The sequence below is a fragment of the Polypterus senegalus genome, chromosome 1 (assembly GCF_016835505.1).
Source record: "Polypterus senegalus isolate Bchr_013 chromosome 1, ASM1683550v1, whole genome shotgun sequence".
NCBI classification, from domain to species: domain Eukaryota; kingdom Metazoa; phylum Chordata; class Cladistia; order Polypteriformes; family Polypteridae; genus Polypterus; species Polypterus senegalus.
In genome coordinates, this window is record NC_053154.1 from 99821711 (window position 1) to 99893799 (window position 72089).

Sequence of the window (72089 nt, forward strand, 5' to 3'; positions counted from 1 at the left end):
TTGCCCAAACTTTTGCATCCCACTGTATATGGTTATATATATATATATATACCTGTATATATATATATATATATATATATATATATATATATCAGGTTATGATTATTACAGTAGCTTTATCACCACATTAGCTTTATTAACTTTATTGACTCAAAAAAATGTTACAATGTGCACTCTCACAATCTCATAAGTGCTCAAATTACCTTATATGCTTTATGTACTCACAACTGTAAACCTAGAGTCCAGATACGACAATATAAAATTAACAAACAAATCAATATTTACATAGCAATAGCATATAAAAAGAAAATAAAGATATAACCAATAACAAAATATCCAGTATATTATTTTTAAAAAATGATTAAAAAAGGAAATACAGTATACTTAAGCCAGAGATGAGTCCCAATACTGCAAAAAATGAAATGTAAGCAAGTGGAAATGTATTTATATCATTACATTAAATGTTGTTTTCCTTATTGTTAAAATTATTGACTTATCAAAAAAATTGTATTTACAATTAGTTAGCTTACTTTAAGAAATCAAAGTATTTATGTAAATATAAGTAAATTCTGCTTAATCCATTGAAGATTTCTTTTGGTAAATAAAAGCAAAACAACTGCCATTTAGAGTTTTTTGTCTAGGCATTTTTGCATAATGCTCAAAATATAAAGCAAATACAGTAAACCTCAACATTTGTGGATTATTTTCTCAGCAAATTCGCGTATATGTTACTATAAAAGTGTAACACATTTTCCAACACCAGCAGGCTACTCCTGACTATTTGCAGTCATGCACAGCAGAGAAAAAAATGCTGTGAGGCCTAGTGCGCAACAGCGAAACATGAGATTGAGCAATAACAGAGCAAAAACTGAGCACGTGCACTTCACTAAATGGATCAATGTACGTCTATTCAGAGCAAAGAGGCTTGGGCAAGCTGTTGAACCCCATTTGTTTTGGAGACCAGCGCTTGCAATTGCTCCTCACAAACAAGTACGGGTTATAAGCTCACACTGATTATGTCCCTGCCCTTTGTACATACCGCCTGTTTCTACTAATGATTGGATGGTTTAGTGAGGTCCTCGGATGAACCATTCTGCAGTCAAATTTGACTTTAGCAAAAGGAAAGTAAAAAAAAAGTAAAGTCAAAGTTGTTACAAGGTTTCAAATGGTGAACCTGTAGAAAGATAATTATCGAGCCTTTATGGGTAAGATCGGAGGTCCAGCCTGTCTGCCTGAATGTGTCTTCCCCGGTTGGTCCCCCACATCAAACAAGGTAAGGTGGCACATATTCATTGTCCCACGCTGAGTCAATGGCGGGCACTAAACTGGCAGCCTAGCTGCTTACAGTACAGCACCCTAAATGTTAGGCTGCACTGCATGTTACCAACCTTTAAAAATCTAAGGAACTCACACACTGAGCATTAAATAGCCCATCTTACTTGGTCTCCACTCTTCATTTCCCATACATCTGTACAGAAAAATCTGTGGCTTTTAATTTTGATTCCCTTATGATTTATAAAATATTGTTTTTTTTAAATGTGGCAAAAATATTTACAAAATCAGAAATCATGTACAGAATAAAAGCTTCAATAAGTTATTATTAAAAGTACTTGTAAAAGACAACACTCTTAAGGATGCCTACTATAAAGTAAACAAACAAACATATTATCGCTCTAAAATGTCTGGCCTTACTACTGCACAACTATAAAAATGAAAGCCACTGCTGTGCACGCACAGTCATGACATCTGTGGACTTCCAAGCCCTCCACTGACAGCTGCATAGGCGGCCTGCAAGCTTATAGCAGATTTAATAAAGTGGGGGAAAAATGACATTAATTCTGTAAGGAATTGAGAGATTCATTTAAAATATGGGTTTAAAAAAAAAAATTAAATTACAAGGGGCGTGTGGCAACTTTCCAGGCTGACAAACAAAAAGAAACATCATCTGCATTTGGCGAGCTGCTTACTGTCTACACATTCCTAACGCTCTTGATGTGCGCTTGCTATTCAGCTCAGCATGTCTTGTTCAACTCTTTTCTCTGCCTGTGCAGAGTCTGCAGACAACTGTTGCATTCATCATCAGAAGACAGAGCTGAAGGTCCACAAAAACCTGAAAGTCAGTTTGGTTGAGCAAAGTGGACGCCTCAACCATCCATGACTTCCATGACCTCATTGAGATACCTGCCAGTTTTATTTTGTTTTACCCAGACCTTTTCATTTTTCTGAAGATATTGGATGCAGACATCTTTTCCTTTTTCACTTGTTAGTATGGGTTGGGCAGCATTTATACCTGTGCATCTTTAAAAAGTGTGCAGAGTGGCAGCAACAGCAATTGAAGCTGAGCTTCTATCTCCTTCATGACACTGCCCCATCTTTGGCATCATGGTAAAACACCAAGGTTCTGCATGGCAGTGTGGTATGTCACCTTCTTTTCACTTTTTCTTCCTGGGTTAGTTTCCATTCTAACTACACGCTAATAGCTATGGTACACTGTGTTGTGCAAATAAACTGTAGCAGACATTGGACACACTTTATATTTTATGTGTAAATCTATATTATATATGGATATGTAATCTATCTGTCAAATGCAAATTAAAGAGGGCTTTGTGAAAACTACAGGCTATATGTAACAAGTTTTCAATATTGATGAACTTGGCTGCTTTAAAAAGGTCGAACGGCCACATCTGGCTCATGGGCCTTCAGTTTGGCATGCCTGTTCTAAAGGCACTATCAAGAAAGGGGGTTCAATTTCTCAGATCTTATTTGGGAGGTCATAAGCTCCAAAAGAAAAAAGGCTGTGTTTGTCTTGGGGCCAGGAGAAGCTACTATGATGTGGTTGCTTTGGAGTTTTGCAGAGTCTGCCAAAATGTAACCTTGGGATGTGATTTAAATTCGGTTTACTGCCACATGTCAAGTAAGTGTAGCGCTAGGAGATCAGTTGGAAAAAAAATTAAAGCTGAACTGCCAGGGAGGTCATGCAGCTAGGAGTTTAATAAGAGGATCTTTACATCCTTTCCAAATAACGGGTTTGGCACATGGCATACTTAGACTTTACCATGTGTCTTATTTGTCCTGTTACTTTGTGTTCTCCCTTTGTTTATCCCTTCCCATGTCTGGGTTCAATAAAACACCTTTTTAATATGACTTACTATTAACCAAGATGTGGTACCACCTTGAGGAAGATGGACTTGTGTTATGCTACGCATAAAATAATACCCAAACAAAGAGTATATTTGCAAGTAATCACAGGTCAGTAAAGAGCAAGACTGAGAATAATGCAATTGACAATGTGAGTTTATGAGTAGAATACAAAAGAGATAGATATTTGATCCGAATTTAAATTGTCAGACTAAAGGAGCCTCACAAATAGACTTAGACTGTGATTTCCAGAGAGGCACAACACAGAGGTCAATGAGTCTTACCTGCAGTTGAATTACTAGAAGGCTTCAGAGGAGTTATCTTACATCATCATCATTCAGAACCCTCTGTACGAGGGGCAGTGGCAGGATGAGTGGCAGACTTTATTAAATCCGAAGACAATTCCCAAGAGGAATCCTACTGCTTCTCTGTGATATGACATTGGGCGTTCTCATGCAAACAAAAAGATAATATCAGTATTCTGTGATTTTTTTCCTTTTGCCTTGATATAAAGCATAGTAGTGCTCTGTGTTATCCAAATGGTACCCTTTGCCCCTAGAAGTCCAGCATCCACTCACAACAGCCACTGTGGTTTCAGAGCCCAACACTCTATTTATATACAGCTTCCACAAACCACAGATCCATTTATCTAAAAGCAAGTGGGACCAGGCAGAAGTAGAGTAAGAATGGATGTTCAGAATCTCTAATTCACTTTGAGCAGCACTGCACCAAAGGGTCTCATGCCATTTTACCAACACCAGGTGTCGTTGGTGAAAAAACAACACATCTCAACACGACAAAATTGACTTAATTTACTATAAAATATACATAGATATTCTTTCTGTTTTTCAGTAATGTGTGTCTAGAGCACTCCAGTTAGTCTGATGGCAGGCAGTATTTTTGCCAGTATTGAAGAACATCCTCAATTGATAAGAGGAAGATTCACTTTTTCCTTCTTCTGCATCATTGTGGCTTCTTCCACACACTGCAGACCTGTTTAACAGGATACACATTAATGATCATCCAAGAAACATTGAGTAATGAGACCACCAGTATTTTCTGGCACAAAGACTCGATTATAAGTAATGTTACTGTCTTTGTTGTTAAAGTAAGTCTTGATTGTATGGAATGTTAACTTCTATAAGTAAAATCAACAAAAACAAAATTATGGATTTCTTTAGCATTTATTTAGTGTTCTTTGTCTTTTTGAAAAATGGAGAATTCAAATGTATTTTTTACTAAAGAGAATTTTTCAGATTTATTCAAAATATTTAACATCTTATTGTGGTGCCTTTTTGTTTAATTTTGGAAACTGCCATTTTGGACTTAATTTGTGTACAGTTGCTAGCCACAGTTCTATGCAGGTCAAGTCAAGGGCATAACCCATTATGCTACTAAATAAAGGGGATAAAGATTACCCGTCACACACTTCCTGATTATCTGAGATTGGATTGACACCTAAAAATATTACAGTTATATTCTTCTTGGTTTTAGAATGCAACAGTATTTAACTTCTTCTTTTTTTAGGAATTTGGCTGCGATGATATATGGGAAATAGTCATATTTGGCTTGTTATTCTGACACTGCAACATTAAGAAATTTCATTTCCATTTAAAACTGCTTCTATAAAGTGAAAGAGTTTCTGATGACTTGGTAAGTATATGTGATAAACCCCTTCTAATAGGTCCTCCATATACTGAAGAATTGTAAAGCTTCATTTTTAGTGGGATCTTAGAAATGACCAATTGTTGAACTAAATCAAAACTAATAAAACTCTCAGCAGAGCCTGATGCCAGTAATGCCAGCAAACTAAATTTGTCAGCATCCTAACAGGCACCATACATTTATTTTTTGCCTTAATTTTATAATTAATGCCTCTTTCTCAAAACTCAGTACTGTACAAGACAGATTTTGCTATTGTCTAACTGAGATCAGATGCATAAAAAGAGCTTTCTGTTGGTTGCAGGTGTGCATCATCTTCTTTGCAACCGTCCTACTTATTTTCCCAGGTCAGGTCAGGTTGGGGGAGCATGCACTGATACAGCGTGTTGCCACACAAACTACACAATGAAACAGCTTGGGATCCTGATTGGCAACCCCACAGGTCCAATCCCACACCCCAGAAATGACCCTCTATCTGCTGCAGCCAGGTGTTATGTGAGCATCCCCTTGGTCTGGTCCAGCCACTCAGGTCCTGCAAGCTAAATTACCCTCAGGGAATCACGCCATAGTGTTGTAACTGACGCTCCCTCACAATGCAGGTAATGTGCCTCATTCGGGACTCCATGAGCAATTGCTCATTCAACACAAAGTCAAACAAGCAGTACCCAAGGATTCACCAAAGAAACACATTACCAAAGCGGTCCAGTCTTTGTCTCAGATCACTGGATATAATTCATTTCTCGCAACCATATAGCAAGAGAGGAAGCACCAGGACTCTAAAGACTTGGATGTTTGTCCTTTTGCAGAGATATCGGGAGCACCACACATCCCTTTTCAGTGACCTCATGACCCCTTATGTTCTCCCAGTTCATCTACTGCTTTCATAGGAAAAGTCACCAGAGGCCGCAGACATACACAAAGGTTCATTAAATGCCTCTATCTTGGTTTTTATCCAGGACACTCACAAGCCCAGAGACTCAAACTCACTCAGTTTTTTGAGAACCCTGATAAGAGTTTCCATTGACTCCATGAAGATCACAGCATCGTCAGCAAAGTCAAGATCAGTGAATTTTTCTTCATCAACAGATGCTTCAGAGCTGCTGGACTCCACAACCCTGCACAATGCAAGAACACACCCATGACGAACCCCAGAATCAACTAGGAAAAATGCAGCGGTTCTGCCTTCAATCAGCATGACACTCACAGTACCAGTGTACAGGCCAGCCATGATATCGAGCAACTTCTGGGGTGTGGTAAATTGAGGTCCATGGCTGGTTGTTGTATTTTAAAATAAATAATTACTGCACTCATGTCTTTCGGAGGGGGCGTGGTAGCGTGATGAGAGCAGTTCCCATGTGTGATGCGGGTGTGGACGGCTTTGCATTTAGTGCACAGGTGCAGGATCACCCATAACCGAAATTGGTTTCAGAAGTTGAGTGGCAGAACAGGCATGTAAGGCTGTAATGGACTGGTTGTCCTGCATATGCTGAAGGAAGGGCAGCAGGGAACAGAGCCCCGATATGAAGGTTGACTGTAACTGTCAGCGTCAGCGGCCAGGTTTAAAGGGAAGCATTGGGGTTCAGTTTTTTTATGGACCTTCTCTGGTTTTTAACATCCTTATTTTTAAAGGATTATTTATTTAACTGTTTTGTACCTACACCAGCACCTTTTGTTTTTGGATTATGTATTTATTGAACATATTGAGCACTGCACTATTTATTTGGACACTGATTTGTTTTTGATGGGTGTTTATAATAAAACCACTAGAGCACTTTTTCACTATCCCCTTGCTTTGTGTGTGTTTGCCCTCATCTGCCAAGTTCATGTCAGTCATGACTATCGATGATGTTGGGTTCAAGAGGTTTCCAAAGCTGACGTGGGAGCATGGAGCTGACCTGCAACATCACCAGGGGAATCCTGCAAAGTCAGAATGTCTCACAGGGCAGCACGATTAACTGAGTGGAACACTTTACAAAAATCAACAAAGGTTGCAAAGAAACGCTGATATTTTTGTTTGCCCTCGATGAGAACCCTCAATGCCAGGATGAGATCAATGGTAGACCTCCTAGGCGTAAAACCAGATTGCTCTGGTCGTTGATAGGTGAGCAAGTCATCACGGATCCTACTGAGGATCACCCTAGCAAGGACTTTACTTGGCATCAAGGGCAGTGTTCTCCCCCTGTAGTTGCTGCAATCCAGGCAATCACCCTTCCCCTTCCAGATAGGAACGTCAAGTCCTGTTTTCAAGTCAGATGGGATGATGCTGTCTCTGAAAATGTAGGAAATATTGCTTCAATGCCAGGAGGACAGACTTACCTCCAGTCTGGAGAAATTCACCCCAGATACAACAGATCCCTGCAGCCTTCCCTAATCTCAGTGAGATTGGGTGGTCCAAAGCTAATTGGAGGAACAGTCTCAACAACTGTGGACCCAGAGATGTCCAACGTCCTAGTCAAAGGTTCCTGGCACAGACCAGCTGTGTGCTGTAATTCCTCTCGATGATATCCACGGTGCCCTGAAAGATGAAATACCTCCTTATGGGTTGGGTTCCAGAAATGCCGCCACGGGGAACTGCAAAGACATACTTTGTTGGACTTCGACCGTACCCAGGAGTACTTCCAGATCTTGTAAACGAGCCACCTGAAGTGTTTCCAGGTGCAGCATAAAAAGAGCCAACTGCTACTGCTCAAGGAGCTGGAGTTGGGAGGAAGGAGGACAAAGCTTGTGGAGAGGAGTGGTGAAGAAGACAAAGATAAGAATATTTCTGTGTGCTTTATTCTATGTTGGGGACTGTGTGATTTATTGGTGTTTTGTACCATGCTGAGCAAGTGGGGAGTGGAAAAATAAATGTGCATTGCAGAGACTTGGGACTTGTGTCTGGTGTGTCAGGTTGCTTGGGGAGCTGTGTGCCCCATGTTGGTCACAGTTGGAAATAATTTATTGGGCCTATACCCTCCAGCCTGCTGGCTTAACACTCCCACTAACCTTCCATTTTCGCTTCCCTTTTTTTTGACTGTCATTTTAACTTATTTGAGAGAAAGGTGTATTCCTTCCATCTCTGATCCTTTCAGCTGTTATGCTTAAAGTACAAATGTGGTTAGGCTCTATTCCCAGCTGGCACGTTCATATCCCTATTTCTCATAATGAATCTATTCATAAGAGCTGATATCTCACTTTGTGACGATGCGGGTTCCACTCCATGCTCCTATCTTCCTTCTGGGAGCTCTTGAACCCTACATCGTCGGTAATACCACCGATGAGCTAGGCAGTGAGGCACAACAATGAAGCAAGGGGATGGTGCAAAAAGTCCAAAGTGCTTTTATTAAAAACAGCAACAACAAACAAAATCACAACAGTGTCCAATGTAAAGTGCAGTGCTGCAAAAGTCTTTAAATAAATAATCCATAAAAACGGGTGATAGGTGGAAGTTAAAAACACAATAGAAAAAAAATCCTTTAAAAACGAGGTTAAAACAATGGCGGGAAGCCGTCCTTTTAAAAACAGATCCCGGTGCCTTTCTACTGGTGACTTCCCTGCTTCTCCCATCCAGGCTATGCACCAGGGGAGCCACCCTACCTGCAGCTGACCTTCTGCCTTCTCCTGCTGGTTTGATTGCCTCGCCGAACCCTGGCTCCGGTGGGCTTCACCAGACATGACTTGGGCTCCCCAGCAACCAGGGTGCTCACGCTGGGCTTTCCTGTCCCAAGTCCCAACTCCCGCTGCCTTCCCAGCCTTATGCGGCAAGCCATCCTCCTTCTGGTCACTTCCACGCCTCCTTAAAGCTCAGTGGGAGCGATCACTACCACCTGCTGCTAGGGTGCCGGACAAACACTCAGGCTCACTGTTCAGCTGCAGGTGTTCTCTACTTCATGCACTGGATTTCTCTTCCCTGCTTCCTGTCTTCTCTCCTTCTCAACTTCCGTCCGTTTCTTTCTCTATCTCTGTCCTTCCTCCCAGCCGCCTCACACTTCTATTTATTACAGGGATGTGGATCAGGTGTAGCAATCAGCGGCTCCCGGCAACCATTACGGATCCGGACGACTCCTCACCTGTGAGGAGTTAAGCGAGGACTGTCACGAATCACCCCGGGAACCACTTCGGCCAATCGCGAGGGCGGCGATTATTTATTTAAAAAGTGGCCTTTTTGACGAGAGCTGTGGACCCACTACACCAAACATTTCCATTCCACCATGGTCATTCCTGAGAGTTAATACCAAGGCTCCCGACCCCTTTCTTTTCCTTCAACTAAGATTAGTTCTTTTATCCCGTGGGTTGTGTCATTATCCTCTCCCCTCCGCTTTATTTCCTTGTTCTTGCTCCACAAATTAAAAGGTAGCCACCACTCTATTTTCTGTATTGCACAAAACATCCCATAAGCCCTCACCTTTTAATTTAATATGGCAGCTCGATCTCTAATCCCCAAGCCTGGCATACCATTTTAAGAATATCATTCTGTACACCAGGAAATAGTGTACTCAGTTTAATTTTGTTCATTACAAAGCAATTATATCTTACATTTCATTTTGCAGTGTATTTATCCCCTGGCCCTTTTTGTCACTACTGCTTCCAAAATGTTTTCAGAACTTTACTCTACTTGTTTTGGAACCGTTCTTCTGTCACTCTTTATTGGTCCATTCTTTCAAACTTTCATCAATTCTCTTTCCGTCTCTGTTGAAATTTATTTCTGACCTCATATCTTCTTTCTCCTGGACCTTTCTGTGTTTTCTCTCGGTCATATCCACTAAGGAATATGATTTGCAGGTACCGTCACCTCAAAGGAGGCATAGTCCTTCCATTGGGAAGTTCTTAAATCATTTACTTTTCACTCTTTGATAGTCGTCAGGGTATTCTTATGCTTTAGGGAATGGATTATTTCACCCCATCCTCTACAAGTGGTCATGTGGGTAGCTGGAATTTTGATGGTCAGTGATGATGGGACCTTGATCTTCCTAAGTTGTTTTTGTACCTGAGATCTGGTTGTTGGCTGTTGCACTCACAAATAATCACATTCCCTTTACTTTTTTTCTGTTTCATATAGTTCCTCTAAGGCTTGGTTGCAATGGGCATCTATGGGATAGGATGCTTTTCTAGATATTTTTTTGAAAAAAAAAAAAAAGAATTGATTATTATTAGTTATGTGTGATTAAAATTAAAATCAATTTAATCACAAAAATGTGTTTTCCTAGATACCAATGTGTTATTCAGAAGGCACCCAGGACCGAGATTAATACTGTAAAACAGTATAATATATGAACTGAGGTGATGCACAAGAATAATGAAATCAAATGAAATTGCAGCAAAATACCACTTAACCATCCTAATTATTTAATGATTTCTTCCCAAATTTTTGTTTTGGGTATAGTGTGCAATCCAGTGTGGATTGTGTTCAGTACTTAATAGATTGTGTCATCTTAATTGTTAATATGCTGGTATAACAAAAAATGCTTACATAAATGGCAATGATACTAGAAATAAAGGCAGAGACAGACAATTTGAAGGAGAGCCAGCTGTTTGAATCTGTAAAAAAATAGTTTCAAAAGAGACTGTTGGCTTACAAAATGTATTCGATTGGTCATTACAGTACATTTCTGCTAATAGCTTGCAATCAGACAGTTTGCTTTGGCTCACCTATGTGGATTTACTTAGTGCTGGCCAGATTCTGGGCATGTTTTCAATACTGAAATAATCTTGTGTGCGTGTATATTTTTAGTCCATGTAAGCAGTCAGTGTTTAAAACAATTATTCTAATTTTACACTTTGCTATTTCAGGTTTTTTTGGTTTTACTCAAAGAAATGCATTAGATGTTATAGCATACAGCAGGAAGAAGCAGAAAACAGTTGGTAAACCTCAATTGCCTCCCATCCTGTATTTTTATATCCTACAGTATCTTCCACAAGCTCTCCTGCTCCTGCTTTCAAGACCACAGGAGACACTACTAAAACAACCAAACTTACTTCACCTCCTTTTCTTTCCTCACTGTAATCCATGCCATAATCTGTACTACTTCTGCTAGCAGGGCTACAGGAGATGCCATCTAAATAACAAAATGTACCTCACCTGCAATCTGTTATTGCCCTTCACTCGCAGTGTATCTCTGTCTTTGAGCCAATCACCTTAGTTCTGCCCCACTTCTTCCAAATTCCTGCTCTAGACCATCCTTGAATAACATATCACCTTTATTTATTCACTGGCTGTCGTCATCAACTAGTGCCAGCTTCAAGGAAAATGTGGAGTGAGAGGAGAAAGGAGGAAACTTCCTGAAGATGCTGGCTACTTTTGCCTTCGGTGCACAGCTGTTGACAGATATGTCAATATTTTTTAACACAAATTACACAATGTACAGTATTTTAAAGTCCTGACATTTATTAATAAGACATATAGTAGTTGGTATGTGATGCCATGGCCAAAGTAAGAATGGCTCAGTGCCAGAGTCTGGAGATCTACATTTATACTATAACCCTCACATTTCACAGTTAATTGAATCTTGGGTAGTTTTAGTAGATGTTAAGACTTCACTTAATGGGATGACTGTTTGTGGCATTGTGTTTTGTACAGATGAGCATCACATGGACAAGCTGAAACAATAAAAGAAATTCAGAGCAGAACTGGGTGGGATCAAGTGTAATGGGAAACACGCCAGAAAATCTGGAATAACACAACATTAAAGAAAAGGCTGAAAGATTCAAGGGGTTCTCCACAATCAAGAAGTGGTAGGTAAAATAATGCTGGCTTCTTACTGTATTCAGAAAGCTTTTCACAAATAGTTGTTGCTATGCAACTAGGGATGGAGTCAGCTAAATAAGGATATGGCCTGGAAAGAAACAGAAATTAAATTTAACAGGAAGTAGTGTCATTGCAACACATGAAGTAATAAACAGGGAGTCATGGTAGTTAACACTGCAACTCCAGGTAGAGGAATGCTAACCGTAGCCCTATCTCTGTCTGTGCATAGTTTGCACATTCTTCCTCTCTTTTCTGGCAGATTTTCACCACATACTCCATTTTTCTCCCAATTTCCAACACCATTCTCATTGGATTGTTTGAGGACTATAAGCTAGTCTGATATGAGTGAGTTTAGGGGGGTATTTTTCGTACGTGGATTACTCGTTTAGCTGGATGTAATTGTTGACTATTTCGCATGATCTTGGATCTGTTGGCTTTTCGAAACTCTTGCTGGATGTGTTGTCATAGCAGCACATCCAAATCCTATGTAAACAAGGATTAGCTCACACACTTAATCAGTGTCCGTGCATGGAATTCATTCAGTCATAGCTTCGCCGTTCATGAATGAGCAACCAATTGCTATCGGAGAGCAAATTTTAAGAAGAGAATTTCATATAGCGAGGGTTTTGCACAATTGGCAAGATCCTTTATTGCTCCCGGAGGAAATTCTTTTCGAAAGATACCGCTTTAGCCGGAGGGGAGGGGGGATATTGTACCTCAAAGATTTATTAGCACCTTATATTTGAAGTCAAACTAGGCAAAGTCGGGCTCTCACAACCACACAGACAGTATGCATTGTTTTGAGTTTTTTTGCGGCACTTTTTTGTATAATGTTGGCGATGATGAAAATCTATCTAAAAGTGCAGTTTGCCAGGCAATTCGTAAACTCCGTTTGGCTCTGAAATATTTCTTTCGGGTTTTCATAGTGTTTCCTGGAGACCTGTGTGTGCAGACAATTAAAGAGGCATTTCATGCCATTGCAGGTAGGTAATACACAGGCAAAAACTCCCACAGTTCCATAAAGAATCTCACAATCAGCCTAACATTCTCATTACTCAGGATTTCCAAATGTGATTGGGGCACATCGGACTGATCAGAGTGGAGTTTGATCAAACATTATTTGGAAAATGTACCTGTCCTCCTGATGAATAATCAGACACAGTGTCTTCATCAAATATTTGACCTTTGTCAATATTTCGTTGGTCAGACACAGGGATATGACATTCCCTGCAACTGACCCAACAAAAAAGAGGGCTATATGGAACCTACATATGGCACACATTGAGGACAAATATATGCAATGACCATCCTTCACCTGAAATGAAGTGACCACTGCATCCTGCCACTGGTTCTGAGGAGGAGCTTCCCCCTGGAATGCCCTCAGAAACAGGGCGATGGGCATTTTGCTGGAGAACCAACTCTTCTGCAGGGGTTAGGTCTAGAATCGCGTGGACCTCCACCTGTTTTTTGTTTGTCTGCCTTCTTATTAGCTTTAAAATTAATGTTTTTTATATTATATATAAATCTTTATGTCAACAATTCTTTAAATAGTTATATATCAATATTTACCAATTTGAAGTATATTCTTGTACTTCACGTTAACCTGTTCCCATGTTCTCCTTGTGCTTACGTTTGATCTAGAATTATGACATATTAAATAGTAATTATTAATCTGACACATAGGAAATGAAACGCTGCTTTCAGTAAGTACAATGCACACGAATTTAATTTGTTGGCCACTTTTTGCCAGCCGTCTTTTCTGGTTTGGGCTGCTTTTGCAGTGTTACCCCTTGTGCATATCAAATCTTGAAATTCTTCATATCCTTCGAGTAAAAGGTCCTGCTCCGCATGTGTGAAAAGATGTGCCCGTTCTTTCGTCATTTTGTTTCAGCCTATCAAAGACTTGCTGATCATGTTTTCTAGACTCAATATATATGGGCTTTTCAATCAGTGCGGGCACACGCAATCATCTCGGATGATTAGATCCAGCTAGACTAATCTACTACACTGCTGCATTTGAAAAACCGACTTATCCCGGATGAGTTTCACCAGCATTAACTCATCCAAGATGAGGCATCTGATCTCGGATGTTTTAAGAGATGTACAAAAATTCCCCTTAGGTGTGTATGTGGTGAGAACACCTTCAGTGTATAGTCCTGGATTACGTATGTTAAAAAATCAATATGGATTATTGAACAGAAGGATGAATAGAAAACTGAAATGCCTTAATATTTCTTCAGATTAACTATGAACATTGGCATCACCCTAGGAACGAGGTTCATTTCAATTGTCCTGTAGCAGATCTGTTTCTACAAGCCTGCTGCAAACTTTCTTCATGGCTTAACTTTTGTATTTTCTATCAAACTGGACTTCATGGTTTGTAGTTTTCTTAAATTTCCTTCAAGATAAAGACAAGTAATAAAATGTTTATCGTCATCAGGTATGTTAGAGGTAATTTTTTTTGGCTCTTTCTTCTATTAATTAAAACATTACTCCATTAGGAATTAAACATTTTTCAATCAATTCCCACTTCACTTCTACTCATATTTAAGAGGTGTACCTCTAAGAATATACTTTCTGTGCTTATTTTCTCATTTTTCATCTGATAACATCCACCAATTGTTTCAATAAAGTTTAACATTTCACTGTTTGAAAGAGTGCTCCCCTTCACAAACTGACACCATAATTTCTGATAGACTGATTTTTTCATTTTTTTATGTATATGAAAACAATTATAAACATTAATTTGTGATTAAAATAAACTCTTACCCTCATTTACTGAGGTATTCAGTGACTAAAAGTTAAGAAGCATCAAAACTCCAGTGGGCTCCCAGGGTCAGGATAGAGCAGCACTTTTGTTATGGTCCTTCGTTTTCAACCTGTATAGGGTTCAATCAGCATAGATAACATCAATTCCTTTGGAGGGAAAGTTGTTGAGCAGACAAAAGTTCAGAATCACATTATAACGAAGCTAATACATAAAACAAATTAATTGTCAAAATTATTAACTAAATCATCACAATCTATATCACATGTTTCCTAATTTATCTATCTAGATTAATCTTCATTGTTTTCTTTTAAGAATCTGATCCAAAATTCAGATGCCAGAAAATGTGTGCCACCATCTTTTATAGTGGCAGTGGAAGTCGCCTGCAGCTAATAACAGGCACCTTTGATATCAATAATGTTGTAGCATTCATAAAAATAAATATAAAACCACCAGACTAATTAGTCCAGAACTAAACAAAAATAGAGGGAAATCAAGGAAATCCTAGCAAATGACAATAGTGAGAAAAGAGAAGGAAAAATAAGTAGGTTATCTTCTAAAGACAAACACTCTTTAAGCATACCTCCTTGGATCCTGACACCTATCAATTTCTGTTGGGTACTAATGCTACCATCCTTTGTGTATTACTGACTTAAACAGGTCCTTCATCATTGGTATTTTTATGGTTTCTGCTGTGTAAGATATACAATTTTACATAAAATCTATTTATAACATTCTCAAATCTACTTGCTCCCAATTAAGGTTACTTGGGGGAGCAGAAACACTGAACCATCAGGTGCAAAGCGGGAACCAGCCCAATAGGACACCAGTCTATGCCAAGACCAGTCTATGCCTACTCATGCACGCACCCACCTCATTAAGCCAATTCGGAGTGTCCAGTAAATGTAATATACTGTATTTATGTGGAATGTATGCAGAATCCAGCATAAGAATCACAGAAATGTGTGGATAATGTACAAATAATACATTGACAGAGAGTTGTTGATGCATGCAAACTCACAATGCTGGATCCTGTATTCAGCAGAACTAACCACTGCATCACTTATCTATAATTGAAAATGATAAGTAAAATGACCTAGACAACACTATTATAAAATATTTAACAGAACTATGCTTGATCAAACTAACTAACATCTGAAATATCCAAATGCATTTCCAAGCATCCCTTTCCATGTTGGTCATTTTTTGCATCCAAAAAACTAGGAATATCAGTTTTATTTATTTCTTTAAGCAATACTACACTAGTAAAGTGTTCTTCACCTGTCTCATGTCTTTCGAATTAATGAGGATTCCTCTGTACCCCTCACACTTTCTCAGAATAGCGTCTGGGCTCACTGACATCACTGCTTCCAAAAGGATTTGCTCTAAATTGAGTTAGATATTTGCTAGCAGCATGTGTTTTATCCTGATGACATTCAATTATCTTTCAGAGCACATGCTTGCAGTCTTAACACACAACAATACTCAATATCAGCAACCTCATATGACGGTCAAAACAAACTGTTTTTGGGAGAAGGGTTACTGCAGATCTGCTCTTGTAGCTTCAAGTGTCCAACATTAAACAGAAAATTTAATCATTTTATAAAACAGGCTCCTTATAGTTTTAGCAGCCCAATTTCCCTGCTGTTTTACATTCCAGTTGTAAAAATTAGCAGAGTCCCATTACCACTTCATGACGAAGTCACATAGTATGATGTCACCTCTACAACAGTATTTAGGATAGAGGCATGCCGACTACAGAATCCATTTTTTTAGATATTGTGAAAAGCTTCATTTACAACATTAGCTACTTTCAAAACACTTTGTAGAGTCAGAATTTTGTGTGTTTTTCCCACTAAGAGCCTGGTTAACATTATGGGTTTTGGTGATTTTGACAAATTTCCAGTTTGGGGCTCAAGTAGTTTTTCACAATGATTTTACAATGGTAAAATAGTGAGGATACCCATAATCGACTTCCACCCAGCATTCCATCCAGAGTTTGATTTTGCTTTGTACTTGAAACTTGTGTGATGGATAATGAGTATCCAGAAACTGGATGTTAGTCCTCTTGCTGTTTTTATTCTTTTTGAGGGATAATATAATTCTCATTGTTATATATATACATATATATAAACAAATTAAAACAAATTCACATGCAACATTTATGGAGGAGGGGAAGGAGCAAAAATCTATCCTTCTGTTTAAAGGGCCATAACCATCAAACTGCAGAAATGACAATGTCATTAAAATACATTTATCACTAGAAAAGGAACTTTTTCTTTATATCTTCTGTTGATCTTTCCACTGTCTATATATTTATTCATTTATTACTAGCCGAAAATTTTTTAAGTGTCTAAACACAAAAACTAAGCTTCCAGGTAAGTGCTAACAAAAGGTAGTTTGCAAGTAAGCAGGTTAAAGTCATATATTGGCATGCAAAATTGCTATGTGCAAGGATTACTCCTTCCCTTAAATGAACAATATATCTTTCATAGTCTTTGGTTTACACATATAACAGTTCATAAATAAAAAAAGATATTACATCAACGGATACTGAGCAGGTAAAATTAAATAAAGGTTGACATGTACAAGTATCAGCCAATGAAGGAAGCCCATGGCAGTTCTGGCTCTCTTATTTTGAACGTCAGTGTGCACACATCCTTCAGGTCCTCCATGAGTGAGCTTTGCATTGCCATTGGACTGTAAGTCTTTAGCTCTCTTTCCGTGAAGGTGAGGGCATGTTTATCAAAGATTTTGATTGGTTACAAAGTATTTTCATTTCCATCAAAACTAGCTAGACACTTGTTTTCTTATCTTATTAGTGAGGAAATCCTCCTGTGCTTGTAAATGTGACTGATGGTGTCAGAACCTAATCTTAGCCCAAAAGTGGTTCTTGTGTTTCAGCCACAGTTTATTCTCTGTCTCATGTTTATTTTATGGTTTATTGATGTTTTGGCTGTTTTTTTCTTTAATTTCTATGTAATTTTTGTTAACTTTGTTCACAACTATGTGAGTAGAGCCCCAGGAGGCAGGGCCACCCTAACATTACTGCTTCTGGGATTTCCCTCTGGCTCTATACTGTATATATATATATATATATATATATATATATATATATATATATATATATATATATATATATATATATATATTGAGTCAATGAGAGGATCTTAGCAGCAAATTATTGAATTCATTAAGAAGTATTGCAGTTTTCTTTAGAATTACTATTTTTTTGTAGTCTTGATTCTTGTATAGTGTTTTGGAACTTGCCTATTCTATCTTTTTTTCTATTTAGAGCAGTTCTGTTAATTCTCCTATTTTTGTCAATAAACTCAATTTATAAAAATTACAGATGTTAATCTCTCTTATTAGGCATTTTTGTATACTTTATGAAACATAGATAGATAGATAGATAGATAGATAGATAGATAGATAGATAGATAGATAGATAGATAGATAGATAGATAGATAGATATAATTTTATTTGTCTCCAGGGGAAAATCTGGCTTTTTACAGAAGCTCTTTGAATAAATAAATACATAAATAGAGGAAGTAAGTAAATAAATAAATAAACATACACATACAATTTGGTCTGAACACAAACTGCAATGAGTATAAAGTAAGAAAATTCAAAAGAAAGAAAACTTCTGACTTGGCTGTCCTAGTCCCAGTGAGGCATTATGCAGACGTATTTCTGTTGGTATAAAGGAGCCCCGGTAATGCTGTCTTTTGGATCTTTCACAATCAGTTTCTCATTTTGGAGCCTGCTCAGGCTGTAGCATGCGTCCATCAGTAGAAGTGCTGGCAGATTCAGGGTGACCAAGTCAGTGAAGATCATTATGGAGGCCTCACACAACCTGTCACCATGTTCCTGACTCCTAATCACAATAATGGTCTTATCTGTCCTTTTCAGAATGGGGAGGCCTATTCAAATCAATACAAACCAGTGCATTATCTGGATGTATTTCTGAGTGAAAAGATATAACCAAAAACATCATGTCTACATTTGTAAGCCATGCTGAAGCCTGTAACACCAGAGTGAACCATTTAACTCCTGCTGAAATAGTATGCACTTATAAACTAAACTGAAGCAGCAAAAAAACATTTGGCCTTCCAGTCATTTCACTCCCTATACGCAAACATAGCCAAATTGCAGAGAAAAATAAGGATTTCAATAACAGAAATGCAGGAATAATACATTTTTAATAAATAAATAAAATGCAAAGAAATAAGCAATTTCATCCAAATACTACAGATGGCCAAGCACAAGAACAAACAGTCAATTTCATGAGTGTCAGATATCCAAACCAAAGATTTTTTTTTTTTTTTTTCCAATTTGGAGACAGATTACTTTATCATAATCATAATGGAGTGCTTCACTACTGACGTATAAAGCCTAGGAATCATCAAGCAACTGAGGTGGTGCCACTCTGAGCTGGCAAACTGTAGGCTGTTATATACGGTATGAAAAAACTCTCGAGGCACAAGTAGACACTCAGTAAACCAGCACTAGATCTTTGAACTGGACATGTCCTATAACTGATAGGAGGTTGGATCCATGATGGAAGGCCGAAGAGTAGGTGAAGAGTTGTAAGGTTATATTCTAGATATAATATGACAAGCATCACTGTAGCCGCCAAAGTATAAGGCGAGATCAAGCACGGGTAAAACGCATGCCGAAAGAAATCTCTCAGTCCAAAAGTTTGTTATTTAGTGAAAGTTAAAAGCAAATAATCCATACAAGAATAAAGGAAAAAGTAGTTACACTCGTAGAATAAATGGCAAAAAAAAAAAAGAAAAATGTATCTTCTCTAAACTTAGTTTTTCTTGAGAAACTGTAGTTATTTCTGTAGTTAAAAGTTCTTAATTTCTTCTTCTGTATGCCTTAAGCGTACGGCTCTGCACTTAAATAAGTGAGTTACTTCACACACTCAAAAAGGCCCTTAGGCAAGTAGGCACGGGCACGGTTTAAAACCATGTGCCCTCTACACCTTACACATGGCAAGGCTGGTCACTAACTGAGAATAATGCTTAGTCAGAGCAGATAGAAATAGCTAGAATATACTAATTCTATTCAACTTATGGGGGTTATAGGAACCTCCCATAGATTATGCATTGTCATTTAGTAAAACATTTATGAATCTAGTAAATGGTTCTTACAATCATGTTCTGTAAAGTTACTAGAGTGATAACAGTCCATGTTGTCGGTTCATTTTTTGATGACACATTGTACGTTAAACTTTTTTTTATTTTGAAATTGACCAACACATTTTCATCAAGACACTCCTGTCTGAAGTATTTTGTTCTCATTAGCTTGAGTGAAAACTGACAGAAGAAGCACTATGAAATGTCTGAGTTTCATTATTGTGCTAGGTAAAGGCCTACAGGGTGATTTTTAAAAGATGAACAACTTTTTAATAAATTTATTTGAGATAAAAAATTAAAAACCATTCTAAAGATACAGAACAACATTAGATTCACTTTTGTCATCACAGGGTTACTGGCTTCTGCAGCGTATCACAGCAGCAATGAGATGCAAATTAATCTGACCTCATATCTTTGGGCTGTAGGAGGAAACTCCATAGAGAAGTTAAAAATCAATTTCGTCTCCCGGTGCAGCCTTTTGACAATACCTTCTGCGCTGTCTGAGAATTATTCATTCATTCATTCATTTCCAGAATGCACTTATTACCATTTATTATTCTGATATAGCCAATCCAGACAGTACAGAACAGCCATGGATTTGTACCTAGTCAATTACATGTAGGGTGACCAGGTCCCCCTGGAACCAATTTATTCAACATTTTTCTCATATTTTTACATTTCTCTGCTGTAATGCTGCTATAAGAACACACAGCTGTATCTTTCAGCCACAATCACATCCCTCACACATACAACAACACTGCAGAGCTCAATGGAGCTCATACACGGCCACTTGAATTACATCACCTACTGTAAGACACTGGGTGTGTTACCTTCAGCAAGGTGACAGACTAAAAAGAAACACACAGGCTTGGTTTACTTTCTTTCTTAAAATAGGCACTTGAGAAGACAGCTTTTCCATCAAAATCTTCCTGTTATATTTCATGCTGTCCTTCTTCCCACTAAGGAACCAACCAGCAACGCCACTGCTTTTTTAACACCTCTGCAATAGAAGAGAAATACAAATTTTAAAAAAGCATAAAACGTACTCTCACAAGTTGCATTAACTTATTGAGCAACATTGTACACTGCATTATTAGCATACTGTAGTCAAAACATTGGGACCAACAATATCATCGGCAAAAAAAAATGGATGCATCTCATCTACAAGCTCTAAAATAATTAAAACCAGTCAGAAATGTAACTGGCAGCTTCAATGACAGCTGTGCTACAATTTTCAAGAGCACTGTTTAATAATGGAAGGATAGGACTGGTGAACTTTGTTAGGCTGGTTGAAATTATTCTATTGTTATAATGATCTGCATTAAATGGAGGTGCTACACTGTTCATACTCCTTCTGAGAGCTCTATTTTCCACGTGAAGCAATTTTTCATGAGAAAACTAGATATTTGGTCAACATTTGTTTTGTTATTGGTGTCACAGTAAATCTGAATGGTCAGATATTGTGTCTGAATTGAATAGAACTAAAGTAATTGGTGATTAAATAAGAGCATCAGTGTGCAAAGCAAAGAGCTTTGTGAAAGTCCATGCAAAGCAAAATACCTGCAAATGCACATTGAGAAATTTCTAATGTTTAAAATGAAAAATAAGCCAGGACACTTAAATTGGAGGTAATAGATGTGGCTGTCCCAAGAAATATGGACTATATCTGTGGCTTACTCCAACACATTACAGCTACCAATTAACTTAATCTACCCACTTTTAGGATGTGACAGGAAACAGAAGTACCTGGGGAAAAACAAATCATGCAGAAAACGTGCAAACTAAATTCAAATAGTGTCCAAGCTGGAATTTGAATTCAGCACTCTGGTGTTGTGAAGCAGCGGCCTTAACCAATGCACCACTGTTCTGGCTATCATAAGGTCAAATACTTACATAAAAATGAAATCCCAAATCATCAAGCAGTTTATAAAACATCCTACATCACTAACTTATATGCCATCATCATTAGTTTTGAAGCAGGATTAAAAGATTACAGTGCTATCCATCCACTAAGTGCACTTCAGTGAGGACATTCTCAGAATAGCGATTGATTTCCTGTACACAGCTAAGCCAGGTCACTCTTTGCACTCTTCACCATTGTGAATGTTAAAACAGAAGTCAATGGAATTTTTGATTTGAGTGTTCAAACTCCATCTAAGGCTTTACTTTGCTCTTTAACTCTCCATAGATCAGTTCCCCTCCTTTGGATGTTTATTTTAATGTGAAACAGAATCTTAAAATACTAGGTAATGGATGAATTGGGCGGGAGCATTTCTGAGACTTGGACTGTGAACGTTGGAATTTAGAGATGGTATGTGAGGCATCAAATGCTAAGCTGCAGTTGTTTGTTGGATGCTCTTGGATATGGGCCTTAGGGTGGACCACTGGCTCTACCAAACAGCTACTTCACTTCTTAGAACACCTCCATTATTAGCAGAGCTTCTCAAATTAATCATAAATGGCATTGTACTGTGGAGACAAAGAAAGAAATCTTTGGCATACTATTAGGCAGGGGCTAGCCATTAAACCTTTATGGTGAAAGCAATTTAAGCAGTGGTTTCCAATTTTTGCCAGTTAGCAGATCATTTTGAAGAATAAAATTAAGGATAGAATTAAAGAATAAAATGTTTCTTACAAGAGATAAACTTCAGAAACGAAAAGACCATGACTTAACAAGGGCTGAAAACAAATAAGACCAAGAGAAAACCAGCCATGAAGCAAAGTAAGGATCATGGCAGTAAGCATCATGGCCTGGTGTATAGACATCCACAGACTGCCTAGTGACACAAGCCCACTTATAGACACTGCATGATTTCTAGGAGAGGACTTTACAAAACTCTGTCTCCGTTGCGGAGACTTTGAGTAATGATCAAATCTCATATGGTGTCCTAGCAATGCCGTGGAAAACGCAAAAGGTGTGAGCCGTAAAGTGTGAGCTGTAGGCACTTACTGGGACTTTTTATAAATGCCACTTTTAATCATTTGTGACACATATACAATATAAAGAGAAAAACAGGGGGCACAAATGTACAGCATGTGCTGCACTCCAGTAGACTGTCACCACATGCATTATCTGAGAAGTTACATAATATGCTCATTTTGACCCACGCAAAGTCCACAATGTTAAAATCTCATTGGTTATTTGTCTTGTACAAAGTTGATTTTGCCTGCCCCATGCTGTCATATCAATGCATATCTTTCCACCCCAAATGAGTGAAGATGTCCACATAGCTGTAAGGGATGGAAGCTTCACTGAATGGAGCACCGCAATAGCTCTGAACTGTCAGAAAAATATGAGCTGGCAAAGATGTGGTCCAGGCTGTCGAAAGAATTTGTTATATGTAGAAATGGCAGCTCTCTGTGAATCGCTATATACAATAACAGACTGAACAAAATGGAATTTACTGGAAGTAAAAAAGATGGTGTTATGGTGTATAAAATCTGTACATTTTGGTTTCCATTATATTTTGTTCAAGACAAGACAACAGATGAAATTAACAAATTAAAGCAGGGTTTCTTCCCTTACACCTTACTTTTATAACACTTGTTCATAGCTTCGTGCTAATTTGGTTTTATAGCCTGGGAAAGGATGCTGAGCTGATACCTCAGGCTATTGATGGATGGACATCTGCAACAACAATTTGCTTTATAGCCTAGGACAGGAAGAACTACTGATGCCTCCGAGTACATCAAAGGTTTTGTTGTGTGGGAAAACGGACATTGAATTAATTCATCAATCATTTGGACAGCCAGCCAATCAGGTGCATGCGTTGTGAAACCAAGGCTTGACATTTCATAATAAATATGCCTTGGTTTGGAAAGAAGGAGAGAAGCAAAGGGAGAAAAAAGAGAAGCAAAGGGAGAAGAAGAAAGAAGAAGAGGAACGGACGAAGACGGCCCTGGCCGTCAGAAAGGCATCATGAACATCGATTGCTAAATCAAACGCCTCCCTGGGACATTTATCCTTGTCATCTGTAACTTTTTCATAAGCTTTTTCTAAAGACTATATATATTCAGACTTTCCTATCACTACCTATTTTCTAGTATTCTTTGTTCTTGTGGTATTATTATTCTTGTAATAAATACCATGCTGCTTTTAACTTTCAATGCTTTGTCTTAACGTCTAGAGTGATTGAAGTAATAAGTTAGATTTCTTTGAGCACCTGGTGACAGCCGGATTTTTGCCATTATTTCTGTGCTGCAAGGTTTATATGGCTGAGAGTGAAGAGCGCTATACTCAACAGAAGGGACAAATACGAGAAAGAAGGTATTCTTGGCTGATGAATGGCCTATAGTCAAGAGTGCTGAGTCTTTGTACGTTTAAATGTATTCTTGTAGACCAAAAGTAATATTTAGGTCTGAGATATCACTAAAACATTGTATTGTTGTTCGTGCCGAAAATAAGTAAGTCTCTTGAAGTGCTGAATGACAGGCTGTTATTCCTATAGCACTTGTGTGGTTTAAAGTGCTAAGGGTTAATCAGCGTGTGTGTGTCATTCATGGAGCACTGTTGTGGTTAGGGTCTGTGTGTGTGTTTATCTATGTGTGTGTGTGTTCATCTTAAAGTGCAACAGTAGACCAACCCGATAACGAACTTGACGAGAACCCTTACCCTTTAGGAAACAGGTAAAAGGGCAAGTGGAGGGAAATACCACAATAATACAGATGGTATGATGTTTAACTAGTTGGAAACAAAGGAATGAATGAGAAGGAATGCATGAATGAATGTGAAGGTAACAAGAAAGAAAAAATATAAAGTGAGGATGGTAGAAAACAACAGGTATGGAAAGAGGAAGAAAGAGAACTCAAAAAAGAAACAGGACGATAAAGGGACTATGTATAACTTGTTGTTATTAATGGAGTAGAAAATTGAAGTGTATGTAGGTAAGAGATTAATTCATTTAAGGGGTGGGGATTTGGGTCTTACAGCCCAGGGGCCTCATGTATAAATGGTGCGTATGCACAGAAATGTTACGTAAGAACGTTTCCACGTTCAAATCGCGATGTATAAAACCTACACTTGGCGTAAAGCCACACACATTTTCCATGGTACCTCATACTCTGTCATAAGCAGGTTCTCCGCTTGGTTTTGCAGACTGGTGGCACCCAGCGTCAAAGCAGTGCTACTGTTCCTGTGTGGTTACCCTTTATTTCTTAGAAACACATTTCTGACGCGGCTTTATAAATACACTGAAACTAACCGCATATTGTTTATTAGTGTAATGCATCTGTAGATTACCTGTAACAATATAATGGCCCAGGGAATAGCCATAGTATTCCAAATACCATAACTGGTAGCGTTGTTACTCTCACTGCACCATGTTCTTCTTCTTCTTTTTCTTCTTTCAGCTGCTCCCTTTAAAGGTTGCCACATTGGATCATCTTTTTCCATATTACTCTAATTGCACCACTCTGAGCATTTATATCACTGTATCTGAGTGGGTAATCACAGCAGCAGCTGATCAGGAAGAGAATTATTGGTATACAGCATCAAGCACACGCTGCCTCAGCCACGGAAAAACGTTTCAAAGCCTTTCCTGTACAGACCTCACGGTTCAGAAACAGTTTCATCCCAAGAACTATAAATGCACTCAATCAATTGCACCTTGTAGAACTGTTTGTACTTATAAGTACAATTACCCCACTGTGAACTTGCACTACAGTTATAATATTGCACAACCTGCACCACTTTATAAAGCACGTATTTACATATGATGACGATATTATTTTTAAGATGAAATGCAGCAAAATATGTTGATTATATTATACAGATAATTTTAACTTCATTTAAATAATCTGTATTGTTAATAATTAAACATGTGAGGACATGGTGCCGCTGCGCTAGCAAGTTCACGGATTGTTTCTGCCTTGCGTGCTGTATATTTGCTAATGCTGGCGAGACACTGGAAAGATAGATGGATAGAATAATTAAACACGTACTATGAAGATATTTCAATGTTCCTTAAAAGTTTTGAAGAATCGTCGTTGTAAGCTTATAGATGGCTTAACATCTATTACAGAGCTGATTGAGTGGCGATTGGGTATTTGGGGAAAGAAAAGTAAGGGCAGGAATTGGAGGTTAGTACGTTTGAAAGAGACAGTACTGCTACAATAAATTATTTCATCGAAGGTTGCGCATGGCGCAGCAGCATCTTGCGTGAGACATGAACAATCGTGTTCCCATGTTTAATAACATGCTTTTATTCCAATCATCATGAAAATGATATCACATATACATCTCAGTATTTTAATTATTCAGAGAGCTGTAATATCACAAATGTAATGGATTCTGTGTCCTGTCGGAGAAAGAGAAAGAACGGAAGCACGTAGTGATTCACACACACAGACCACATAGAAGATGAAATACAAAACAAAGCATTTAACAATCCACTTTAGTTATGATGGGATTTGAGAAACTAGTAAATTAACACTAGAATTACCAGAGCCTACGAAAAAACTCGTAATTCCGTCCCACCTTAAACTGCTTCTTAAATCCCTTCACACCTCTCCAGCGTCCTTTGTCTTCTAAATGTGCTGATAAAGAGAAGCTTGGAGCAGCCAGCTATTCCATCCCCCCACCAATTTAGAACGTGCCAAACTTCTCCCAGCTCATGCCTTGATTGAGTATCTGGGAGTGAAGTGGAGTTTTAGAGTGGAAATAATAGATCGTTATTTGGAACACATGCATTTCATGTCTGTTCCATTTCTACAGTAATCTGTGTCAACACATTGTTAAAACAAACGTTTTTTATATTCTAGTAGTAGATGACAAAATGTAGGCATAAACTATATAGTGTATGAAGCCTGAAGTCCAAATAGCAAAGAAACATTTTCACAAGAATAACACAATTGCGCTTTTATTCAAAAATATAACTGCAGAAACAAAAAGCCGCCTAAACATGCAACATTGACAGCACTTTATTGTAACTGCCTCCGTGGTTCAATAGACTCAGCACCCGCTTGGGAATCAAAAGGTCACGATGGATTGATTCTGAGATCCTGCGCCCCTCCGTTTTGAGAAGTAAACTGCTCTTAGTCTTACTGTTTTAGAATAAAAGCATACATTTGATTTCAGTCTGTAACAGCCGGTGCAATTTATGATCCTTGTAAAGGTCAGCTTTTTTTTTTTTTATTCACTTTTCATTCTCTCAGTCGCGTTCAGAATCAATCCATCGTGACCTTTTGATTCCCAAGCGGGGGCTGAGTCTATTGAACCACGGAGGCAGTTACAATAAAGTGGTGTCAATGCCGCATGTTTAGGCGGCTTTTTGTTTCTGCAGTTATATTTTTGAATAAAAGCGCAATTGTGTTATTCTTGTGAAAATGTTTCTTTGTTATTTGGACTTCAGGCTTCATACACTATATAGTTTATGCCTACATTTTGTTATCTACTACTAGAATATAAAAAACGTTTCTGTTTTAACAATGTGTTGACACAGATTACTGTAGAAACGGAACAGACATGAAATGCGTGTGTTCCAAATAACGATCTATTATTTCCACTCTAAAACTCCACTTCACTCCCAGATACTCAATCAAGGCATGAGCTGAGAGAAGTTCGCACGTTCTAAATTGGTGGGGGATGGAATAGCCGGCTGCTCCGAGCTTCTCTTTATCAGCACATTTAGAAGACAAAGGACGCTGGCAGAGAGGTGTGAAGGGATTTAAGAAGTTTATTTAAGGTGGGACGGAATTACGAGTTTTTTCGTAGGCTCTGGTAATTCTAGTGTTAAATTAAGTTTATGATGTTCTACAATAATGGCAAAATAAACTACGTGATTAAAGTGGAAATTTCGAGATTAAAGTTGACATTTCGTGCTTTTTTCCCACTGTGTGCCTATTTTTTTTGGTCTGTACCCTAATAAGCTCAGACGGTGGGCTACAACTCGCCTTTTTATGGCGACTTTGATATGTGACTTCTTTTTTATTTTGGCACTGTGTGACTTTGTGAACTTGAGCTTTCGAGTTTCTCAGACACGCTATGTCACTCGATCAACTTCCTTTTGTTGATTATACCACTGTTTAATTCAACAAGTAGTATGTTTTTCCTTTGCCTCCACTTGGTTTTCGCTGAAATTCTTACATTTTCCCCCGTGCTTTTCCCATTGTCTTTTCATAGAACGTTGAGCTTAAGGGCCATTTTTTATTGATTTACATATTCAAAGAGGCATAATTCTAGGAGGAGTTGGGGCGGGACAGCAGGCGCATGCACGTTACTTTTCACGTTGACCCAGATTTATGGAGCAGAAGAACGCAGAAGTTGGAGTATGCACAGATTCCTGCATCTGGATTTTTCTGTGCGTAAGTACATTTCAGCTTTTGTGCTTACTGTACGTCATGTTATAGTGCAAATACTACGCACGGCATTATGCATGAGGCCCTAGAGGTTTTTATTAACATCCACTATGGAAGGCTTTGGCTAAATGATAACCCGGTTCAACAAATCAGATTAAAGCCCCAAGATACTCGGTTAAGTCAGACGATACATCATACAACGTCAACCCAGATTCGTCCTTTAAGCATAGTTCAGAAACTGTGAGAAAGAGAATGACCTCCATTATTAGACATTGCCTTTGCTCGTAACAAATTGGTAGCATTAAATTAATGCTTAAATAATATCCACCTTTAAGTGATAATTGATCGATATCAATGTTTGTTTAATATACTTGACTTTATTCTGCTGAAGAATTTCTAATTTCCAACATTTCCTAACCTTGTAGAAATTATAACAACAGACAAGATCCTATCAGGACATACATGTAAAAAAAAAAAGGATTTTGGTAACACCTTAGAATACCTTTTTTGATGTTCTTTGTACAGATAGGTTAGGTCTTGTTGCTCAGCAGTAAAATGATACACATAGAGAGGTTGGGATCATGCACTGATTACAGCACGTTGCTGCACCCACCACACAGCGAACCACCCATATTGGGATCCGAGTGCTGCCGTGCATCAGGTGAAACCTCAGCACCACACTGAACAATATGAGATTTTTTATGGCGGCTGTCAGTGCCAATCCTGCCACGAACCCCCATATTTTCCCTGCAAGCTCGATTCAGGTGAATCCATCAGGTTAACATCATACCCAGGACAGAGCAACTGCAGGTTAAGGGGCCTTGCTCAAGGGCCCAATGGAGTGGAGTCACTTTTGGTGTTTACAGGATTTGAACTGACAACCTTCCGATTGCCAGTGCAGATTCTTAGCCTCAGAGCCACCACTCTGCCTTGTACATACAGGTAATCATAAAATTTTGTCACTTTTTTTTTTATTAAGTTGCAACCACCTACAGTCAATAAAGTTGTTGTCAGAATTTTTATCCCTCAAACACTTCTTGCAAAAGTTTGTCAATAACTGTAGTCAGTGCCAAGTGTTGGTCATTTTGCACCCTAGGCCAAGCTTATTAATGTGACAACAGACTGTTCAGTAGCTAACCTGTGCGGCTGGGTTTTTAATTTGTTTTAATGGTGCCATCATCCCTGTCTGTAGTACCAACTCTACATGTAAAACAGCACACAAAGCTTCAAGCATATAGAGCGTAGGTTGTGTGTGATTCATTTAAAGTAACTTCACTAATTTTACATCATTCATCATTCTTATTTTATCATTAGTACTCTGATACTGAGTTTATTAATATTAATAAAAATTATGTTCTTGAATGTCTCTGATTGCATAACATTTTCATTCTTTTTTGATGTCAGCTTCATATTTCCACAGAAAAGTAGCAAGACATTATTAGAAAAATCAGCAGCCTATACTTGAAACAAAATATATTGGGGCTTCTTATTGTTAGAAGCCCCTAAATGCAAAAGTTCAGAGGCACCTTGCAGAGCAGTACTTTTATCACGTCTATTCAATGTACACTTCAGTTTGAAATTCAGCATGGCTTCTATAAGACATACAATACGTTAAAAGAGTGACTTTCAAGGAAAAAGCAGGTATCCATTATGAGTGATATTTTAATTATTATTAATAATAATAATTCATTACAATTAGAAAGTAATTCCTGTTTAACTAAGCTTTTCAGATTTTCTTACTTCAGGTATCAGGGATAGAGCCCATCTGTTGAACTGCCAGAAGCATTTGTTATACTGAAATACTATATTATAACTGTATATTGTTAACATAATGGAAATTTCTCCAAAATTGAATTTTAAGGAAATCTGCCCTTTGTTTTTATTTTTAAGGCAACTAATTTGACAAAATAGCTAACATGTGGCCCATTTGAGGCAAAAATGCAATAAAAAACTGCAAAAAGGTTATGGTACCATGACCTACAAATATAAATGATAGCTGTGTTTCCTGGCTTTGCAGGGTTATTATTTCAAAACATTGCAGTAAATTTCATTTTACACTCGTCTGAGCAAGTGGCACACAGTAGCCAGTGAGAGAAGCAGCTTCAGCAGAGATCTGTGCTTGTACAACTTATACACACTGCAGCCATTTAAAATGGAAAGGGACATTTGACAGAATCTGCATTATAAATATGCATTCTCCTTTGTCACATCTTGTTGAGATCACAACAACTCACTCTGCCCCTGAGCTGCCCTGGTCAGACTGTTATTTTCCTTCAGCTAATCAGCTTTATAGTTGTCCTCTGACATCATAAAGGATGGATTTAATGGTTGACAACAAAAATGCTACAATTTTAGATTTACGGAGTACCGCCTGCCACAGCATGAAAACAACATTTAGCCTGAATTCTAAGTTAGACCATTCTTGACATTTCCTCTAATTGTCATGAAAATATTTATGTGTGTTTGCATAAACAATTACACTGACAGCACCACTGATGGATATTCTGCCCCACACGGCATTAGCATGACAACTTTCTGTAGCTGAGTCACCCAGGCATGTGCATAACGCAGCACTTCTAAGTGATAGTAGGCAACTCAACTTTAATATCACAGGAGAAGGAAAATGTGAATATGAAAACAACCACAACAAACTATCTAATCTCCAATTCCAACTTGTATCCTGAAGACAAAGGAGTGAAGTGTCTTGTTCGAGGTCTGCAGCATTGTAGACCATGATGGGAGTTCCAAACCCCAGCCCTATAATACATGCAGACATAAATCTGCTGTAAAGTGGGAAAATCAGTGATCCCAATTCGTAATAAGATTTCAATGAGCTGTGGAGTTCTGACCTTGTGATGCGGTTAGCTTCAAATATGACAGAGGAGCAACATGGACAGGTGTCAAAGGTGTTGGAATAATGACAGGTTACACTTACAATTTGAAACTGTATGGGATAACTCTGGAGGTAATACTGTCCCACCTAGTGTGAAGTCGGACCATGAAACTAAAAGAGAAGAAATCTTTGATTAAACAAAAATTTAAATGGCATAAGTGAGAATCAGGCCTGAATTACCTGCTTGAAAGGTAAGTTTATTAACCGCTACACTGATTTAGATTTTTTTTTAATTTGACATCCTACATTAATTCCTAAGGGAAAATTGTCTTTTCACATGACCTTTGGATGTTATTTCATTACACCAGAGTATTTCTTGGCCCTCTTTCTGACCCTGAGTCACTCCCTCCACTACCATGGGGTAGTGACATGTGTGTGCCTCTCACTTAAAAAGCAAGGCTGTGTATAGAAAATAAAACAAGCTAATGGAAATTTTGCTTTATAAACATATATCATTAAATATATATATACAGTGTATATTGTCACACATATGCGCATGGGAGGCAGCTAAAGGGCTTGAGTAAGGGCAATTACGAATCAGACTGGGATGTGGCGGAGTGCACCGATTCTTTTTCTCCCTTTCTTGCAGACTATGCACGGGAGATTCCACCTGGCCCTTTTGACATAATTTCCAGGTCCGAGCCTATGGAAGAAGACCTTGCTGGCTCCGGCCCCTGTGATGTCACGTCCGAGCTCGAGCCTATGGCTGAAGACCCGCATGAGCCCAACCCCTTTGATCACACTTCCTGTCTTCCCCTTTAGAAGCCTCGACCTTTTTCCTATTCCCTCAGTTCTGTTTTGGACTCAGTTTTGTGCACATCAGTTCTGTTATACATTTTTGCAAGTTTGCAGCCAGGATACCAATATACGGGTGGCTGCCCCAAACCTTTTTATGACTCTTGTGTCTGGTTTTAGCAAACAATATATATATCTTCCTCTTCTTCTTTCGGCTGCTCCCGTTAAGGGTTGCCACAGCGGATCATCTTATTCCATATCTTTCTGTCCCCTGCATCTTGTTCTGTTACACCCATCACCTGCATGCCCTCTCTCACCACATCCATAAACATTCTCTTAGGCCTTCCTCTTTTTCTCTTGCCTGGCAGCTCTATCCTTAATATCCTTCTCAAAATATACAGACTCCTCTGTACATTTTATATATATATATATATATATATATATATATATATATATATATATATATATATATATATATATATATATATATATATTGTAATGAAGACAAGAAACACAAGATAAAGGGTTGGAATCTAAGATGTTGACCTTGTTTACTGCCAATAGTAAATTAAACAAAGTGAAACTAAAATAAGGTTCAGAAACATGCTTCTGAGAGATGTTACTTTACCATCAGTCTTTGGCTTGGAAATTTGGAAATTAATGCCAACCTCTGGCTTTTTTGTTTCTTATATAGTTAATGGGGGAAAAGTTGCAGGGCTTCTGGGTCTGTGGGGGAAGTGACTTCAGAGCTACCCTTTGAATTCATCATCTTCTCTGTGTGTGAGAAAGGAAAACTACAAAAAAAAAGTAAATCTAAGCAAGTGAAAAAATTCCATATCAAGCCATTAAATCTTGTTTTCCTGTACTGTAAGATTTATTGACTTATCAAGTAAAGCAAAACAACTGTTTTATTTAGCAAAACATTGTACTAATTGGTTAAGCAAAGTTAGCTTGATAAGATTCCTTTAAATAAGCTAAGTAATCTCACATACAAATGTCTTGATAAGTCAATAAATCTTATAATAGGGAAACAAGGTCTAATGGCTTGATATGAAAACTTTTCACTTGCTTAGATATCATTTTTGCAGTGTAGTAGTCACCAACTATGTGATTTCCTTCTCCATTATCCCGTTTCCTACCTGATGGTAGCCTTGAAGACGGTCCCGTATGCCATCCATAGAGTACATATACACACACACGTATCTATCTATCTAGGAGTCACCTTCAGGGCGCCTCTGAATTAAGTGAGATGAGGGGAGCACTGTTACTAACTTCCTCTTCTTTTCCATCCGCAGTTCTAAGGGGCAAAGTCAAGACAACGGCTTAATTTCCACCCTATCCCAATAGCTTCACCCTACCGGGAGAAATCTTATAAATTTCGACCTCTCACAAGAAGTGGCATTCACTCTAGGACCCGCAACATACACAGGCAGAGCTCCTGTACTTTATCTAATACAGGCAGATTTAGAATCATGGCAGAGGCTGTTTATTTATGTTCCTTAACCATTTGTTGTTCTCAATTAAATAACTGTCATTGAGGATAGATAGATAGATAGATAGATAGATAGATAGCATATTTTTTGCAATATCTCCTCCAAGTGTTTACTCTTAATGTTATATACACATGAGATAATGAGAACTTTAACTTCTAGAATAAATGTAGTCAAACAAGACGAGGCACTATACAAATCTTTCTTTAATTAAGAGCAAAAGTCAACATAGGATCAAAATACAGATCCAATTGTCAAGTCTGAAAGATCAACTTAAAAATGTCTTAGTATCCTAATACTGTATTCTTATTAATTTCTGAAATCTCTTAATAAATTGCATTACATATATATTCATGATATTTCTAGATTACATAACATTCTTAAATGCAATCATCAACATGTGACAAACAATTAATGCAAGTATGTATGAAACATTATCATTTCAATTTTATCCTATAATAGTATGCAGCACTATCTGATTCCGAAGTCAAGGAAAACTGGAAATAGATCTTGTGAGTAATGAAAAGTAATTCAAACAAAAACTTTGAATTGACCAACGTTGGCCTCAGAATTGTCATATATATAGAAATTGTCTTGCAGTGTGAACTCCAATGTGTTAATGTCCAGCTTGAAAGGTCCCAGAAATGTAATGAATTATGTTGTGGGCTTAAATGGCATATTTCTAGTTTCACCCAAACCCTAAACCTAGCAAAACCAGTCCTTTTCAACCTACACGCAAATTAGAAAATAGAAACAGAAATGGCTGAAACCAAATATTGTATGAACAAAAGGTGAATTCAATATATACTGACAGAGAATGTGATAGACGTGGAGGTGACTTTCAAATAATCAAACAAAATTTGGGTTTAACTTGGAAATGAGCAAGAGCATTAAATTTTTATACTGAGGATAGTGTAAGTACTGTAGCTCCATTCCAATACAGCACAGCCTGTTCTTAAAGTTTGATAGAATAAACACAAATCGTGAAGTCTAAGAGCAAACATCACTAAATGACCTGTATGGTATGCAGGATGAATGACAAGAAGGTTAAAGTTATTATAAAGGTTAAAGATTTTATAAATGGATTCAAAATTGCAAGTTACTGTAAAACTAAGAGTAAAACATGTGAGGTAGGAAGGCGGCACACTATTTGCACCCGCCATAGAATAAATCCATATGTGCTTGCGTGCTTACAGAGCTGGTGTACAACATTAAGTTCTTCTGAGATGTGGCATGCGCAAACAGGTCAGGCATATGATTTATCCTACAGTTAGAAGGAACCCATATATGACAAGAAAAAAAATGAAAAACACTGTCAGCTTATGATGGCAATCTCACCTCTGTCAAATGAAGCAACAATAAGCAAGAAGCCACGTGAAGAAATTTAAGTGGCAAAGAAGAAACTGTAGGATAAAACTGTATAATAAAGAAAATGAAAACAAAATTTTAACTGGTCCAAGTATCATAGAGATAACGTAGTTAAGGGGTTAGGGTTAGGATGCATTCCAGACAGCCTTAGTGCTTTGTTTTCAGTTAGCCTCCTGACAGAACATGAGGTGAAGAGCCAGACAAACAATGAAACAGGGGTGGATCTGCCTGAAAAATCTGAGTAAGGGATGCAGGTGTGGAAAAGATAAGAGATGCTTCAAAGCAATGTTTCATTAAATGGAACTACAGATTTGGAAAAGTAGGAATAGTTGTCTAGGACTGGTAGTGAGGAGGGAGAGTCCCTGATTTTGAGAATGTTTAACAAGGGATGGTTTTACAAAAATCATCTAGCAGTCTATTCACTGGATGAGTAGATGGATGAAAAACCAGAATGTATGCATCAATGGGCCTGGATATGTGAATAATTGTGCAATTGGAGATCATCTGCATCACTTCAGTTTTAAAGATAGTTTCCTGGATAATGTGGGCTAACCATTTTACCCCAAATTCCTCTCCTCCTTCGACTAAATGTGAAAAAGTAAGTTGTGTTTTCTTCATATCATTTCTCATCTCATCAATTGAGTATTTCTTTAGCCTACCTCTGGCCTTCTTACCATCCACCAAAAGATTGAGACTTTGTTTCAGCCAGTTTTTCATCATCTTTCCCATACAACCATCATTATCTTCAACATCTGGAGCATTCAGATGTCCACTGTTGGACTAAGGACTCTACCAGCTTTCCTCATATGGAACAATTCTGGTCTTCTGCCTCCTGGTTGTTTTAGCAAAATTCCTTATCCATCCATTTCAAATTTGGCTGTTCTCATTAGTCTCTTCTTATCTCTAGCAATCCAATTTGAAACTTCTCTAGTGCATTTACCATAATTTCTTCCAGTTACATGCCCTTTCAATCCAAATTTGTTTTTGTAAGTGCATTTGCATGTAAGGCAAAAAGCACTTACTGTGAATGCCATGTTTGTCTGTCCGTCCATATGAAACAACTCAGTTCACAGTGGACTAATTTTGTTAAAATTTATCGCTTATTCTTCAAGGAAATTTGTCAAGAAAGTTCAGTTTTCACAGAGATATCTTGAATGGAACATGCTGTGCCCGTTTTTCAAATTTTAAAATCACCCTTAGAAAAGCATTGGCGAATTTGCAAACTCATCTTTTCTAATTTAGAGAAGCATTCTCTGTGACTTTAATTAAGGATTAGCTAACTGTTTCAATTTTACCTTGAGAGAGGTCACTTCAATTTGAAAAGTAAAAAATGAAATAATATGAAATGTACAGCATCCAGGCTAGACAGCAAAACAGGTTCTTAATACAAGTTAGTCAAAAACCGAGGCAGCCACATGTACACCAGCTCATTTCTCCTATTGCTTGAGGTATGTTAAACATAAAAGTAAAAAATAGCAAACATCACATATCTACAAATAAGCTTAACTCTGTGAGTGAAGAGTGTTCAAATATACACTTGTATGTTACAATAAAAACAATCTGAGAGTTGCATTATGTGCACATTATAATTATTCAGCACTAGAATAGCAGTGTTACAATTGTAAGTCCATATGTTTTTGAGTGCGTTGAGCATTTATGAATCTCAGTTCACTGGATATACTGTAAGTCACTCTTTCTTTGTGCTTTTTGTTGCCTTTCTTCATCTGATATTCCAGTTCTGCTGTGGACACTGGAGGATCTGATGCATAAACATACACTGTATGGTTTTCTAGCTAACGGCAGCCACTTACCTTTGTTCATCGGACATTCCCACCCTCTTGTGGATGCTAGACATCATTACATCTAGAAAGGGCAGGGCCCGGATGCTGGATGGATTGATGTTTTACTGCTTTAAATACATAGAGATTTCTATTAACACCATAATATACTGGCAAAACTCCAGCCCTTATGGTCAAAAGTAGATAACAGGTTTACCTTGAGAATTAAACAAATTTGAATTCTTTGGGGATGTCTTTCAAATAAAATGTTACGTTTAAGAAATTTGAGCTGTAATTAGTCACAGACCTTCCGCTACTAGAAACTAACATTGCATCATGACATCAATTAAAGCCAATTTTACATCACTTGAATTGGAATCTGCTGTCTGTGAAAGCTACTGAGCCACTACAAGCTTATTTGGACTACATTTTAACTACGTTATTGTAAAGCGCTGATATAAGCCATGTTTTACTGTAGTCTACTAACACAATTGCTTTCTCTTATTACTGCTATTTTTGAATAGTAGTTTTTGCACTTGCGAGGATGCTAAGATTCACACCATCTGAGGATGGTGATTTGTTTAGTTTATAGTGGGGACCCCAGGAACATACCCATCCTTGACCCGGCATGCACACACTTACACACTGAGATACTGACAAGCACAATAAACCGACATATAATAATGAATACATTCATCAAATAATGAAAAAAGAACACTCAATATTACAAAAGATGCATATGCAAAGGCCCTCCCCGGAACCCCAATGGCAATAATAAATTACAATACTACACAGCAAACAATAAACACTAACAACAATGTCCAACACTGTCCAGTAAAGCAGAAGCAGGCGATGATGAATGAGGAAAAGAATTCACTCTGAAAGCAATGTCAGGTTTTGTTCTACCAGGTTCCAGTTGTGGGCGTGAAGACTTGCCGTGACTGGTAGTGCTCTACAGGGGCCTAATGTATAAAGGGTGTGTACACACAAAAATGTGGTAGAAGAACGTTTCCATGTTCAAATCGCAATGTATAAAACCTAAACTTGGTGGAAAGCCACGCACATTTTCACAGTAGCTCATATTCTATTGTACACAAGTTCTGCACTTGGTTTTGCAGACTAGCGGCACCCAGCGTCAAAGCAGTGCTACTGTTCCAGTGTGGTTTTCATTTCTTTTTTAGATCTATATTCCTGATGCAGCTTTATAAATACACTGAAATTAACTGCATATTGTTTATTAGTTTAATTCATCTTATTGTAATTAACCTGTAACAATATAATGGTACACAGAATGGTCAAACTATTCTAAATATAATAGCTGCTTTAGCGTTGTTACTCTAACTGCACCTTCCTCTTCTTCTTCTTTCAGGTGCTCCCTTTAGGGGATGCCACATCGGATAATCTTTTTTCATATTATTCTCATTGCACCACTCGGAGTATTTATATCACTGTATCTGAGTGGGGAATCACAGCTGTACAGCAGCTGATCTGAAAGAGAATTATCAGTATACAGCATCACAGACACGCTGCCTCAGCCATGATGTCAATTGAACTCCTCTCAAAATAAAACTTTAACTTAATTTAAATAAACTACTGTATATTGTTAATAAATAAGCTGCCGTTCACGGATCGTTCTTTCCTCACGTTGTATTCTTTCTGGGAGTGGCGCAACACTGAATGGATAGAATAATTTTACATGTAAAAAGATATTTCAATGTTCCTTAAAGGTTTTGAAGAATCGACGTTCTAAGCTTATAGATGTCTTAACGGCTATTACAGAGCTGATTGTGTGGCGATTGGGTATTTGGAGACATTTCTGCTGCAATAAATTATTTCATCGAAGGTAGCACACAGTGCAGCAAGCATCTTGTGTGAGGCATGAACAATCACTGCGCCACCCTTTTCCCATGTTTAATAACATGCTTTAACTCCTATCATCATGAAAATGATATCAAGTATAGATCTCAGTATTTTAATTATTCAGAGAGCTGTAATATCACGAATGTAATGGATTCTGTGCCCGGTCGGAGGAAGAGAAAGCCTGGAAGCATGTAGTGATTCACACACATAGAGCACATAGAAGATCAAATACAAAACAAAGCATTTAACATGCTACTTTAGTTACTAGAAGATTTGAGAAACTAGTAAATTAAACAATTTTAAGATGAAGTTTATGATGTTCTACTTTAACAACAAAATAAACTACGTGATTAAAGTGAAATTTTGAGATTAAAGTTGACATTTCATGCTTTTTTCCCCACTGTGTGCCTATTTTTTTTTTCTCTGTACCCTAATAAGCTGTCATAAGAAACTCAGACGGCGGGCTACGACTCTCCTTTTCACGGCGACTTTGATATCTGAAAACTTCTTTTTTATTTTGGGCACTGTGTGACTTTGTGAACTTGAGCTTTCGAGTTTCTCTGACACTCTATGTCACTCGATCAACTTCCTTTTCTTGTTTATACCACTGCTTAAACCAACAAATAGTGCATTTTTCTTTGCCTCCACTTGGTATTCGCTGAACTTCTTCTATTCCCCCTGTGCTTTTGCCATTGCCTTTTCACAGAACGCTGAGCTTAAGGGCTATTTATACTGATTTGCATATTCAAAGAGGCGTAATTCTGAGAGGAGACGGAGTGGGACAGCAGGTACGTGCACGTGCATTTCTTTGCACACTGACCAGGATTTATGTACCAGAAGAACATGGAAGTGGGCGAACGCACAGATTTATGCATCTGGATTTTTTTGTGTGTCAGCACATTTCCACTTTTGTCTGCACGCCATGTTATAGTTTGAATTCTACGCATGGCGTTAAGCATGGTGCCCCAGATGAAGGTGTATCCAATCAAGACAAATTCACATGAACAAGGAAGCACACAGACAGCATATACATCCAGATAGAAACTGTAACCCACTGGTTTGAATCTTATTCCAATTGTGAGGGTGATGCGTAGTAATGGACAATCGTGATCCTCCCATTGTCTTTTAGGTTTCTTTTTAAAGAGCAAGAATGTGATAAAAAAAAGAAGTAACTAAAAAATTGTACAAATCAGTGAGCTACGTTTTTGCGCATCTCAATGCATACATTTTCTACTCTATTAATGGCGGCAAAGACAGCCTCTGCATTGATTTTTGACCTAACTCAATAATTTCTCTTTCTATTTATGCTAGTAATTCCAGGCATGCATCTCTCCATTGCTCATTGCTTAACTCTAAGTTTGTGTGTATTCTTTGTATTTAGATTCACTGTTTCACTTTCAAATGTCATAACTGGTAGAACACGTCAATTAAAAACTTCTGCTTCAGACATATGGGCATATTACTTTTGAAAATTCCACTCGTCGATATTAACAATAATATGGCTCTAACAATCTGAAAAAGTCTGACATTTTGGAACCAGAGATCAAAATCAAAACACGAAATTCTGGTACAGGAATGTCACTAAAACAATGTTAAATACATAACAACAAGGTCAAAAACAGAGGTATAAATGCACAATATAAGCATAAATTGAATCTACAACCCCTAATCATGACACTATAAACAAATGAAATATACCTTCTAGCAGCTGTGGCCAAATTCTCATTGCAGAATGATGTCCATTAAAGTTTTTTTTAGATTATGATGAAAACATTCCTGGGGTGAAGCATTAGACATCTGCTCTTTGTAACATCATCTACTAGTGAAAATGGATATTACTGTAGTTGAGAATTAATAATAAATAAGAGGTAAAGCACTTGCTAATAACCACCAATATGTTCAGCCTGCAATTAATCAGCATTCCATCTCCCCCTGCAGTGCTGCAGAACTTTGAATTAAAAAGGTGAAAGAAAAAGCAGATCCAGGTTTGTTTAACGGTAATGAGAAAGTATAGGTTAAAACAAATATATTCACTTGCTGAATTTATATAAACTAAATATATGATGCCAAAGGTTGAGAGCCAGCAAGCGTCTGGTGCGGTCATGATAGGCTTCAGCCCTCACGTGAAGTACAATCAGAAATGGTGTCAGCATTACAGCGCAGTACAGGTTTACAGTGCAGAATATTGCAGCAAACATTATTTTGGATAGGTGTTTCCTGTGTGAAAGAATACTATGGCCAGTATTTTCAAAAGCCATCATTCTTTCCTTAATTTCTTTTCTTGTTCCTTAATAACTGAAATCTGATTTGATTTCCAAGATTTTTGTCCAAAAATGTCAGTGTTATGCTATGACATGCTTCACATTCACATTTTTTGTGAGATGTATTAGTTCAGTTTACAATGCTCTGGATTGTTATAGGGCAATATGTTGGCACAATTATTAATGCCACAGCCATAAAGCACTGGGAGAATGGAATGAAATATCACCAAGTAATGTCTGTGTAGAGTTTGTATTTTCTCTCCATGTTCCCAAGTTCATATGTACTCTGGTGTCCCTCCCACATAATGAGTCAAGTTGGACTGATTTATTATAGGATTGAGCAATAAAAGAATCGTCAAAAAACTAGAAAAGGTCAAATAAAGCAGTCAGGAATCACTAAATAGCCAAAATAAAGATGTAAACAATGCTTTCAAGTGTCATGCACATGTGAGTAAGAGGCATTTAAAAGGCTTGGGTAGAGTCAATAATTCCACCTTGATTCGAGAGGGGGCACTTACTGTATATTCACATCTTGTCATTTTTTTTCAAAAGACCAGAAGCTCATGGGGTCACTTCCAGTTCTGTCTGTCAGACCCCCCCTCTTCCTGCCCTGAAGGCACAAAACCTTCCTTATGCAATTATGGAAGCATTTCATTATATGGACCTTCCTGCATAAGCTTAACCTTTACAATATAATAGTTGTCACACATGGGCACCTGAGGACCACCTCACAGGCTCAATTGAGGTATATAGTAACCTGCCAAAAGGGGGCACTGCCACTAAACTTGTTATCTCTTTATTTCCCATTTTACAGTGGTGAGAGGCCTCTAGGTAAAGGCATTTGACCACATCCATTGCAATCCATATAGCCCCCAGGCATCCTGGAAAGAGAAGTCGCTACTGGCTACATCAAACCACCAGATAGAGTTCTGCTAGAAGTGAATCCAATCTGCTTCTCTTGTTTATTGAATTCCCGCATACAGAACACCTGCCAAAGAGTGTTACTTCTTTTGTTTTATTTTTCCTTGTTGTCTCAATAAAAGGGATGACCCGGCTGGTGCGCCAGACTTTCCTTTTGCTGTCTGGAGACCTGTCATTCTTGCACCCAGCCACAATGGATAAGCAGCTGGTGCTTTGACTCTTTTCCTGACTTTGTTTGTTGTAGTCAAAAACAGTCACATAGTCATGGCCAAATAGAATTATATATTCTATAATTCTTTGATTAACCACTAGTGTTTTCAGAGACATCACTTCTAACGTTTGCCTTTCTGAATGCATTGCTATCCTATGGTGGCAATGTGGTGATGTCACACGTCACATCCACCATGTCCACGTAACCAGCAACAGTGTCATTGCTGTAGACAATATTGCATCACTTATACAAAATGGCAGAGCAATGACATCTTAACAACACAAACAATAATTCACAATATTAAATAAACCTAAAGAGATTACAGAGTTGCTATTTGAAATCTCTTTTTATTCCATGAGGTAGCCAATATGCCCGAATAAGATGGCAACAAAAAAATATACTTAAAAGGAGTCAGCTTCTCGTTACTCATAACAGCTCTCCTCAGTTGACTCATTAATTTGTTAATTTATCAAGCTGAAATGGATTAAAACGCTATATACATTAATATCACATATAAATCACAATAAACAAAAACACTGTTGTATCAAACATAATAAGATGTCTATTTTAACAGCACAAAAGCCTACCTGAATAACATGACAGCAATAAAACCAATTAAAAACAGTCAGCCTCTTGTCACTCATACCTGCTGCATGCACAGGACAAAAGAAAAGAAAGGAAGGACAAGTTATAACTAAAGTACTTATTTAAAGCGATATATATCATATTATTCATTCATTAGAATGATAGTCTCCTTTAAAATAAAGAAATTTAACAGGTGATTTAAGAAGGCAGACAAGAGCTCATACTTTATGTACCTTTCCTCAGTCAAACTTGGTGCAACTGCAAAGAAAATGTGCAAAACTCACAGCTAGATTAAATGTTTGCAATAATAAAAACCAAATACAGAATAAAAATAATTCTCAATAATTTTTAGCAACAGTTAAATTAAGTACAAATAGCCAAAAGAGAGAAATTGGGAAAAATTAACAAAGTAAAATTAAACCATTGCCCAGAGTTAAGTTATTCTGATAACCTGGATATCAATTTCTAGATAAAGGTGACCAGAATAACCTAACTCTCGATCTCATACTATCATGGTTGACTGACAATGATTTTCTGTAAATATTCTCAAACACTTGGGCATAGGAAGCATTTTACGGGTCTATGATGGACAAATGCAGGAAACAAATTAAGTGTGATACTACTGCTAACTTTTATTCCGCCTGTCTCCTTATAGTAAAGAAGGAGAAAATGCGCAGGACAACTGACATCCTTTCCTTCCAGTCAGGGTGGTATATAATCAACAGTCCCATTGGAAGATCATTCAGGGATCAGCTTTGGACAAACCTAGAGTTTTGAACCTTTAAAGTGCTTTTCTTTTTTGTAAAAACCACAGTGCTTTATTCTAGCACTATTCTGCTTTCTTTTTTCCCTCAAAAATTAAGATTAAATGGGGCTTTCTACCGAACTCCCTGTCTTTTGTTTCAATTTGTACCGTGTTACAATTGCAACTTTCTATCTGTCCCGACTTCTTGAGAAATGAATGGGGTTGTATTGCACATTTGTAATTCTTTTTCTATTTGTTAAAAAGAATCAACCATATATTTGCTTGTAAGTAGGTTCATTTTTAGTTCTCCAGTTTTCTTCTCACATCTGAAAGACATGCGTGTTGGGTTAAATTGTTAACCCTGAAATGGCTTAGTGGGTGTGTGTGTGTGTGTGAGTATGACCTATGAGGGCACCCTGTCCATGGATCCTGCATTGCATCCTATGCCGTGGATCGGAGATAGCCCACCATGACTTTGAGCTGAGTAAACAGGTGTCATACGCTGAAGGTCCCTACTGACTGCAATTCTCCCACCACACCAGGGGTTGGTGCTGTTTCTTAATGCCTTTCTCTCTTCCTCACTCTGTTGACTGAATGATTGATGGCTAGAACATCTCTGACATCACTTCTGGTGCCTGTCCACCTGGACCCACCTGGAGGACTGAAAACCAGAAGCTCCACCAACTTTGCCAGTTCTGTCCTGAACTAAGACATCTCTGCAATAACTTGCTTGTTTTTTTCAAGTTGTCTATGCTCTAATTACGCAGGGTTACTGGGTAGAAACCCCAACTCTTTATCATTGTCCTTTGTTTCTTTTACACAAGTTATAAAATTGAGTTTCTTTTTAGCCTGCTTATTTACATGTTGTCAGTAGCACCATAATAAGTAACAATTCTTGGTGTTTCCTGCTTAAATAATTTTAACTGGAAAGATCTTGTAAATTAAAAAAATGAATAATGTAATCAATCAATTTTTTTTATACTATTAATTACCCTGCAGCATGTATTGCCAAACAAGCAAGGGCCAAATCAGGCTTGAGCTTATCAACTAGGTTTTAAAATAGCTGTAAGAGGAGCTCTCTTTATGGGCATCCTTGATTTTTTTATTTTCTCAATGGGAATTCATTTTTTTTATAAAAATCTCTGATTGAAAATGGGATACAATAGGCTATGTGCACGCGCATACATGATGAAAATGTTACAAATTATACAGATGTACTATTCATTGCAACAGAGAAGGAAAATATTATCCCTTTTGAGTTTTGAATTGTGTGACTGCTGTTTATTATGCTGTTTATCTCTAGACATGTGAATTTCTACCTTCAGGGGCAAGAAAAAGTACAGTATGTGGACCCATTGGAAATAAGTCAATAAGTCAAACACAATCTGTTTTAACCAATAATATGCACATTATTTTATTGTTCTTGTGCAAATTGTATACATCATTCAAACATTTGCAGTGTATGCTGGAAAAAGTATGAGTTAGCAAACATGGAGTTCAATCAATGAAACAAGATTGGAGGTGTGGTTTAGAGTTACTTTAATTAACCTATAAAAAAAGACTCAACTATTTTGAGTTTGTTATTACAAGAAGCATCTGCTGATGTGAATCATGCCTTGCAAACAATGAGATCTAAGGAGATCTACAATCAAGAATGTTTGATTTCAAAGAGCTCAGGTATTCATCAGTCCACACTAGACAAACTATGTATAAATGGAGATGATTTAGTTCCCTGGTTGGGTAATCTTCCTAGAAGAGGATGCCAGCTCAGATGACGAGAAAGGCACAATACAAAATGCTCAATGAGGTAAAAAAACAACCTAGAGTAACATCTAAAAGTAATCTACAATATGCAGAACATTGAACAGGAATGGTGTCCATTGCAGGACACCAATTAGGAAACCACTGTTATTCAAAAAAAAACATCACTGAATGCCTGACACTCAACAATGCCCTTAGGAAATGTTTTGTGGACTGATAAAGCTAAGGCTGAACTATGCTGGAAGAATTTACAACAGTGCATATGGCAAAAGAAGTGCACTGCATATCAACATGAAAACATCATCTCACCATCCCATCATCATGATTTGGGGCTGCTTTGCTGACTCAGGTCTTGAACAGCTTTTCATCATTGAGGGAAAATGAATTCTCAAGTTTATCAAGGTATCCTATAGGATAATGTCACGATGGCTGTCCTCCACCTGAGGGAGAAGATGAGTGATGAAGCAGAACAATGACTCTAAACACTGGAGTAAATCTACTAGAGAACGGCTTCAAACAAAGAAAATCTGCTTTATGCAATGGCCTAGTCAGAGCCCAGACCTTTACACAATAGAGATACTGTGGAATTAACTCAGGAGAGCCGTTCATCCTAAGGATAGGGCTGAGCTAAATCACCTCTGTAATAAGGAATGGTCTAAAACTCCTCCAGAATGGTGTGCAAATATCATCTGCTGCTAAGGAACTTCTTTGAGATTATTGCTGCCGAAGGAGGTTGACCAGTTATTCAATCCAAGAGTTTCACATTTTCCACAGCACACTGTGAATGTCTGATGGGTATGTTCAGTAAAGATATGAAAGATTATAATTATGTGTTATTATTGTAAGCAAATTGTCTGTCTATATTGGTAATACAGATGAAGATCATGTTACATTTTATGACAAATTAATGCATAAGGTCAAGTAAATTCAATGGGTTCACATATTTTTCTTTGCCATAGTAAGGACAATACCAAATTGTGCCAGATGTGTCTTCAGACAAGACATTCTACACTTACAGTATATGCATGAGATTTGACTTTGGAGAGATGAATCAACAATATCAGACAGGAAGCCAAATGAAGGCCTGGACTTGGTGTGGAACAAGCCAGATTCAGAGCATACAGCTAATAATGTCACTTGCCCTAGTCAATAAGTTAATCAAATGATTAAAACAGCACATAAGTAGTATCATGGTATTCCTGTATGTCAGCAATATTTACAAAAATAAAGAGCAGCAAGGGAGACAAGTAAACTTTACCAGTTCATATGAGGCCCTGGTCTGCAATTACAAATGGATAACACTGGGGAGTTATGAATAAATAAATAAAGGGAACAGTAACAGTCCCCTCCAGAGAAGAGACTATTACAAGCTAATGTAAATGATCATTCCTCCAGGGAAGTCATGCATTAAAGTAGTTTTGCCAGAGGCTTTCTGCTTTCCTTAGTCAAGCCATCAGTAAAATATTACATTTAATACTTGGTGGCTAAATCCCCACAGTACTATTTTATGTTGAAGAAAGACAGGAAGCATGAATGATTATAATTGTGAGCCCTCAAACAAATGTGACAATAGGAGACAGAGCACCCTATGAGGAAGCGATGCTCAAAGATCATTTTTTAAAGCAACAGTAGAAGACCTTACAGACATAGGAGCAAAGAAATTCAAAGCACCAGAATCAGTAATGGTATATAAAAAGTAGACACAAGCAAATCTGTGTTACTGGCTGCTTATGTGTGTGCTGTACCTAAAGTGTAAGAAATGAAACAATTGAAAAATAAAATAAATGTAGGATATATGAATTAAAGTCTCTTTGATTTAGAACTGAATAAGCAGGTCACAAAATTAGACATTATTGTTAATAAAGCATGCCAGGCTTAAAGAGTGTGGATTTATTTATTCTTGGATGTTTTATTATTGTTGCACTTTTATTTTATAGAACTATCATGCTGCCAATTTGCTTGCATGGACAATACCATTTTCCAGTGTTTATACATCATTGGCATATTGTTTTTAAAGACAACTATTGCAGGTAATGTGGGAGTGACATATCGCATAACAGTGCAGATCATCACACAGATACCATCTCAGCAGGGCATATTTGCTAAGTACTGTCTGGGAAAGGCAAAACAAATTATAAATGACCCCAGTCACCCAGCATGGACATTTGTCTCCATCCTTCCATCAGATAGGAACTATAGAACTATTAACACCAGGACTGCACAATTTGAGAAAAGTTTCTATTTCTAGATAATATGGCTGATCAGCTGTCACATGTGATAAACTATCTGTAATCAGTTGAGCAAATGAAGTGCCACATCTTCTGTGATTCTTGTGTATGTAATGTTACGCTGAGTGTTATTTACTGTGATTATTATTATTAGATTTAAGACTGAGCTTTTTCTCTTTCTGATGTTTTATGTTGATTACTGTGTCTACAAGGTACATTATCATCATGTCACCACTATTTAAGATGGTGGCACATATTACTACTGTATTCATCCAAATGCCCCGAATTTCAATAAAAACAGTTGAAAAACATAGTTAGGTGCTGCTTTATTTGCACAATTCTTGTTTTGGCGCATCTTTTTCTGGTATTGGTTAGACGTTTCTCTCTGGTTTTTTTTTTGGCTTTGTATTCTTGAAAATGCCTAAAGTAAGAATTTTATTTCCTGGTTGAACTGACTGTTTTTTCAGCCTTTGCAACTCACCCATGACTTCTGGCGTTTCAGCTATTGCATAAACTCCTAATGCACTAGTGACACCCTATCTGAAATATTATGTGCAGTTCTAATTAGCACAAAAATAATAATAAAATAATTCATAGCACAAAAAGTAGTTCTGAGAGGACCAGATAAGTGCATCCTTGGCATATGTGGGCAAACAAAGTAAGTTAAGGCACCTTAGCCTTGAGCAGAGAAGGCCACATGGGGAATTAATTCAGGTTTTAAAATCCAGCTCTAAGACAGAGAAGGACAACATTAGTTATTATGTAACCAAACTGAATTGATCGACTTAATTGTCTCTGTTTTCTTGCAGGCAGTAACCTGCATATATTAGGAGGAAATCAAATAGAAGTGGGAGCATATCTTTACTGTCAGGGTTTCGCAAATGTATAAATAATGATGGAAATTCAAAGAAAGTAAAATGAAACAAAGACATTCATAAGAACTAACCCTTTGATCATAGGTAAATTCTCTCAGTAAATGTCAGGAATTAAAAGGATATTTTTATGCTTTTTATTTTAATTTAGTACAGTGTTTGCTGCATTGAGAGAAGACCTATCCATATCTACAGTATCTGCTAGTAATGGCATGCATGGTGAAATCCCTGTCCACCAGTTCACCTCATCTTTTTGGAATGCAAACTCAATAAATATCAACAGGTAGGATGGTTCATCAATTAAGTGCAAACAACATCATGAAGACAACATTTTGGAAAATGAAAAGTAGAAATAAACTATGAATTTAATACAGTTGAGGAACTGTTGAGGAATTTTCAGAAGATAATGCACTTATTGCAACCACTGTGTAATTTTTCAGTTCCAGCTCATGCTCTCTTGTAAATACACTTTATGAAGTAAAAATTACTCCCAAAATTCATTTTGATCATTTAAGTTTTAAAAATTGCACAAGGTCACATATAAGTAAATTATGTTCTATTTATTGATGCATCATAAAATAAGTTATTCCTATTTCAGCTTTTGGAGTGCCCTTTATGTGAGCATTTTAAACCAATCACAATTAGGAATAAAGTAATGTCCCATTTCCATTACAGGAACTAAAAGGTGTGTTCCAGTTATTGAGGAACTGTACTCCTCACCTTACCGATTAAATCAGTTTGTTAATCAGTCTTTATTTTATTTAGCATCTTTCTGTCATGAGGTGCTGTTTTATTATGGAAGGGTTTTTTGGAGTGACCCTATCCTATCACATAGAATCTTTTAGTCCTACTCCCAGATTTTTTTTTTCACACAGACCCACACATTTGTCCTCCAACCCAACTATTATTATCTTATTCTTACACTCACCTGGGGCCTCATGCATAACGCCGTGCATAGAATTCACAGTAAACAATGGTGTATGGACATAAGTCGAAATGTGCATATGCACAAAAAAATTCAGATGCAGAAAACCATGTGTAAGCCAACTTCCACGCACTTCCACTACATAAATTAAATGTAGCACTTGTGCACATGCCTCCCTCCTTTCCCAGACTCCTCCCAGAATTATACCTCTTTGAATATGCAAATCAATATAAATATTCCCTTAAGTTCAGCGTTCTGTGAAAAGACAATGGCAAAAGCATAGGGAAAAAAGAAGAATTTCAGTGAATGCCAAGTGGAGGCAAGGGAAAACATACTATTTGTTCGATTAAGCAGTGGTATAAACAACAAAAGGAAGTTGATTGAAAGTTCAAGTTTAGAAAGTCGTACAGTGCCCGAAATTAAAAAGAAGTGGTCAGATATCAAAGTCGCAGTGAAAAGGTGAGTGTTATATGGAAGCTTTTTAGTTTACTGAGAAAAGAAAAAAAATAGGGACAGAGTGGATAAAAAAGCTTGAAATGTCACATCATTAAAGTATAATGTCATAAATTTCATCTTAAAATCATTTAATTTACTAGTTTCTCAAATCCCATCATAACTAAAGTAGCACATTAAATGCTTCATATTCTATGTGTTCTTCTATGTACTCTATGTGTGTGAATCAGGACACAGAATATACTACATTCATGATATTACAGCTCTCTGAACAAATTAAATACTAACATGTATGCTTAATATCATTTTCGTGATAATAGGAATTAAAGCATGTATTGAACATGAGGGCACAGTGGCGCAGTGGTAGCGATGAGCTGACGCCCTGTCCAGAGATTGTTCCTAGGCTATGCACAACCCACAATGAACTAATTTATTGCAGCAGTACTGTCTCTTTCAAATATACTAACTCCCAGTTCCTGCCCTTCCTTTCCTTTAACCAACCAATTGCCAACCAATTAACATAACCAATTGCCACACAATAAGCTCTGTAATAAATGTCAAGTCATCTGTAAGTTCAGAACAGCGATTCTTTAAAACTTTTATTTTTTTTAATTATATTTTTATTAATTTTATTACAATCCATACAAAGCAATCAAGTTTTTACAAAAAGAAAAATTAAGTTAAGAACAGATCGATTCCCACCCCTGAGAGAGAGAGCAAGCCAAACAGCGTTAAATTTAAGGCTTGTAAACATACCTAAATTAATAAATTCTCTGTGCTTTATGAACTTATTTTAAAATATTACTGATTAGATCCTGCCATGTTTTGAAAAAGTCTGTACGGATCCTCTAACTGAGTATTTGATTTTTCCAATTTCAAATAATATAACACATCGGTTTCCCACTGACTTAAAAGAGGAGAGTTTGGGTTCTTCCAGTTTATCAGAATAAGTCTGCGTGCCAACAGTGTAGTGAATGCAATCACAATTTCTTTGTCTTTCTCCACTTTAAATCCATCTGGAAGAACACCAAACACAGCTGTTAATGGGTTAGGAGGGATTGTGAGTCCAAGGCTGTCTGAAGGTAATTAAAATTTTTGTCCAGAATAATGTTAATTTGGTGCAGGCCCAGAACATGTGACCTAGTGAGGCTGGGACTTGGTTGCAACGTTCGCAGGTTGGATCATGCCCTGGAAACATTTTGGAGAGTTTTAGTGAGACAGATGTGCTCGATATATAATTTTGAGTTGTATAATTGTATGCTTTGTGCATATGGAGCTCGAGTGAATTCTCTGCATTGCTACTTTCCACTCCTTTTCTGATATATTAATTGAGAGATCTTTTTCCCAGTGTCCTCTTGGATCTTTGAAAGGAGGGATTGTAAAATGATTTTATATATTGTAGAGATGGAGTCCTTGAGATTGAGCAATATTTTTTCCAGCATGGATGAGGGTGCAAGATGAGGAAAATCTGGAAGGTTCTGTTTAACAAAGTTCCTGATTTGAAGATAGTGAAAGAAATGTGTAGCTGGAATGTTAAATTTGGAATGTAATTGTTCATAGGATGCAAAGACGTTGTCTATATAAAGATCTCTAAGCAAGTTAATTCCAAATTTTTCCAGATATTAAAACTGCATATGTTTGTGAAGGTTGAAAGAGGTGGTTCTCTTGCAGGGTGCCACAGATAGAAGCTTCTCCGTCTTAAAATGCTTTCTACATTGGTTCCAGATTCTAAGTGAGTGGAGCACAATTGGGTTATTAGTGTATTGCCGATAACGTGTGTTTATTGGAGCACAGAGCAAGGAATACAAAGAAGTACTGCAGGATTTTACTTCTATTGCGGTCCAAGCCTGTGTATGTTCTTCTATTTGTGTCCAGGTTCTTATCGCCTGTATATTTGCTGCCCAGTAATAAAACTGGAAGTTAGGTAGAGCCATGCCGCCTTCTGCCTTTTGTCTTTGTAGGGTCTCTCTTTTGATGCGTGGATGTTTTGAATTCCAAATAAATGAGGTTATTGTTGAATCTAATTGCTTAAAGAATGATTTATTAATGTATATTGGGATGTTTTGAAATAAAAAAAGGAGCTTAGGAAGAATATTCATCTTAACAGTGTTAATTCTTCCAGCTAGTGTGAGATGAAGGGTTGACCATCTATGCAAGTCTTGTTTAATTTTTTCCATGCAGACGCGAAATTTTGTTGATATAGAGCTTTATGTTTACTTGTGATGTTTACCCGAGGTATTTAAACTGTTCTGCAATGATAAAAGGTAGGGTATCTAATCTAATATTATATGCTTGAGAATTCACTGGAAAGAGTACACTTTTATTCAGATTAATTCTGAGACCAGAGATCTTTTGAAATTCTGTGAGTGCTGCTAAGACTGCAGGCACAGAATTTTCTGGGTCTGATATATACAGTACCATGTCATCTGCATATAATGAGATTTTCTGTTCCAGTCCTTCTCTGCTAATCCCCTTTATCTGATCAGTATTTCGACAATGTATTGCCAGTGGTTCAATGGCAATCGCAAACAGCAGCGTGTGACAAGGGCATCCTTGTCTAGTGCCACGCTCTAGTTTAAAGTAGTCTGAGCAAATGTTGTTGATGCAAACTGAAGCTTCTGGGTTAGTATACAGTAATTTAATCCATGCACAAATGTTGGGCCAAACCCAAACTTCTTCAATGTAGTAATAAGGTATTTCCATTCAATCATGTCAAATGCTTTTTCTGCATCCAATGATAATAATATTTCTGGGGTGTTTGATTTAGTTGGTGAGTATATTACATTAAACACATGTCGAAGATTTGAAGATAAGTGCCGGCCCCTAATAAATCCAGTTTGGTCTTGTGATATTACTGAGGGGAGCACTTTCTCCATCCTTCTGGCTAAGATTTTAGAGAGTATTTTAACGTCGTTATTCAGAAGTGAAATTGGTCTGTATGATGCACATTGTAATAAGTCCTTATTTTGTTTTGGAAAGACAGTGATTAGTGCTTGGCGAAAGGTTTGTGGAAGAGATTGGTTATCTCTGGCTTCTGTAAATGTTGCTAATAGGAGGGGAGCTAGCTGAGTGGAGAATTTCTTGTAAAATTCTGCAGGGTAGCCATCAGGGCCTGCTGTTTTCCCGCCTTAGAGTGACTTTATAGCTTCTAGTAATTCTGATTATGCCAGAGGTTTATCAAGTTCCTCCACACTAGAAGCGTCTATTTGTGGTATCTGTAATGTATCCAGAAATGCATTAGATTGTGTATTGTCTTCTTTAAACTCAGTAGTATATAGGGATTTATAGTAGTCTCTGAAAGTGTGCATTATATTTTTGTGTTCGACGATTTTATCTCCGTTCGTGCTAGTGATTACCGAGATTGCGTTGCGCACTTCTTGCTTGTGAATTTAGAGTCTCGCTTGGTAGTCTGGCGTGTTCTTCATCTATTTTAATAATTTCGCTTTTTATCTCTGCTACTTTCTTGGCCTCGGATTTATTTCTGTGGGAAAGATATGAGATAATCTGCCCTCTTAAGAAGGCCTTAAGAGTTTCCCAGAGTATTCCTGCAGAGATCTCAGGGGATGTATTTGTCTCTAGAAAGAATTTGATTTGTTTGGATATAAATTCAGTACAATTCTTGTCAGCTAATAGAAGCGGGTTGAGGCGCCATCTGCGGGGTGAGTGTATGGGGCTTAGTAATTTTAGCTCCAAGATCATAGGTGCATGGTCAGAAATAACAATAGCATCGTATTTGCAAGATTTAATCTTAGGCAAGAAGTTATCTATACTAATAAAAGGCAAAGCCCTCACTCACTCACTCATCACTAATTCTCCAACTTCCCGTGTGGGTGGAAGGCTGAAATTTGGCAGGTTCATTCCTTACAGCTTCCTTACAAAAGTTGGGCAGGTTTTATATCGAAATTCTACGCGTAATGGTCATAACTGGAAGCTGTTTTTCCATTTACTGTAATGGAGATGAGCTTGAACGCCATGGGGCGGAGTTTCGTGTGACATCATCACGCCTCCCACGTAATCACGCAGTACATAGAAAACCAGGAAGACCTCCAAAAAGCGCTGAAGAAAACATGCATTATATAATTGAGAAGGCAGCGAAACAATAAGAAGCGGCGAGTGACATATACAACCATATTCATGAGTTCTGCTACTTCGGAAACAAAGCACGATGTAAACCTACACTTTAGATTAAGTTCATAGACAGGCTGCGCTGGCGTTTGTAATTTAGTGCCTGCCCATATAAGGCCATCCGTCAGCGGCAATCCAATAGCAAACTCCCACTAAATATTCACGGGTGAAGGACTGTGCTTATGGAGAGGAAGATGAGATGGTCAGGGTGGTGTTTGACACAAACTCAGCGAAACTGCGAGAGAAAGTTTTAAGTGCCAGGACTAAGGTAACATTAAATACAGCCATGGACATAGCACGAGATGGCACCAGCACAGCTGGGAACCTTCGATGCATGTACACCGAGCAGCTCACGTGAACTGACGCGTGCACAGATAAAAGCAACAGTTCCAAAGAGCGCTGAACAAAACCAATTACACAATTGAAAAGGCAGCAAAAATATGAAGCGCCTGATAAGCATATTCATAAATCCAGCTACTGCGGAAACAAAGCACACGTGGAAAAAGTCAATGTCCCGCTAAAGGAAGACAGTGTAAAAAACCCGTGCATGCAGTGTGTCAGGTCTCAGATAAAGAAGAAGACGAGCTGTTTATTGATGCAGTAAGAAACGAATCGATGAATGAAACCTGTCATCTTTACAACGATTGACAAACACGGAATGTAACTTGAACACAACACATCCTACAAATACGAACCTGATTGAAAGAAATAATGATAATCAAATCCTTGATGACAGCAACACTCACACTCACAAAACAAATACTGTATATTGACAGTCATGTTACGCTATTTTTAAAATGTTCCCTTTTCTTTTCTAGCTTTTTAACACACTACTTCTCGCTGCGATACGCGGGTATATATATATGTATATATATATCCCGATCTACATACTCGAATAATGGATACTTTATTCGCCATCAATGATTGTTTTGGTAAAGCCATACTCAGTGTATTCATTAGATGAACGGTAAAAAGTAAGAGCGAGGGAGGATGACTTATTGAGGCATGCAGGCTGTAGTGCGTCAACTCTATCTGAATTGCGCGATCACATTTGAAAAATATATCTTTTCAAGTTCTATTTAGTCCATATGTGTCAAACTCAAGGGCCACGGGCCACATCCGCCCGGCGTAATTATATCCGCCCGAGATCATTTTATATACTGTATTATTGTTATTAATGGCCCGGTATATGAAGCGCTGGTAACACAATAAACTACAGATCCCATAATGCAGCGCTTCAGCTGCCTTGCCAACACTTACCGCTAATCAAGTCTAGCTTATGATGCTGCAAGTTATTGCGGCTAGCTCACACGATGCTGAAGAGAAAAGTTGATTCTGAAAATAGAGCCTTTAAAACCGATGGGAGGCTGAGTATATGTTTACTGAACCCGTGTGTCTCATTTGTGGAGCTAATGTGGCTGTAATTACAGAATTTAATCTAAGACGGCACTATGAGACAAAACATCAGGGTAACCTGAATGCAATGCAGAAGATACAGAAAGCAGAATAATTAAATAAGAATCTGACACTTCAGCGGACGCTTTAACCGTGCACAATCACAAAGTGATTTCAAGTGAAGCTGCTTTTATGGGAGACACAAATGCACCAGTGCACCTTGCCCCACTTTCCCTGTTGCCAAGTAATGTTAAACCAAGTCGCACTACGGTGTTCCCAAATCGCACTTTGCTGATAAACTGAGCGCACTGAGTTTGCACGGCGCTTTGGTGACTTTGAAGAACAAAAAGTCCGTCTACATGCGCTCGAACCTTGTGCATGTTTGGTAGCACATATCTGTGTGAGAAGCTCTTCTCAGTGATAAAGACTAACAAAACAGCACACAGGAGTCGCCTCACTGATGAGCACCTGCAATCCATCCTGAGAATCTCCACAACACAGAACCTCACACCAAACAGAAACGAACCTGTTGCCAAAAAGATGCCAGGCGTCCAGCTCTAAAATGACATATGAGCAAAGACAACTGAATGATTTGATTTGTTATTGCTGAAAGGAACACATTTTATTTATATTTCCAGGTTTTGTTATGCAGCATGTTCATATTTGAATTTGTATAATTTTGACAGGATATATTTTTATGGAGAGCAAAATCTTTTGGGATATTTAAAATCTAAGTTTATTTTTATATAAAATTACATAAGAGTAAAGAAATTTGAATGTTTGTTCTTTTAACGTTTACTTTATTTCTAACTTGTATAATTTAGACAGGATATATTTTTATGGAGAGCAAAATATTATAAGTTGTTTAAGGTTTGAGTTGATTTATTCAGGAATAATATTCCTGTCTGTTTTACCATTCCTACCAAAGATATTTCTGTCGACTAAATAAAAATTCCTTCTATTTAAAATTTAAATAGAACTTGAACAAATATGATAGTTCATAATATCCACGCAGACTTGCACGTAAGAGCGGGAGTTATCCGTTTTAACAAGCAGCGTATTGCACTGATACTGAAATAGCTGTGTGTGTATATATGTAGATATGTATGTATATGTATATATATGTGTATGTATGTATGTGTGTATGTATATGTATGTGTATATATGTAGATATATATATATGTATGTATATATGTGTATATGTATAGATATGTATATATATATATGTTTATGTGTGTGTGTATATATATATATATATATATATATATATATATATATATATGACAACAACACTCATCACTCACAACAGTGACAAAACAATTACATTGACAATCATGTTACGTTATTTTCAAAATGTTTCCTTTTCTTTTTCATTGCTTCTTTAACACACTACTTCTCCGCTGCGAAGCGCGGGTATTTTGCTAGTTGTCTACAAAGAAGTAATCGATCCTTGAGTAGCAATGATGTACTGGTGAGTAGAAAGAATATGTTCTTGAATTTGGGTTTAAAAACCTCCAGGGCTCTGATAAGTTGTGATCAGTTATAAACTTTGTAATTATCTTTGCGTATTAGATGCCGTTCCCCCTGTGGAGGAAGTCCTATCTAAAAGTGGATTTAGAACACAATTAAAGTCCCCAGCCATTATAACTTTATGAGTGTTCAGATTGGGAATGGATGCAAATAAATTTTGTATAAATTCCTTATCCTCAACATTAGGTGCATAAACATTTATCAAGATCATTTTACAGTTAGATAAGTCTCCCATGACCATTAAATATCTCCCTTCAGGATCCAATACTACATCTGATGCTATAAATGGTACAGTTCTATGTATGAGAATTCCCACACCTCTAGTTTTCTTCGTAAAACTAAAATGGAACATTTGGCCAGTCCAGTCTTTTTGCATGTTTTTGATGTCATTTTATAGTGTTATTATAATTATAAAGATTGAGAGGATAGATTAGGTATAGATCAGGCCTGCTCTCTTTCTCTCCCCCCTTTACCTCCCCAAGTGAGGCTAAAACCCACTTCACACAGTCCCAGTCCTCTGACATACCCAGAGACAGAGCACGTCCAAAGCAAAACAAGCCCCAATGCAGCGGCGCTTTACTTTTAAAGGAACATTGAAATATCTCCGTAGAGCATGTTTAATTATTCCATCCATCCATCCATCAATCCAGGGTCATGCCAGTCCCAGCAAGCCATTCGTCATCACTTGTAAATACGTGCTCTCTTGTATTGAACTGCATTGAATTCCTTTATTGTTATTGTATGGTACAATGAGATTCAATATGCAAATCCTCCACAAACTTATTTTCATACATATTATAAAATAACTAATAAAAAAAAAATAATAATAATACAATAAAAAACAATGAAAAATATACAATATGAAAGGATAGATGACTCAGGTTGTCTAATATTACAACTGTGGTGCAAGGTTACAGTGAGGTACTTATTTTCTTACTTATAAGTACAAACAGTTCTACTTTTATTTGGTCATCCAGTCTTTAACATTCTTGAATATTCTTAATGTGCCAAAAAGTCAAGGCAAATAAAAGTAAATCTGTGTGGTAGAATCAATAGTGCAACCTGGATATTTCAAAAACTGTCATAGATGATGCTGGCTGACAAACTCCATGTGTGTGGCATTCATTCTGTTAAGGTTACACTTCTTCTTGGTGGTGTTCTTTGTGCTTCTCCTCATTTATGGTTGCCTCTCTTTTGAAGTCATACTTTCACTTTAAACTGATGCATTTTTACAGGTTGTCAGGGCCAAGCTGAACTCTTCCCACCCCTCTCTGTCCAATGTTATTTCAACTGATCATATTAGCACATGCTCACCGAGATAACCAATGGTTTGAGGATATCACTTTTTACACAAGTGGAAAGACCTGGAAATATGACCATTAGAACTTGACCTTACTTAAAATATAACTTTGCTTTTTAAAATTGTGTCCTTTATCTAAATCCTGCTTGTCTGCAAAAGATGTCTGTCTTTTCTTCTGACTGCAGAAAAACACTTTCTGTGAGAAAGTGCCTTCTGTCTCTACTAACACATCCTCCTTCTGTGTTTAACTCTTGCCTCTTTTCCAGAGATCAAAAGTGCACTTACAATTTAACCATTACAATTTAACCAGATTTATTTTATTATAAATATATCATTTATAATCCTTAACACATTAACAAGAAATATAACATCTGCTACAATAATAAAATCACATTCCTCTAGAGGTGCAACACCAAAAAACAAGAGTACAATTCAAAGCAACAAAATAACATACATGCAAAGGCGTATACACAAATAAATAGCAACAAAAATACCAAGTGGTCATTTTCTCATCTCCTTTTCTGTCATTTTCATCTCACAACCCCAGACACTTACTCTTCCTATCAATGAGACTTTGCCTCAAACTTTCTTCCCAACTGAAGTCTCAAAGGGCATTCTGCTATGAGAGCTAAAATCACTCATAAGATAACAAAGTGATCAAACCTCTGACAATTGAGACAAAAATGACTGCTTAGCTAGTTACTTAATCGTTTGGCACTAAGTTTGCTCTTGCTTACACTACTTCTATATTAATATTTGTGTGTGACATTCTTTTCTAAGCACTGTGGTATCTTATTTGGAGAGCAACAGATAAATCAAAATTAGGAATGTGTTTTAAATGTAATACCAATTGTTGCACATTCTAGTGAGAAAACCTTTTTTTTTTCATTATGGTATCTATACTAATAAAAGGCAAAGCCCTCACTGACTGACTGACTGACTGACTCACTCACTCACTCACTCATCACTAATTCTCCAACTTCCCGTGTAGGTAGAAGGCTGAAATTTGGCAGGCTTATTCCTTACAGCTCACTTACAAAAGTTAAGCAGGTTTAATTTCGAAATTCTATGTGTAACGGTCATAACTGAATCCTACTTACGTACATATATACGTCCATAGCCTGCAGCTCGGTCGCTGTGTGAGGCGGAGTTCCGTCCCCCATCACCACGCCTCCCACGTAGTCGGCTGCCTGCCTATATTGCGTCCCACATCCCCACGCCTCCCACGTAATTGACTGTCTGCCCATATAAGGCCGTCTGTCAGAAGCAATCCAAGCTGTGAGAAAACAGTAAAAAGGAGGAGTGTCAGACGTCGTGGTACATTTTCTGATGCAGCTAGACGGAAACAACTTTGTGATGCTGCGGCCAAATACTCGCAGAAAAATCCACAAGTTAATAGACATGCTGTCGCTAAATACTCATAGGCAAATCCACAAGTTCATAGAGACACTGCCGCTAAATACTTGTGGGCTAATCCACAAGTTCATAGAGACTCTGTCGCTAAATACTCGCAGGCAATTCCACAAGTTCATAGACATGCTACCACTAAATATTTGAAGGCAAATCCACAAGTTAATACCAGGAAAGCCTGTTAAACATCTTACTGTAGATTCATGAGTAATGATCTGGGTGGTGAGATGTCTATCAAGGTGATCACCATCTCTGTGTTACATATTGCACGGCCACATCAGGCTCAATCTTGATATCCGGAGGAACATTGTGTCTTATGTATTGAATGACTGGGACAGGTTCAAGGTGTGGACTGATGACAGTACAGGAGATAATTATACTACACAGGAGCACTATAAGAGTGAAATGCTTAAGCCCTTCACCTATGCTTCTGCATGTGAGTTGATGGCTGCCGCTGAATTGTTTGGTTGTCGCTTTCAAGTGTACCAAAATGGCCAAATATTTTACACCTTTGGACAACCGCCAATTCCTCTTAAACATCTTAGATTCACAGGTGACGATTTCAGTAGTGAACACTTTGATGTTTATGAATGTTTAAACTTAAAAGCTGGATGCGAAGTTATCGATGAAACCAGTTGTATGCTTACAACGCCTGACAGATGCCAAATGTCACTTCAACACAAGTCCTGCAAATACTGTCGTAATTGAAACAAACCATGAAACTCAAACGATTATGACAGCAGGAATCCAAGCTGTGAGAAAACAGTAAAAAGGAGGCGTGTCAGACGTCATGGTACATTTTCTGATGCAGCTAAACGAAAACAACTTTGTGACGCTGCCGCCAAATGCAGAAAAATTCACAAGTTAATAGACATGCTGTCGCTAAATACTAGCAGGCAAATCCACAACTTCATAGACACGCTGTCGCTAAATACTCACAGGCGATTCCACAAGTTCATAGACACACTGACGCTAAATATTCGCAGGCAAATCCACAACTTAATACCGGGAATGCCTGTTAAACGTCTTAGATTCACGAGTACTGATTTGGGTAGTGAACACTTCGATGAATGAAACCTGTTATCTTTACAATGGTTGACAAACACGAAATATAACTTCAACACAACACGTCCTCCAAATACGAACCTGATTGAAAGAAATAATGATAATCAAATGCTTGATGACAGCAACACTCATAACAGTGACAAAACAATTACAATGACAATCATGTTACGTTATTTTTAAAATGTTTCCTTTTCTTTTTCATAACTTCTTTAACACACTACTTTGTCGCTGCAAAGCGCGGGTATTTTGCTAGTTTGTTATATAATATAAACTATGTAAAAATAATTTTTGCATTTATATAAAATATGTAAATCATATCAAAATAAAGAATAAGCCATAATCATTACCCAAGGATAAAAACACTATAAAATACATAAAAACATCTAACATGCCATGAAATGTCTACAGCTATGTATACTTGTTCACAGAGCTCTTTAGCCTCTGCCAATGTGTTGGCATACAATTAATATTTCAAAAATGAATTAATAACAGTAATGAATTTTATTTATATAGCACCTTTTTCATATTCAAAGCACTTCACAAACATTTAAATAGGTTCCTAAAGGAGTAATAGCGCAGAAAAAGATCAAATTAGTTATACTGGATACAGGCTATTGTCAAACATTAAACAGCAAATAATAAGATTAATATAGGAAACCCAAAATTTGTATAAGAAAAAAAACAGGTAGGAATGAAAAAATACAAAAACACAAAACGCTAGAACAGAACCATAAGCAAATAACACACTTTGTATAAAGTTACACATAGAAATATATGTGTAAATATTAAATCACCCACAAGAGTGACTGTTTCAAAAGTGGGTCTGAGTTTGTAGTTCAGTCAGATCAGATTACTTTAAAAAGATCTGTTATATTGTGGAGGATGATAAAGAGCGATGAGTAGTATAAGGCCACATTTTGTTATTAGGGTTATAACAGTAATAAAGTGTGGCAAAAAAGTCAAAGAATGGCACATAAAAGTCAAATACGTGCAAGACTTGGCAATAGCAGTGTTAGCACCTTAGTTACTACTCTTTGCATTTGTTGCAGACCTTTTCTGGAGTATTGCATAATGTTGTATCCACTTCTGTTGATAATTTTTAGTGTTTGTGTTATTTTAGGAATGTCAAAATTGAATTGCTATTCCCTGCAATGTCATCTTGTTTTGTTAATGGTTGTCACCTTTTTCTGGCATGATCATGACGACATGATGGTGTGCCTGTTAGTGATCATGTCCTGGAAGTCTCTGACATCTTGTGTGACTGTATTTTAACTGCCGCCTGGCTAAGATACTTTGTTCTAGAATGGATCCCTCTCAGTTCTTTGCTAGTGTGTTTTTACTCTCAGATTTCTTGGTATTGACTTTTGCATTGCTTGCTCCTTCTTGCCAGCTTTTTTTGAGGTAGGGAAGTGTAGAATTAAATAAGAAGATGGGATTTTCCTACATATACATATATATAAAGCTGCATGTATTTTAACTTTATAATGATAATAATAAAAGTCTAGTTGCTGTGTGAAAACTAAATATCTGAGAAATGAAATTCAGGAGTTATAAAACAAGATATACACCTGACACAGTAGTATGAGATAGAAGAAACACAATTAAAGGACTCTAAAAATAAACCCTAATGAAGGAGTTCTGCTGAGGCAATGAGACAAATAATGGATGAGCCTCAGGTGAGTACACTGCATACTCCATCACCAAGCAACCACAGATAGTAGTGGAAAAAAAGAGGCACACCCAAGGATGTAAACATGACAGTTTGTGAATGTAGACAAGAATGGAGCATGACATTGAAAATTTGTTGAAATCTTGGAGTGCTTTTCATGGTCAGAAAAACACGACTACTGGGTTTTGGGATTGCTTATCATAAAAGTGATGCTGATCAATTTATGGGAAAAAAATCATAAATGGCACAATTTCAGATTGGTTACCTTTGTATCCAATCTCACTGATCTAGGGCAAACTAAAAACTGTCGCAAGAGCCCAAAGTGGATCCTGGGTTTAAATGATAGTATACAAGACCCAAAATAATAAGGCAATGTAATCTAAGTCTAAGACATTTAGGAGGACACAGTGGTAGCAAACAGCCCAACATCTTCAAGTGATATAACCGCTAGTCCTGAACATAAAAAAACTCAAACTCTGAAACAGAAATGAGATAACAGAAGTGAAAAACAAGAACAGTAGTGAAGGTAAAGAAGCCCAACACCTGAGATCACATGTGGTGGCTTAGATGGATGGATGAATGGACTGAGATATGTAGTCGCTGTGAATACAGAAAAGGTGCATTAGTCTAAAAATGGTTGAATTTGTTGTAGATGAGTTGTAGATGGTAGCATTACTATTAAAATTCATATAAGGTCAACAGAAGCTTCTAAGTACCCTGTGGATAATAGCAGGCAGACAAACAGTTGAGAAATATTAGTATGCATAGCATAATGACCAGCATAGTTTAGTATAATAAGCAAAAATACTATTATACCAACGTATAAGCAATTAACACCGGTTAAGCGTGCATTTCCCATGTTATCTTCTTCATTTGTCATGTTTCTCCAGGAATCTAGAATGGTCATGGTTGTTATATCAAGAAGCCATGAGTGCTAAATGCAATGAGTACCTTCACTTCAGTCATCTGATCTTTTTGGAATTTCCAAGCTTGTCTTTTATTTATTTATTTTTATTATAAATTATTAGTTACACCTGCATCTGTTTTTTTGAAGTTGTTTTTTCAATCATGTCCTTTGATCAAGTTATTTCTTATTTGTTTTTCTTTTTCCTTTTTTCCAGGGGTTCATGGTCATCTCGATATTATGATGTTGTGAGGCTGTGAATGTAGTGGGAACTTCTGCCTCATTCACACTTCATATCACAGTGGCTGTTTTCCTCACTTTAAATCAACTCATATAATCTTCTTGGTAGTGCTAAATTTGCATTTTATTTTGTTGAAAATTTTGAAGTAGTATTTACTCTCCTGTCTACTGTCCAGTTCATGACGTTAAACCGAGCCGAATAACAACGGCGAACGACTGGCGCCGATCAAATAACTGGTCTAACTCGCTAGTTGCGAGCAGGGTGTGGTGATACCCTTGGTAGTTAAAAGCTACCAAAACGGCGGATGAACCTAACAGAGAGGTAAACGGCGTCTACCTATGCTAGAGAACTAGCTTAGCGAGGAGAGGACTGTGGAACCGTCTCATGAATCAATCCACAAGAAACAAAACATGGGAGGACGACTTAACAAAACGGAATGCCAGCTGGGCGGTCGCCTGGATAAACAAGTGCCCCGTCGTAGACTTAGGGCAACCCTGGGGTTTACTTCGTTAAATGAGTTACAGGGAAGGACCAGACAAACAGAGAGACTGATTGATGCAAAACATTATGCATCAATCGGAACATGGAACGTGAGTACACTCTGGAATGACGAGAGCCTTGAACTACTTGTCGACCATCTTAACAAGGGGTTCAGATGGGATGTCATCGGTCTGTCAGAGGTGAGAAGAATGAAACAGGGCTTAGTGGAACACGATGGACACAAACTTCTGTACTCAGGTGAAGAGAAAGTACATCAAGGAGGTGTCGGTTTGTTACTTTCAAAAAAGGCAGTTAAGAGCTTAATCGACTGGAACACAGCCTCGCCAAGAATCAGCAGTGCACGTTTCACTGGACAAGGCCATAACATCACCATCATTCAAGTGTACACACCAACTACAAGACATAGTGATGAGGCTGTCAATCACTTTTGACAGCAAGTCATCGACAAGGAACCAAGAAGGGACGTCAAGATTATAATGGGCGACTTCAATGCGCAAGTCGGTATCAATCACGACACATGGAAAGGCGTGCTGGGACACTTTGGCTACGGCTCAATGAACGAAAGAGGGGAACGACTTCTCCAATTCTGCAGGCTCAATAAACTGAACATCATGAACACCTGGTTCAACCATAAGCCATCAAGGAAACGGACATGGAGCTCACCCGGAGATCGAACCCAGCAGAGATCAGAGATGGCGTAGCTGTGCCCATAACACATGCAGCTTCCCAAGCGCAATAGTGCCGAATGTGCACAACGATCATAACCTCGTGATGGGCAACTTCAAGTTAAGATTCAATATCCAAAAAAGAACGGTCACAAAGAAGGTGGATATCGAACGACTGCGAATACCCGAAGTCAAAGAAAGTTATAAGATTGAACTAAAAAATCGTTTTAAGGCACTTGGCGGTCTAGTTGAAGAAACGAACGTGGACGAAGCACTGGAGGCTGTCAACGACACGATTAAGAGAACAGCGGAGGAGGTAATTGGCCTTAAGAGATACAGAAAGGCCCCATGGATTAGTGACGAAGTGCTCGACCTGTCTGACCAACGACGAGCTGTGAAGGCAATGAAGAACAATAATCCACAGGACGAGAATTTGAAACAACTAAACTAACAGCTCAGGATCATCATAGACAAAAAGATTGAAGAGTGCCGAGAGGATTGGTTTAACAGACAGTGCTGCTAGGCAGAGAAAGCAAGCCGAAAAAATGATATGCACACTCTCTTTCAAAGGTTCAAAACGCTCAAGAAAGGAGTCAAGCTGAATGAAAGGTGCAACAACATCAGAGACAAGGATGGCAACCTGCTCACCAAGAACATCGACATTCTTAAGCAATGGTATGAATATAGTAGAGGCCTCTACAATGCAAACATTGAAACGAATGGTGACGTTCTTGAACAATTATGGCCTAATTGCAAGAGAGAGGAAGAAGAGCCAGACCTTCTTGAAAGCGAAGTAAGAGCAGCCCTTATGAAGATCAAGATACGGAAAGCTCCTGGTATCGACGACATTGAAGGAGAGCTATTTAAAGCGACGGAAGAGCAATGGTTCAAATCATGCACAAGATCTGCAACAAGATATGGGACACCGAAAAATTTCCGACGCTTTGGACTAAGTCTCTTACAGTTACTATTCCAAAAAAAGGGGACACCACTAAATGCGAGAACTACCGCATGATAAGCCTTATCTGTCATGCAAGTAAGATCATCTTGGAGATTATCAGGAGCCGGATGAAGAACGCGATAGAAGTGCAAATGGCGGAGGAGCAAGCCGGATTCAGGTCAGGACGTGGTACAATTGAGCAGATCTTCTCACTCAGACTGTTATGTGAAAAGTATCTCTCATTACAGGATAAAGAGCTTCACTTGATTTTCATCGACTTCAAGAAAGCATTTGACCGAGTGTGGCACCAAGGCCTCTGGAAAGTATTACATCACTACGGCATACACCCAAAGCTGATCAGTCTGATGGAGAACCTGTACAAGCAAACGCAGAGTGCCATAAGAGTCGGAAGAGAGGTGACAGAGTGGTTCAAACTAGCAATCGGAGTCCGCCAAGGCTGCATACTGTCGCCGGATCTCTTTAACATCTATCTAGAGCATATTATGCAGGAGGCACTCGACGGACTAGAAAGCAAAGGAGCATGCGTGAATGGCAGAACGACTAACAATCTTCGTTTTGCTGATGACATCGGTCTTATAACTGAACTCCGCAGTCACGCACAACTCCTGCTAAATAAGGTGGAAAGCGTCAGTTCTAAATACGGACAAGAGATAAGTGACACCAAGACAGTATGGATGCTGCTGAGCTCAAAGCCTGAGCAAGAAACGAAGAAAAGAGTTGAAGAGGGCATGTTGCTCAGAGGAAAGAAACTGAAGCATGAAGACAGTTTTAAGTATGTAGGATCAACCTTAACCACAACGTGCGACAGCTCAAAAGACATCAGAACGAGAATAGCCATAGCCTTAAGTTCAATGAGTGACCTGGACAGTATCTGGAAGAACAAGAACATAAATAAGATAACCAAAATGAGACTATACAACTCGCTTATAGTACCGATTGCCCTGTATGGATGCAAAACGTGGACTCTTAGAAGTGCTGAGACAACTGCTCGTGTTCGAGATGACAGCGCTCAGAAAGATACTTGGAGTACGCATCATAGACAAGATGAGAAACGAAGACATCAGGACAGCCCTCAACCAGACAGAAACGATAGTGCAACGAGTGCACGAACGACAACCTAAGTGGCTAGGTCATGTACTCCGGATGGACAAGAACAGGATTGCTAACATCACACTACATGGAAGAGTGGTTGTCGACGGCACTCTCAAGATATGACATGGGACTGCAAGATATAACGCGGACGGCCCAAGACAGAGATCTGTGGCATTTGATGTCTCCTCATGTTAGAGCCCACGTCGACGTGTAATTACAACACTGAGATATGACAAAAGAAGAAGAAGAAGAGAAGAATTTACTCTCCTGTGTCTGAGCAACCTTTTTCATGTTTTGTGTTCTTTGATAGTGTAATGGTCTTGATGCTCCAGTTTATTTCGTATGTGTCTCTTTTACCTTTTTCCTGGTAAACTTTTTATGGGTCTTTAGAAACTAGATAATGTTAGGCAGCTCTTCAAGTCTGCCCTTATAGGAACTAGAGAGCAAAGCAGATCCTTATCAATTCAACCATAAGGTCTTGTAATTTAGCACTTTTTCTGGTACCAATAGGGCTTGACAGGGTTTTTTTTTTAACTTCTTTCTCATCCATCCTCTTCGGCTTATCCGAGGTCGGGTCGCGGGGGCTGCAGCTTGAGAAGAGAGGCCTAGACTTCCCTCTCCCCGGCCACTTCTTCTAGCTCTTCCAGGAGAATCCCAAGGCATTCCCAGGCCAGCTGAGAGACATAGTCCCTCCAGCATGTCCTGGGTCTTCCCCGGGGCCTCCTCACGGTTGAACATGCCCAGAACACCTCACCAGGGAGGCGTCCAGGAGGCATCCTGATCAGATGCCCGAGCCACCTCATCTGACTCCTCTCGATACGGAGGAGCAGCGGCTCTACTCTGAGCCCCTCACGGATGACTGAGTTTCTCACCCTATCTTTAAGGGAAAGGCCAGACACCCTGCGAAGGAAACTCATTTCAGCCGCTTGTATTCGCGATCTCGTTCTTTCAGTCACTACCCATAGCTCATGACCATAGGTGAGGGTAGGAATGTAGATTGACTGGTAAATTGAGAGCTTTGCTTTACGGCTCAGCTTTTTTTTCACCACGACAGACCGATGCAGATGGCGCACCGATCTGCCTGTCGATCTCACGCTCCATTCTTCCCTCACTTGTGAACAAGACCCCGAGATACTTGAACTCCTCCACTTGGGGCAGGATCTCTCCCCCAACCCTGAGAGGGCACTCCACCCTTTTCCGGCCGAGGACCATGGTCTCGGATTTGGAGGTGCTGATTCCCATCCCAGCCACTTCACACTCAGCTGTGAACCGATTCAGAGAGAGCTAAAGATCACGGCCTGATGAAGCAAACAGGACAACATCATCTGCAAAAAGCAGTGACCCAATCCTGAGTCCACCAAACCGGACCCCCTCAACACCCTGGCTGCACCTAGAAATTCTGTCCATTAAAGTTATGAACAGAATTGGTGACCGATTCTGTTCAACTTCTTTCTTTTTTCTTTATTTGTCAACTGTCTATCTTGAAAATATTTGGTGATGCACAGTAGTGTAGATTTTATATATACTATTTTTCTTCATTTCTTCTATGTGTGGAACACCGACTTGCTATGCCAACCTGAGTAAGTGAATTAATTCTAGATGGAATAAGCAAGAAATTGTAATATTGTGATTGTATATATTATTTTCCATTTATTCAGCTATTTGCTGAACCTGCCTAATCTATTTTAGAGCTGAAACAACAGGAGTCCATCCCAACTGTAATGGACACAAGGCAGGTGTATGCATTTTTGCATATTTCATTACCAGATACTTTTTTCCAAAGCAACTTACAACGTATGTCAACATAATCGAGCAACATCAGTCTTGGGATTGTTTTGAATAAGTGTAGGAGGACAGGTTATAAAAGTTGATCAGTACAAGTGAAGAGCTACAAACCAGCATAAGAAAAAAATATCAATTAAGAATCAAACAGCTATCTGAAGAGCAAAAACATTCATTAACAATTTGACAGATATTCACAGAACAGTAGGGTTTTCAATCACTTCTTTAATACATTGAGAGAGTCAGCAGTTCGGGTAAAGGTGGGCAGCTCATTCCACTACCAAGGAGCTACATATGAGAAGAGTCTGGATTAAGATTTGACACCACGTAGAGGTGGCATCACCAGATGTTATTCATTGGCAAACTTGAGTGAGTGAGAAAGAGCATAGGATCTCACCAGCGTTTCCATATACACAGGTGCTGACCAAGTGAACTTAATGCATACTGCTAGAGGAAGCCAATGTAGCGATTTGAAGAGAGGAGTGACATTTTTCTGTCTTGCCTGGTTGAATACAAGATGGGCAGCTGCATTTTGGATCATCTGCAATAGCTTGATTGCACATGTGGGTTTGTCTGCTATTTGTGAGTATCAGTAATTCAAACTTGATAAGACCAAAGCCTGGACCAGAAGTTGTGCTGTATATTCAGTCAGATAAGGTCTGATTTTGTGGATGGTAAAGAGTGTTGAAATGTGGTTAGAAAAAGCTAGTTGCTCATCATTCATCCTCCCAAGGTTGTGCTGACTTGGCAGGTGTCAGTGACAAAGAGTCGAACTAAACAGTGATGGGGAGTTGAATAGACTACCTGGCCAGGATACAAGAAGCTCCGTTGTTGCCAGGTTGAGGTGCAGATGGTGGTCCCTCCTCCAGGCTAAGATATTAGTAAGATATGCTGAGTCTTTACCTGATGCCATGTTGTCCTCAGGAGAGAGTAACTTGTACAGCTGTGTATCATCAGCCAGCATAGCACTGATATGAGAAGCCATGGGATTCAATGACAGGGCTTAATGAGGTAATGTAGAGAGAGAGAAGAGTAGAACACCCAGCACCAATCCTTGGGGAACACCAAGGAATGTCTGATGCACCCTTGACATGTCTCCTCAACAGGACACATGGTGGGATCTGCCCAAGATATAGGACTCAAACCATCTGAGAGCAGTCTCGGTCCTGGTACCATATTTCTTTAGTCTTAATATAACTGCCGTCATTATTGGGAAGGGATATGTGTTGTTTTTATTATTTCATTGATTTGCCTGATGCCTTTGTTGAAGGAAACTTACAACATTTGAGATACCATTGGTTATGTTTCTTTTGTTTTTCCAGGTGATGCACAGGCAGGTAAAGTGACTTGCTCATGCTCACACAGTGTCAATATTGTGATTTAATCCCACAGCCTCAGGGTTTGAAATCCAAAGTCCAAAGCTTTATCCACTACATGATACTAGATTGGTTCAGATCCTACCTCTGAGGCCATACTCAGTTCATTCAGCTTAAAACTTTCACACCCCAACCCGCTGTTACTTCAGGTGTTACTCCTGGGGCTTCTTCTTTTTATTATTTACCTTCTTCCCCTTGGCAATATCTTTAATAAATATAACATTAATTTTGACTGTTATGCTGATGACACCCAGCTCTACCTTACTAGTAAACCCACCTCTTCTTTTCCACCATCTTCACTTATTGACTGCATTGCTGAAATTAAATCCTGGTTTTCTTCAAATTTTCTTAAACAGTGACAAAACTGAGGTTCTCCTCATTGGTACAAAATCAACATTATCTAAAGCTGATAATCTTTCACTTGTGATTGATAGCTCCGTTGTTTCCCCATCTCCTCAGGTCAAGAGTCTGGGTGTCATCCTCGACAATACAATCTTTACAATCTCACATTAATAACGTCACCCTGTCTGCTTACTTCCACCTACGTAATATTAATTGCATCCGTCCCTCCCTCACTCCCCATACCACTGCCATCCTTATTCACAGTCTTGTTACTTCTTGTATGGACTATTGCAATTCACTTCTCTTTGGTCTCTCTAACAAAGCTCTCCATAAGCTTCAACTGGTCCAGAATTCTACTGCTCGCATCATTACTCGAAACAACAACATTTATTTCTATAGCACATTTTCATACAAACAATGTAGCTCAAAGTGCTTTACATGATGATGAGAAAAAAGACAAAATAATTAAAATTAGGGAATACTAATTAACATAGAATAAAAGTAAGGTCTGAAAAAAAAGTCTGCAGGGGTTACAGGCCATGAGACCACCCAGCCCCCTCTAGAATTCTACTTAACATAAATGACCTCAATCAGTCCTCATGGTATTCAGGGTTCTCATGGAAGAATTTGATGACAATAGTGATGTGGACTTCTGGCCTATTCACCATATTACTCCAGTCTTGCAGCAGCTTCCTTGGCTCCCAATTAAGTTTGAAATTAATTTTAACATTTGAACATTTTATGCCATTCCTAACCTCGCCCTTCCATATCTGTCTGACCTTCTTCATATTGCCATTCCCTTCTGTAACCTTAGATCCTCCTCCTCGATTCACTTGACCATTCCTCTCGCTCGTCTAATCACTCATTACCTACTGAGCTTAGAATCATTCTCAATTTTCAGATGTAAACTTAAAACCCATCTGTTCAAAATGGCTTTTTCTCAATGATTACAATGGCTTTTTTTGGTTATAACTTTTTATATTTTCTGGTGCTTTAAGTTCTGTTTATAATGTGCTTTTTAAATTATTGTTTGTTCACTGTCCTTGAGTGCTTAGAAAGGCACCTTTGTATAAATAAAATGTATTATTATTATTATTACCTGTCTAATATGCCACATGAGCTACAATTCAAATTCTCAAAGCACATATGATCCATTAGATACAGCAGGGGATCCATTCAAATGTAGGATTCACACACATAGCTTATACCAGCTTCAACCTGAAGTCACCAATCCAACTAACCTACCATGACATAAACCAGAACAGACATGGAGAATGTTTAAACTCTGCAAAAACACTAACCAGGCTAAGATCTGAATTCTGTTTTGTGGAACTGTGATTCAGTCATGATATACATCATATATACATAAAATGTAGTGAAGCACAGCAACAAAACCCGAAATATTCTATAATGAAAAAGAATACAGTATGTATTTACAGGTATGGTCCTCCCTGCGTGGAGTTTGCATGTTCTCCCCGTGTTTGCGTGGGTTTCCTCCGGGCGCTCCGGTTTCCTCCCACAGTCCAAAGACATGCAGGTTAGGTGGATTGGCGATTCTAAGTTGTCTCTAGTGTGTGTGTCCTGTGGTGGGTTGGCACCCTGCCCAGGACTGGTTCCTGCCTTGTGCCCTGTGTTGGCTGGGATTGGCTCCAGCAGACCCCCGTGACCCTGTGTTCGGATTCAGCGGGTTAGAAAATGGATGGATTTACAGGTATGTATTGTTAATCACAACCTCACTGTGATCTGGCAGCCACTACCTAGGACCTCTGTTAGAAGTATTCTTTTCTTAACAGATGCAAAGGATTAATTTAAGTGAACTGTAATCCACTTTCTTGCCATTTATAGATTTGCAGCTAGTTTTATATTCAGTAGACATTTTGCCAAATGTCTTCTTGTTGAAACATAAGTATGAAGCAGAATCACATCATAATTTCTTTTTATTTTCACAGCATCTATAGCATGCAATTGACACTTTTGTCTTGTTTTTTTTCCCTTCTGTGTTCTGTGATGGGTCTGGTATCCTGCAGGACCAAAAGCTAGTTTGCTAATTATATGAAAAGAAGGCAGGCAGACAGATCAACATGCCTTTAAACTTTAAATATATTGGGAGTAAAATAAAAAAAAATATTCCATTGTAAACATATAAGACATTATCTCACTGTTTGGGTCACCCACCAGAAAGAGAAAATCACTGACGAATGCCTGTTGAAATAAAATTTTAATTAGACAAAAACATTCATTATTTCCAGGGGTCACACCAATCTCAAGTTTGGAGATGCCAATATCTCAATGGAAAACTTCAATTGAATGATAAGCTTTCTCTGAGCTTGGTTTGGTTACAGGGCATTTTAATTGAAAAAAAGGTTAGGTCCTTTATTGCAATATTCATAAAGGAGACCTGACAAGACAAAATAAACTAGAATGGAATGTTCTGACAAAATTGCCTCAGTGTAAATACAGCAGACCATTTTACACAACACAATTGAAATTCTGGTAACATACAGGAGAGTCAGAAAATCTCGCTCAGTGTGCTGATTGATATAGTGCAGCTCTACAGCTATGTATCACAGAAGAAAATAATTATGGTTTTCAGAAGTGTGCTTGCTTTGTTTTATTTTTCATCAAGAGCCCAAATACTTTTATATTTGATATCAATATCTTAATTTTAATTAGTTATGTTCTGAAAGGAGGACGAAAGCAGTTGCAATACAGAATAAATAGCAAAGGCAAACTTGAGCAGCTCCAGAAGAAAAAAAAATGCTGATTAATTTTTGATGTATCCGAAGGGCTTCTGCCAAAACTCTTTTTATTGGCTTTAGTTGGAATTTAAATAATTCATTTTACAATAATAAAATCATAGATCATTCCAATATGCCTGCCTGAATACAGTTGCAAGTAATAGACAATAAAAAAA